This window comes from Oncorhynchus keta, chromosome 23 (genome assembly GCF_023373465.1).
Source record: "Oncorhynchus keta strain PuntledgeMale-10-30-2019 chromosome 23, Oket_V2, whole genome shotgun sequence".
NCBI classification, from domain to species: Eukaryota; Metazoa; Chordata; class Actinopteri; order Salmoniformes; family Salmonidae; genus Oncorhynchus; species Oncorhynchus keta.
The window spans coordinates 22,422,349-22,493,680 of NC_068443.1; the positions used below are offsets into that span (position 1 = coordinate 22,422,349).

The 71,332-nt window shown below is 43.4% G+C and overlaps 2 protein-coding genes and 1 long non-coding RNA gene across 5 annotated transcripts; 1 reads left to right on the forward strand and 2 right to left on the reverse strand.

Annotated features, from left to right (window-relative positions):
• The first annotated feature begins 19,517 nt into the window (after positions 1–19,517).
• LOC118402009 (insulin-like growth factor-binding protein 1) lies at positions 19,518–26,657 on the forward strand. Its single transcript, XM_035799797.2, has 4 exons — positions 19,518–20,048; positions 20,230–20,369; positions 25,314–25,442; positions 25,595–26,657. Exons 1-4 carry the CDS (start codon positions 19,700–19,702, stop codon positions 25,709–25,711), a joined length of 735 nt encoding a protein of 244 aa, XP_035655690.1. The 5' UTR covers positions 19,518–19,699; the 3' UTR covers positions 25,712–26,657.
• A 94-nt stretch (positions 26,658–26,751) lies between these two features.
• LOC118402010 (insulin-like growth factor-binding protein 3) lies at positions 26,752–58,219 on the reverse strand. 3 transcript variants are annotated; one of them, XM_035799798.2, is made up of 4 exons: positions 57,760–58,219; positions 56,674–56,939; positions 49,152–49,271; positions 26,752–28,954 (listed from the first exon to the last, which is right to left on the reverse strand). In XM_035799798.2, exons 1-4 carry the CDS (start codon positions 58,127–58,129, stop codon positions 28,829–28,831), a joined length of 882 nt encoding a protein of 293 aa, XP_035655691.1. In that variant the 5' UTR covers positions 58,130–58,219; the 3' UTR covers positions 26,752–28,828. The 3 variants fall into 3 exon arrangements, 1 of the variants encoding a protein (XP_035655691.1); XR_008077395.1 differs by lacking the exons at positions 56,674–56,939; positions 57,760–58,219 and having other exon boundaries at positions 28,811–32,951; positions 49,152–49,277; XR_008077396.1 differs by lacking the exons at positions 56,674–56,939; positions 57,760–58,219 and having other exon boundaries at positions 28,811–31,255; positions 49,152–49,267.
• On the reverse strand, positions 53,981–56,490 carry LOC127911026 (uncharacterized). The gene is made up of 7 exons (XR_008077397.1): positions 56,402–56,490; positions 55,805–55,988; positions 55,624–55,745; positions 55,477–55,536; positions 54,549–54,672; positions 54,367–54,490; positions 53,981–54,081 (listed from the first exon to the last, which is right to left on the reverse strand). It is a non-coding gene; the product is annotated as an uncharacterized LOC127911026 (long non-coding RNA).
• Positions 58,220–71,332: the final 13,113 nt, after the last annotated feature.

The window sequence follows — 71,332 nt, forward strand, 5'->3', positions numbered from 1 at the left end:
ATGTATGTTTATTTATCACATACACAGAATACAGAAGGTGTAAACGCTACAGTGAAATGGTTACTTGCATAGTAGAGTATTTTGTTTAGACATGTAGCTAGATAGCTCTTAACAACGAACCATATTCCTAAATCATAACGTTACAGCTTTGCATGAATCTGCAGGTAGCTAAAGATAACCGACTAGGTTCAATGTAATCTAGCTAGCCTACACAACTCTTTAACTTGCAATAAAAATGACTTTCTGACAAAATGAGAAACGTATAATATCTGAAAATGTTGCTAGCTAGAATTTCTTTCCTGTATACATGGATGAACACTTATCCCTCTCTGTCACGGATGCCATGGTTGCCCTTAGTTTGAAGATGTCATCCGAAGACAGGTGTTTTATACAACAGCCTTCTGTGTGTTCTCTTTTCGACTCTCTCCACATATTTGCAATCAAACATCCAAATGTTCTCTATGTCCTTAGCTATCAGACTCTGCTTAAACCGGGCATTCCACTGATTTCAAATCTCGGTCAACTTCTTCCATCACAACAACTCTGTTGATCGCCGTTTCAGAAGACTACAATGTCTGGTTTAATGAACATCTTTTTATTTAAATCATGGATTTCCTCATCGTCTGATTCATTTTCATTTTCAGAGAGATTCCGTGTGGTACAATCATCCTCAAAACGTTTGCAGTTCTTTGTGATACAGTTGAAGTCTAAGGTTTACATACACTTAGGTTGGAGTCATTAAAACTTGTTTTTCAACCACTCCACAAATTTCTTGGTTACAAACTATAGTTTTGGCAAGTCGGATAGGACACCTACTTTGTGTATGACACAAGTAATTCTTCCAACTATTGTTTACAGACAGATTATTTCACTTACAATTCACTGTATCACAATTCCAGTGGGTCAGAAGTTGACATACACTAAGTTGACTGTGCCTTTAAACAGCTTGGAACATTCCAGAAGGTGATGTCATGGCTTTAGAAGCTTCTGATGGGCTAATTGACATAATTTGAGTCTATTGGAGGTGTACCTGTGGATGTACATCAAGGCCTACCTTCAAACTCAGTGCCTCTTTGCTTGACCTCATGGGAAAATGAAATGAAATCAGCCAACAAATTGCAGACCTCTGTCACGTTCTGACCTTTATTTCCTTTGTTTTGTCTTTATTTAGTATGCTCAGGGCGTGAGTTGGGGTGGGCAGTCTATGTGTGTTTTTCTATGTTGGGGTATTGAGAATCACACTTAGGTAGCCTGAGTTTCACTTTTGAGTTGTGGGTGTTTGTTTCCCGTGTGTGTGTTTGTTGCCACACGGTACTGTTTCAGTTTCGTTCATGTTCATGTTCACGTTTATTGTTTTGTATTTTCATAGTGTTCAGTTGATATCGTAAAATAAAACGTTATGGACACTTACCACGCTGCGCATTGGTCCTCCGATCATTCCTCAGAAGAGGAGGAGGAATGCCGTTACAACCTCCACAAGTCTGGTTTACCTTGGGGGAAATTTCCATATGATTGAAGGTACCATTTTCATCTGTACAAACAATAGAACCCAGGTATAAACACCATGGGACCACGCAGCCATCATACCTCCCAGGAAGGAGATCTCTCCTAGAGATTAATGTACTTTGGTGTGAAAAGTGCAAATCAATCCCAGAACCCTGTGAAGAACCCTGCAAAGGACCCTGTGAAGATGCTGGAGGAAACAGGTACAAAAGTATCTATATCTACATTAAAACAAGTCCTATATCGACATAACCTGAATGGCCACTCATCAAGGAAGAAGCCACTGCTCCAAAACCGCCATAAAAAGCCAGACTACGGTTTTCAATTGCACATGGGGACAAAGATCATACTTTTTAGAGAAATGTCCTCTGGTCTGATGAAACAAAAATAGAACTGTTTGGCCATAATGACCATTGTTATGTTCGGAGGTAAAAGGGGGAGGCTTGCAAGCCGAGGAACACCATCCCAACTGTGAAGCACGGGGGAAGCAGCATCATGTTGTGGGGGTGCTTTGCTGCAGGAGGGACTGGAGCACTTCACAAAATAGATGGCTTCATGAGGCAAGAAAATTGTGTGGATATATTGAATCAGCATCTCAAGATATCAGTCAGAAATTTAAAGCTTGGTCATAATTGGGTCTTCCAAATGGACAATGACCCCAAGAATACTTTACATACACTTGCTAAGGTGTATGTAAACTTCCGACTTCAACTGTATCTTTTAAAAAGCCACATTAGAAAGGATTACCTACACATACTGATCAGCTCATGTTATAGACAGAAGCATGCTAAAACATGGCAGACCAATCCGAACTTATCTCTCAGCTTTTCCAGCCCATATCTTAGCCAATCATGGCTAGCGGAAGGTTCCTGACTTTTTCAGAGGCTTCTAATTTAAGAATTGTATTCGTATTTACAGATGCTATACACGTTGGTTATTAAGGCACATGAAAGGTCACATGTCCCTGAAGGCATTTCTGTCAAAAAACACATTTTGATTTAAAAAAATGTTTACGTTCAACGCCTCTCCTGTGAAGTAGTGACGTGTGACATACGCCTGGTTTCCTGAAACAAGTCACATTTTATGACTGAGAATGTTTTTGTCATCTCATATGTCTTTTATTTGGGCAAACACTGTCTCTGCCAAACCAGGATTGGTGTCACTGTTTGTACTGCCATAACCTGTCAGGCACGGTTTTCTGTAGTTTAGGCCAAGGACTTGCCTCGTAAAACTGACTGACCGCTGCCCTCTCATTATTGTGTTGCTTCACTTGCTCCCGAGTGGCGCAGCGGTCTAAGGTACTGCATCTCAGTGCTAGAGGTGTCACTACAGACCCTGGTTCGATTCCAGGCTGTATCACAACCGGCCGTGATTGGGAGTCCCATAGGACTGAGCACAGCGTTGTCCGGGATAGGGTTTGGCCAGGGTTGGCCGTCATTGTAAATAAGAATTTGTTCTCAACTGACTTGCCTAGTTAAATAAAGGTTAAATAATGAACTTGCAACAAGATATGTCACTACATTTTACATTTTTACATTTAAGTCATTTAGCAGACGCTCTTATCCAGAGCGACTTACAAATTGGTGCATTCACCTTATGACATCCAGTGGAACAGCCACTTTACAATAGTGCATCTAAATCTTTTGGGGGGGTGAGAAGGATTACTTATCCTATCCTAGGTATTCCTTAAAGAGGTGGGGTTTCAGGTGTCTCCGGAAGGTGGTGATTGACTCCGCTGTCCTGGCGTCGTGAGGGAGTTTGTTCCACCATTGGGGGGCCAGAGCACCATTGGGGGGCCAGAGCAGCGAACAGTACACTACTTAATACGTCTAGCGAAACAGAATGTGAGCTCATGAGATCAGGATGGTGCATCAGGTTGAAAGAGTACCAGCACTGCACTCAAATGAACCCACAGTGTGACACAAAAAAAGAGCAAATCAAACTGAACAGCTGATGGTGTAATCATGGCCTTGTAGTGTGTTCCATCAATCAATGTCTCTAAGGTCATGATTAAGCAATAAAGGGGATGTACGGTTAACCATATAGAGTGTTAAACTGCACAATCAGTCCTCTCTACAACGTCACCAATACTACAGTTGTCAACATTGGAACAACTGTGTCTTTAATATACAAATACAACATTTCAGATGAGATTAACTCTTGGTAGAGGCTGTCATCATAACTTGCTTTCTGATCGTAGGGCACTGGGTCAGCTAAGTCGGGTATTTTCCCATGCCTACATATTTGCAAAATGTGTCAAGTGACCTCCCAGGCTTCAATTAAAAAACAATCAAGACAATTACAAACTGGTGTGTAACCAGACTGCATATAAACGGTTCTTGATATTCACTTCAAATGAGAATTTAACCCTCAGGGAAAACAACAATTTCTTACTCTATTCCTTAGCTAATTGATGTTATGGAGAATCAACAGAAATATGTAAGTTTAAATGTGTATATGTTTTGTCTCCATCCAAATATGTCTCTGGAAAAACTAGAGTTTGAATAGAAAGTATGCAAATTAAAATGGATGGTGCTGCTGTGTGCTATTGAAATGATCTGAGATTTTGCTAGCTTCCGAGTATTCACAGATAATACAAGAGTTCCATATGATGTTGGAAGTTTACTTACACCTTAGCCAAATACATTTAAACTCAAGTTTTCACAATTCCTTACATTTAATCCTAGTAAAAATCCCCTGTCTTAGGTCAGTTAGGATCACCACTTTATTTTAAGAATGTGAAATGTCAGAATAATAGTAGAGTGATTTATTTCAGCTTTAATTTTTCATCACATTCCCAGTGGGTCAGAAGTTTACATACACTCAATTAGTATTTGGTATCATTGCCTTTAAATTGTTTAACTTGGGTCAAATGTTTTGGGTAGCCTTCCACAAGCTCCCCACAATGAGTTCAGTGAATTTTGGCCAATTCCTCCTGACAGAGCTCGTGTAACTGAGTCAGGGTTGTAGGCCTCCTTGCTCCACACACGCTTTTTCAGTTCTGCCAACAAATTTTCTGTATGATTGAGGTCAGGGCTTTGTGATGGCCACTCCAATACCTTGACTTTGTTGGCCTTAACAACCCATCCCTGTCGCGGGATCATTTTCGTCAGCAACCGCTGAATAGCATAGCGCAACAGTCAAATAATATTACTAAAATATATTCATATTCATGAAATCACAAGTGCAATATTGCAAAACACAGTTTAGCCTTTTGTCAATCCACCTGTCATCTCAGATTTTGAAATGACGCTTTACAGTGAAAGCAAACCAAGTGTTTGTGTAAGTTTATCAATAGCATAGCATTATGTACACTTAGCATCAGGAAGCTTGGTCACGAAAATCAGAAAAGCAATCAAATTAACCGTTTACCATTGATCTTCGGAAGTTTTCACTCACGAGACTCCCAGTTACACAACAAATGTTCCTTTTGTTCCATGAAGATGATTTTTATATCCAAAATACTAATGTTTGTTTGTCGCGGTTTGTTCAGAAATCCACAGGAAAGAGCTGCCACGACAACACAGACAGAAATTCCAAGTAGTCTTCATAATGTCCACAGAAACATGTCAAACGTTTTTTGTAATCATTCCTCAGGTGGTTTTTAAAATACAGTATTTATTCGATAATATATCAACCGAGTGTGTAGGTTTTTCAATAACAGCGGGAGGAACAACGGCGGCTTTACTCTGTAGTGCAAACACTCACTCTGAGAGCCCCCACCTTTCCACTTACGCAATGTGATCTTCCACGCTCATTTTTCAAAATAAAATCCTGAAACTATGTCTAAAGACTGACTGACACCTTAGGGAAGCCAGAGAAAAGGGAATCTGGTTGATATCCCTTTAAATGGAGGATAAGCATGCAAAGGAACAGAAGGGTTTCAAAATAAGAGGCACTTCCTGATTGGATTTTCCTCGGGGTCTCGCCTGCAATATCAGTTCTGTCATACTCACAGACAATATTTTGACAGTTTTGGGAACTTTAGAGTTTTCTATCCTAATCTGTCAATTATATGCATATTCTAGCATCTGGTCCTGAGAAATAGGCCATTTACTTTGGGACTGTTATTTTTCCAAACATAAAAAAGTGCCCCCTAGCTTCAAGAGGTTAAGCCATTTTGCCACAACTTTGGAAGTATTCTTGGGGTTATTGTCCATTTGGAAGACACATTTGCGACCCAACTTTAACTTCCTGACTGGTGTCTTGATGTTGCTTCCATATATCCACATAATTTTCCTACCTCATGACGCCATCTATTTTATGAAGTGCTCCAGTCCCTCCTGCAGCAAAGCACCCCCACAATATGATGCTGCCACCCGCGTGCTTCACGGTTGGGATGGTGTTCTTCGGCTTGCAAGCCTCCCCCTTTTTCTCCGAACGTAACAATGGTCATTATGGGGAAACAGTTCTATTTTTGCTTCATCAGAAAAGAGGACATTTCTCCAAAAAGTACCATCTTTGTCCCCATGTGCAGTTGTAAACCGTAGTCTAGCTTTTTTATGGCAGTTTTGGAGCAGTGGCTTCTTCCTTGCTGAGCGGCCTTTCAGGTTATGTCGATATAGGACTCATTTTACTGTGGATATACATACTTTTGTACCTGTTTCTAAACAAGGTCCTTTGCTATTGTTCTGGGATTGATTTGCACTTTTCACACCAAAGTACGTTCATCTCTAGGGGAGAGAACGCGTCTCCTTCATGAATTGTATGAAGGCTGCAGGGTCCCATGGTGTTTATACTTGCGTACTATTGTTTGTACAGATGACCGTGGTACCCTCAGGCGTTTGGAAATTGCTCCCAAGGATGAACCAGACTTGTGGTCTACAATTATTTTTCTGAGATCTTGACTGGTTTATTTTGATTTCCCCATGATGTCAAGCAAAGAAGCACTAAGTTTGAAGGTAGGCCTTGAAATACATCCACAGGTACACCTCCAATTGACTCAAATGATGTCAATTAGCCTCTCTGAAGCTTCTAAAGCCATGACATCATTTCCTGGAATTTTCCAAGTTGTTTAAAGGCACAGTCAACTTAGTGTATGTAAACTTCTGACCCACTGGAATTGTGATACAGTGAAATAATCTGCAAACAATTGATGGAAAAATGACTTGTGTCATGCACAAAGTAGATGTCCTATCCAACTTGCCAAAGCTATGGTTTGTTAACAAGAAATTTCTGGAGTGGTTGAAAAACGAGTTTAAATGATTCCAACCTAAGTGTATGTAAACTTCTGACTTCAACTCTATTCTATCTAACCCTGTAAAGTGAATCAGATTCACATGATATACAGTGCCTTGCATAAGTATTCACCCCCTTGGTGTTTCTTATTTTGTTGTATTACAATCTGTAATTTAAATAGATTTTGATTTGGATTTCATGTAATTGACATAGACAAAATAGTCCAAATTAGTAAAGTGAAATGAAAAATAATGACTTGTTTCAAAAAATGGAAAAGTGTTTTGTGCATATGTATTCACCCCCTTTGCTATGAAGCTCCTAGATAAGATCTGGTGCAACCAATTACCTTCGAAAGTCACATAATTAGTTGGATTGCACACAGGTGGACATAATTTAACTCTCACATGATCTCAGTATATATACACCTGTTCTGAAAGGTCCCAGAGTCTGCAACACCACTAAGCAAGTGGCACCATGAAGACCAAGGAGCTCTCCAAACAGGTCAGGAACACAGTTGTGGAGAAGTACAGATCAGGGTTGGGTTATAAAGAAATATAAAAAACTTTGAACATCCCACGGAGCACTGTTAAATCCATTATTTTTTTTAAATGGAAAGAATATGACACCATAACAAACCTGCCAATAGAGGGCTGCCCACCAAAACTCACAGACCAGGCAATGAGGGCATTAATCAGAGAGGCAACAAAGACACCAAAGATAACCCGGAAGGAGCTGCAAAGCTCCACTGTGGTGATTGGAGTATCTGTCCATAGGACCACTTTAAGCCGTACACTCCACAATGCTGGGCTTTACAGACGAGTGGCCAGAAAAAAAGACATTGCTTCAGAAGAAAATAAGCAAACACGTTTGGTGTTCACCAAAAGGCATGTGGGAGACTGCCCAAACATATGGAAGAAGGTACTCTGGTCAGATGAGACTAAAATTGAGCTTTTTTGCCATCAAGGAAAACACTATGTCTGGTGCAAACCCAACTCCTCTCATCACCCTGAGAATACCATCCCCACGGTGAAGCAGGGTGGTGGCAGCATCATGCTGTGTGGATGTTTTTCATTGGCAGGGACTGGAAACTGGTCAAAATTGAAGGAATGAAGGATGGTGCTAAATTGAGGGAAACCTGTTTCAGTCTTCTAGAGATTTGAGGCTTGGATGGAGGTTCACCTACCAGCAGCACAATTACCCTAAGAATACTGCTAAAGCAACACTCGAGTGGTTTAACTTCTTCGATATAGGGGGCGCTCTTTTAATTTTTGGATTAAAAAAACGTTCCCGTTTTAAACAAGATATTTTGTCACGAAAGGATGCTCGACTATGCATATAATTGACTAGCTTTGGAAAGAAAACCCTCTGACGTTTCCAAATCTGCAAAGATATTATCTGTGAGTGCCCCAGAACTGATGCTACAGGCGAAACCAAGATGACATTTCAAACAGGAAATGCCCCAGATTTTGAATGCGCGTTGTTCCAATGTCTCCTTAAATGGCTGTGAATGCGCAAGGAATGAGCCTACACTTTCTGTCGTTTCCACAAGGTGTCTGCAGCATTGTGACGTATTTGTAGGCATATCATTGGAAGATTGACCATAAGAGACTACATTTACCAGGTGCTCCAGTTGGTGTCCTTTTCCATTTGGTTCAGAGAAGAAACCAAACTGCCACGAATGACTTATCATCGACTAGATATGTGAAAAACACCTTGAGGATTGATTCTAAACAACGTTTGCCATGTTTCTGTCGATATTATGGAGTTAATTTGGAAAAAAGTTTGACGTTGTAATGGCTGAATTTTCAGGGTTTTTTTCTTAGTCAAACGTGATGAACAAAACGGAGCGATTTCTCCTACACAAGTAATCTTTTTGGAAAAACTGAACATTTGCTATCTGAGTCTCCTCATTGAAAACATCCAAAGTTCTTCAAAGGTAAATTATTTTATTTGAATGCTTTTCTTGTTTTTGTGAAAACGTTGCCTGCTGAATGCTAGGCTTAATGCTATGCTAGCTATCAATACTCTTACACAAATGCTTGTGTAGCTATAGTTGAAAAGCATATTTTGAAAATCTGAGATGACAGTGTTGTTAACAAAAGGCTAAGCTTGTGAGCCAATATATTTATTTCATTTCATTTGTGATTTTTCATGAACAGTTAACCTCTTGCTCCTACCTGACACGCAGGCGTCCCATCTAGACATCTGGAAATGCAAATGCGCTACGCTAAATGCTAATAGTACTAGTTAAAACTCAAACGTTCATTAAAATACACATTGTGAATCCAGGCAACAAGTCAGATTTTTAAAATGCTTTTCGGCGAAAGCATGAGAAGCTATCTGATAGCATGTAACACCCCAAAATACCCGCAGGGGACGTAAACAAAATAATTAGCATAGTCGTCGCTACACAAACCGCACAAATAAAATATAAAACATTCATTACCTTTGACCATCTTCTTTGTTCGCACTCCTAGATGTCCCATAATCACTATTGGGTCTTTTTTTTCCGATTAAATCGGCCCATATATAGCCTAGATATCGATCTATGAAGACTGTGTGATAAACGAAAAAAAATAGCATCTTATAACGTAACGTCATTTTTTTAAATTAAAAAAGTCGACGATAAACTTTCACAAAACACTTCGAAATACTTTTGTAATGCAACTTTAGGCATTAGTAAACGTTAATAAGCGATCAAATTGCTCACGAGGCGGACAGCTAAAGAATATACTTCGTCTGCGGAAGAAATGCGCTGCCTTGCGTCTGTTTGACCAAGAAACAAATAGTAGGCAAATGACAACTCTAAACAACGTGTGGAAGCTGTAGGTATTGCAACCTCAGCCCCATTTAAATGTGGTTCACCTTTATCAATGGGTTCAAGTCGCGCATGGATATATTTTTCCATTTTCAGTGATCAGATTTTTCTGCACTTTTCGATGAAACGCACGTTCTGTTAGTCACAGCCGTGATTTAACCAGTTTTATAAACGTCTGAGTGTTTTCTATCCACACATACTAATCATATGCATATACTATATTCCTGGCATGAGCAGCAGAGCGCTGAAATGTTGCGCGATTTTTAACAGAATGTTTGAAAAAGTAGGGGGTAGGAGTAACAGGTTAACGTTGCGTTATGGTAATGAGCTTGAGGCTATAATTACGCTCCCGGATACGGGACTGCTCGACGCAACAGGTTTTAAGGGGAAACATTTAAATGTCTTGGAATGGCCTAGTCAAAGCCCAGACCTCAATCCAATTGAGAATCTGTGGTATGACTTAAAGATTGCTGTACACCAGCGGAACCCATCCAACATGAAGGCGCTGGAGCAGTTCGCCTTGAAGAATGGGCAAGAATCCCAGTGGCTAGATGTGCCAAGCTGATAGAGACATACCCCAAGAGACTTGCAGCTGTAATTGCTGCAAAAGGTGGCTCTACAAAGAATTGACTTTGGTGGGGTGAATGATTATGCACGCTCAAGTTTCTGTTTTATTGTCTTATTTCTTGTTTGTTTCAAAATAAACATATTGTACATCTTCAAAGTTGTAGGCATGTTGTGTAAATCAATCAAATCACCCCCCCAAAAGAAATATATTTTAATTCCAGGTTGTAAGGCAACAAAATAGGAGGTGGTGAATACTTTTGCAAGCCACTGTATTTATTAAAACTAACGATACAGCATCTAGAACCTATCCAGGAGGAGGAGGAGGAGGAGGAAGAGAAAAAAGAGCAGGTTGTGGATGATCAGGAGAAAGAGGAAGAGCCTCCACTAAAGGTATGGAGGCCAAGCCGGCAGTCTCGTTCTCTGGACCAGAGTCGTGCTGCACAGGTGGAGATCTACAATCTCTCTCTACCATATCCAAATATCACCCAGACCACAAGTGACCTTGGGGAGGAGATTACCCCACCAGGCTTCACACTCCCTAGTGGACACAGAGCAAAGGCTGATGGGGAAGTGGATGGCGTTCATCCGGAAGTAGAGGTAATTTTTGTTCAATGTAATTACATTGGAATTATGTGGAAACAACGTTGATTTAACCAGTATGTGCCCAGTGGGAAGTAGCCTGTTCTCCCAACTCATCTTCTCACTTTATATTTTTGTTGATGTTTAATGCAAGTATTTACATTTCAGCGCCAGCTAACCATCGACAGAACAGTGAAACAAACATCTCATACAAGGAGGAGACTCTCCTGGTCATCGTCAGATGACGAGCTACAAACACCACAACGACCACAGAAGAGGAGATGGAAGGACGAGCCACCACCACAGATGAAGAGGGGGCCTAGGGGACGGAGAAAGGTGCCAACTGCAGTGAGTATCAATAATACGCCTTTAGTCATGATGGTCTGGACAAGCAAAATACATGTACATTACCAGTCAAAAGTTTGGACACACCTACTAATTCAAGAGCTTTCCTTTTTAAATGTTTGTTTTTATTACTATTTATTTACATTGTAGAATAATTGTGAAGACATCAAAACTATGTAATAACACATATAGAATCATATAGTAACCAAAAAAGTGTTTCAAAGATATTTCATATTTTAGTTTCTTCAAAGTAGCCACCCTTTTCCTTGATAACATCTTTGCACACTCTTGGCATTCTCTCAATCAGCTTCATGAGGTAGTCACATGGAATGGATTTCAATTAACAGGTGTGCATTGTTAAATGTTAATTTGTGGAATTTCTTTCCTCAATGTGTTTGAGTCAATCAGTTGTGTTGTCACAAGGTAGGGGTGGTATACAGAGGATAGCCCTATTTGGTAAAAGACCATATTATGGCAAGAACAGATCATTTACATTTACATTACATTTAAGTCATTTAGCAGACGCTCTTATCCAGAGCGACTTACAAATTGGTGCATTCACCTTATGACATCCAGTGGAACAGCCACTTTACAATATATTATATTAGTGCATCTAAATCTTTTAAGGGGGGCGGGGGTGACAAGGATTACTTTATCCTATTCTAGGTATTCCTTAAAGAGGTGGGGTTTCAGGTGTCTCCGGAAGGTGGTGATTGACTCCGCTGTCCTGGCGTCGTGAGGGAGTTTGTTCCACAATTGGGGGCCAGAGCAGCGAACAGTTTTGACTGGGCTGAGCGGGAACTGTACTTCCTCAGTGGTAGGGAGGCGAGCAGGCCAGAGGTGGATGAACGCAGTGCCCTTGTTTGGGTGTAGGGCCTGATCAGAGCCTGGAGGTACTGAGGTGCCGTTCCCCTCACAGCTCCGTAGGCAAGCACCATGGTCTTGTAGCGGATGCGAGCTTCAACTGGAAGCCAGTGGAGAGAGCGGAGGAGCGGGGTGACGTGAGAGAACTTGGGAAGGTTGAACACCAGACGGGCTGCGGCGTTCTGGATGAGTTGTAGGGGTTTAATGGCACAGGCAGGGAGCCCAGCCAACAGCGAGTTGCAGTAATACAGACGGGAGATGACAAGTGCCTGGATTAGGACCTGCGCCGCTTCCTGTGTGAGGCAGGGTCGTACTCTGCGGATGTTGTAGAGCATGAACCTACAGGAACGGGCCACCGCCTTGATGTTAGTTGAGAACGACAGGTTGTTGTCCAGGATCACGCCAAGGTTCTTAGCGCTCTGGGAGGAGGACACAATGGAGTTGTCAACCGTGATGGCAAGATCATGGAACGGGCAGTCATTCCCCGGGAGGAAGAGCAGCTCCGTCTTGCCGAGGTTCAGCTTGAGGTGGTGATCCGTCATCCACACTGATATGTCTGCCAGACATGCAGAGATGCGATTCGCCACCTGGTCATCAGAAGGGGGAAAGGAGAAGATTAATTGTGTGTCGTCTGCATAGCAATGATAGGAGAGACCATGTGAGGTTATGACAGAGCCAAGTGACTTGGTGTATAGCGAGAATAGGAGAGGGTCTAGAACAGAGCCCTGGGGGACACCAGTGGTGAGAGCGCGTGGTGAGGAGACAGATTCTCGCCACGCCACCTGGTAGGAGCGACCTGTCAGGTAGGACGCAATCCAAGCGTGGGCCGCGCCGGAGATGCCCAACTCGGAGAGGGTGGAGAGGAGGATCTGATGGTTCACAGTATCGAAGGCAGCCGATAGGTCTAGAAGGATGAGAGCAGAGGAGAGAGAGTTAGCTTTAGCAGTGCGGAGCGCCTCCGTGATACAGAGAAGAGCAGTCTCAGTTGAATGACTAGTCTTGAAACCTGACTGATTTGGATCAAGAAGGTAATTCTGAGAGAGATAGCGGGAGAGCTGGCCAAGGACGGCACGTTCAACAGTTTTGGAGAGAAAAGAAAGAAGGGATACTGGTCTGTAGTTGTTGACATCGGAGGGATCGAGTGTAGGTTTTTTTCAGAAGGGGTGCAACTCTCGCTCTCTTGAAGACGGAAGGGACGTAGCCAGCGGTCAGGGATGAGTTGATGAGCGAGGTGAGGTAAGGGAGAAGGTCTCCGGAAATGGTCTGGAGAAGAGAGGAGGTGATAGGGTCAAGCGGGCAGGTTGTTGGGCGGCCGGCCGTCACAAGACGCGAGATTTCATCTGGAGAGAGAGGGGGAGAAAGAGGTCAGAGCACAGGGTAGGGCAGTGTGAGCAGAACCAGCGGTGTCGTTTGACTTAGCAAACAAGGATCGGATGTCGTCGACCTTCTTTTCAAAATGGTTGACGAAGTCATCTGCAGAGAGGGAGGAGGGGGGGGAGGGGAGGAGGATTCAGGAGGGAGGAGAAGGTGGCAAAGAGCTTCCTAGGGTTAGAGGCAGATGCTTGGAATTTAGAGTGGTAGAAAGTGGCTTTAGCAGCAGAGACAGAGGAGGAAAATGTAGAGAGGAGGGAGTGAAATGATGCCAGGTCCGCAGGGGAGGCGAGTTTTCCTCCATTTCCGCTCGGCTGCCCGGAGCTCTGTTCTGTGAGCTCGCAATGAGTCGTCGAGCCACGGAGCGGGGAGGGGAGGACCGAGCCGGCCTGGAGGATAGGGGACATAGAGAGTCAAAGGATGCAGAAAGGGAGGAGAGGAGGGTTGAGGAGGCAGAATCAGGAGATAGGTTTGAGCAGAGGGAAGAGATGATAGGATGGAAGAGGAGAGAGTAGCCGGGGAGAGAGAGCAAAGGTTGGGACGGCGCGATACCATCCGAGTAGGGGCAGTGTGGGAAGTGTTGGATGAGAGCGAGAGGGAAAAGTATACAAGGTAGTGGTCGGAGACTTGGAGGGGAGTTGCAATGAGGTTAGTGGAAGAACAGCATCTAGTAAAGATGAGGTCGAGCGTATTGCCTGCCTTGTGAGTAGGGGGGGTGAGAGGGTGAGGTCAAAAGAGGAGAGGAGTGGAAAGAAGGAGGCAGAGAGGAATGAGTCAAAGGTAGACGTGGGGAGGTTAAAGTCGCCCAGAACTGTGAGAGGTGAGCCGTCCTCAGGAAAGGAGCTTATCAAGGCATCAAGCTCATTGATGAACACTCCGAGGGGACCTGGAGGGCGATAAATGATAAGGATGTTAAGCTTGAAAGGGCTGGTAACTGTGACAGCATGAAATTCAAAGGAGGCGATAGACAGATGGGTAAGGGGAGAAAGAGAGAATGACCACTTGGGAGAGATGAGGATCCCGGTGCCACCACCCCGCTGACCAGAAGCTCTCGGGGTGTGCTGCGAAACACGTGGGCGGACGAAGAGAGAGCAGTAGGAGTAGCAGTGTTATCTGTGGTGATCCATGTTTCCGTCAGTGCCAAGAAGTCGAGGACTGGAGGGAGGCATAGGCTGAGATGAACTCTGCCTTGTTGGCCGCAGATCGGCAGTTCCAGAGGCTACCGGAGACCTGGAACCCCACATGGGTCGTGCGCGCTGGGACCACCAGATTAGGGTGGCGCGGCCACGCGGTGTGGAGCGTTTGTATGGTCTGTGCAGAGAGGAGAGAACAGGGATAGACAGACACATAGTTGACAGGCTACAGAAGAGGCTACGCTAATGCAAGGAGATTGGAATGACAAGTGGACTACACGTCTCGAATGTTCAGAAAGTTAAACTTACGTAGCAAGAATCTTATTGACTAAAATGATTAAAATGATACAGTACTGCTGAAGTAGGCTAGCTGGCAGTGGCTGCGTTGTTGACTTTGTAGGCTAGCTGGCAGTGGCTGCGTTGTTGACACTACACTACACTAAAGTCGTTCCGTTGAGTGTAATGGTTTCTACAGTGCTGCTATTCAGGGGCTAGCTGGCTAGCTAGCAGTGTTGATTACGTTACGTTACGTTGCGTTAAAAGAACGAAAATAGCTGGCTAGCTAACCTAGAAAATCGCTCTAGACTACACAATTATCTTTGATACACAGACGGCTATGTAGCTAGCTACGATCAAACAAATCAAACCGTTGTGCTGTAATGAAATGAAATGAAAATGTGATACTACCTGTGGAGCGAAGCGGAATGCGACCGGGTTGTTGAGTGCGGAAGTTCTATTCAGTAGACGTTGGCTAGCTGTTGGCTAGCTAGCAGTGTCTCCTACGTTAAGGACGACAAATAGCTGGCTAGCTAACCTCGGTAAATTAAGATAATCACTCTAAGACTACACGCTCTAAACTACACAATTATCTTGGATACGAAGACAGCAAAGACAACTATGTAGCTAGCTAACACTACACTAATCAAGTCGTTCAGTTGAGTGTAATAGTTTCTACAGTGCTGCTATTCGGTAGACGGTGGACGTTAGCTAGCTGGCTAGCTGCTGGGCAGATAGCAGTGTAGACTACGTTAGGATGACGAAATACGAAGTTGCAATAGAAGTGCTGACTGTTTCACTTTGTTGTCCTCTTTCTTTTCCTTTTTCTTCTGTCCTTCTTTTGTCCTTATTTTGTCTTCCTTTCTTCTGTTAACTAGATATTTTTTGTTATTCTTTGTAAGCTAGCTAGCTTCTTCCAGGAGAGTCCCAATAAGATCAAATAAGCAAAGAGAAACGACAGTCCATCATTACTTTAAGACAAGAAGGTCAGTCAATCCTGTCATGATATTTGCCTGGAGGTAGGTTTATGACAGTCATAAATACCTCTTTCCCCCTTTTTCCTCTCTCTACCCTACTGATGTTACATTTACAAACCCCTTGGTTAACATAGAGATTCTGGGAACATCAGAAGGTGGGGGGAAATTAACTATATTCTGGTAATCTGACCAATTGAACATATGTGGTGGTACTTAATGAATATGATGTCAGTTCAGTTGTCATCTGGGACATTCTCATCAATGATAGGATGACATAAACTCTACAGTGGAAAGTCTGAACATTGTAGTTATCGGAGTCACATGGAATTGTTCAATTTAAATGTTTGAATATAAAATTATGGGTGAAGAGATTAAATGTAATTTTAGCTTCCAAATGAGAGATTGAGAAGAGCCCTAACCTTATGAAAACCCAATCAGTGGCCCGCCCCTGTGAAGAGACATGGGCTATAAAACTTTTCAGACACACCCTTCTCGCTCCCCTATATAAAGCCTTGACGAAAATGTAACCTTCTGTTCCGAGGATGTGAGGACAATGGTCCGATGTCAGAATGGTTCAGATAATAACTACAGAACAAAGCCAACATCAATCAGCGTGAGCTTTGGTTGCGAATGGTATGAACTTTGAACTCTTATTCACTACAGAATTGATACCTCCTAGCCGTTGAGTTAGCAACAGCAGCTGCAAACGAGGGTTAGGAAGGAACAAACAGAGTACCCGTCTATCACACAACGACGTTACTACAAGGTATCCAATTGATCACCAGAGCCGTTCTACAAAGGACTTGGTTTGGCAACATGGCCTTCCATCTACCACCAACCTACCGAAGTGCAGCTCAGAGTAAATATTTATTGCATTTTCCTTTTCCAAATGGGCGGTAATTTAGAATGCATAAAATACTGTATTTACGATAGCACAGCTTCTTCCTTTGGTCCTCAGTCTTCCCGCTCTTTCACTCAAACCCAGCCCTTTTCTTTTATGTAACCAGCTGTCATATGTTCCGTCCGCTAGGGACGTTTTCTTTTATGACGTAATTTGCAATCAAGGTATGATTAATTCTGTATATATGTAATTCTGTGTGATTAGTTAGGTATTTAGTAAATAAATAATGAAACCCAATTTTGTATTGCCGATTTCAACTTGTTGGCCAGGGTTCGTGAAGATAACCAAGAATTTACAACTTTCAGATGAGACTGAATTAAGGCGAAAATTAATATTGACTGCTATTGATGTAAAATATTACTAGGTCTTTAAGAGTTTATTCGGAAGATAACAGCTCCATAAATATTATTTTGTGGTGCCCCGACTCTAGTTAATTACATTTACATGATTAGCTCAATCAGGTAATATTAATTACGGAGAAATTATTTTATAGAATAGCATGCCATATCACTTAATCCGACATAGCCAAAGACACGACAATCCTGAACAGTTAAAGAACATTGAATGTTTCTTCAAGTACAGTCACAAAAACCATCAAGCGCTATGATGAAACTGGCTCTATAGGACAGCCACAGGAAATGAAGACCTAGAGTTACTTCTGCTGCAGAGGATACATTCATTAGTTACCAGCCTCGGAAATTGCAGCTCAAATAAATACTTCAGAGTTCAAGTAAGACACATCTCAACATGAACTGTTCAGAAGAGACTGTGTGAATCAGGCCTACATGGTTGAATTTCTGCAGAGAAACCACTAGTTAAGGACACCAATAATAAGAAGAGACGTGCTTGGGCCAAGGAGCATGAGCAATGGACATTAGACCAGTGGAAATCCACCGTGACGCATGGAGGAGGAGGTGTGATGGTGTGGGGGTGATTTTATTTAGAATTCAAGGCCCACTTAACCAGCATGTCTACCACAGCATTCTGCAGCAATACGCCATCCCATCTGGTTTGCACTTAGCAATCCTTATGAAGCTGGTTGAGAGAATGCCAAGAGTGTGCAATGCTGTCATTGAGGCAAAGGGTGGCTATATTTTGATTTGTATAACAGTATTTTCGGTTACTATATGATGCCATATGTGTTATTTTGTAGTGTTGATGTCTTCACTATTATTCTACAATGTAGAAAATAGTACAAATGAAGAAAAAACGTTGAGTTTGTTTCCAAACTTTTTTCTGGTATTGTATATCAAAAGTACATCCAATTATAGTGATCAAACACACATTTTGATAATTTTGTCCATGATACTCACTTCACTATGTCCCTATAGGAGGATATTTTCCCACAATGGCTGGTGAATTTGATGCACAACATTGAGGAGGCTACAACACATGAGCTGGTTGTTGAGTAGGCTTGCAACATGACTAAAGGGCATCCAATAAATCATTGCAAGATGATACATATTTTGTGTCACTAAAGCATACAATGCAAGAAATACATGTGTCTGATTCACGAACATGAATAAAGGTTATCTGGACGTTATCCAGGGTACACCTCCAATGTACCAATTGTGTTTACCAAGGCCAGCATTTCATCAGACTGGGAAAATAACAGGGTCGTTCCATAAAATGAGTCCCTTTTGGGTAGTGTAACTCTGTAAAAATATTCCGAAAGTAAGAGCCTATCAATAAGTGCAAAGTAAAGTAACAGGGTTGATGATGTCATCTCAAATCAGCCATACATTCCCTTATGAAAGGATGAATGGAAACGTGTGTGTGTGTGCATCAGTGAGCGGCAATTTAATGCAAGCTTTAAAAAAAAAAGTATTGTTAATATAATCCCAGTCTGTCTATCTATGGGTCGACTTAGCAGAGTTGCCAAAAAACAGATGTATACATTTTTCAGGATACAGCTAATTCCACCCAGCTTCCTTTTCCCCTGAAAACAGAATGTAGGAACTCCGCTCAGGCATTTTCTTTTACGTCTGATACTTTAGGTTAGTCTATGGGTAACAGGGTGTACATGTTAGAAGTCACAGAAGGACATGCCAATATACAGAATTTTGGCACTTTAGCAAGTCTGATTCATTGAATTTTACATGTGGTCTATATTGAAGGGCCCTTAATTTAATATAACATGCTTGTTAAATGCAATATTGGTGCACAGTTTCTTCTTAAAATATAAAAGGGATGTAAAAGGAACTAATTTCGTGGAATGACCCAACAACCTTCCACATATGACAAGGTAGTTTCAGTTGGTGTCTCGAGACACTGACTAATAGTCCAGTCATTGCACAAAGTCACCATGCTTCATCATTCATCATGCGAGGTATCATAGAGGCACAGAGAAACAGTATGTGTCAAGGTATGGGGGAGGGGTGTAAAGGTGTTCAGTGTTAACCGTAGATAAAGTGTGATTAACTAATACTACACCAGGAAGTGACCAATTAAAAAAAGACATTCTCCAGAATAACATGTTATGGTTATGTAACTGATGGGATGATCATGTTTATGTGCCCTGCAGATGACCCCTAGTCCAACACATGGTTTATGAAAAAGTAGAGTAGAATCAAATCATATCCAGTTCATGACTGACCTATAACTTTTGACCCTTAGGTAAGTCATGTACCAAAGGATGAATCTCAATGCACAACTTAACATCAATCCATTATTAGTTTGTCCCCCACATCATACAGTATGTACAGTATGAACGATCGAGGGGTCAAAACCAAAAAAACAACGAATTGATTTTGCAATGTTTTCCAACATCACCTTGTACAATCACTCCTCGTCCCAGAGTAAATATTGACGACAGGGCAGGCAGGCAGCTTCAGTGAACCCCAGTTCAGATCTACACACTCTACCAGGGGTCAACCCACCCAATACAGCTAATGCTGGTCCTGCGCTGTCTTGCCAAAATGTTTAATATCTGGAGTCACTGGTTCAAACATTAACCTCCCTGAGGGTCAGAGCTCTGTATAAATACTGCAACTCCTTTGTTCTGAGAATTCAGTTCAGAAAGAAAGAAGGAAACCTATAGATGCCTATTTACAGTATATTGTGCTTCTCATAAGTACTTAAGGACTAAGCAAAAACTACACTTGAAGATTAAAGACCGCACTTGAAGAAAATTCACATCTACACCTGACTGTAGATTTTAGTGTCTTTCTACACCTGAAGATTCGAGATGCTTGGATTATATAAGAAGTTGACCCTGCTGGCAGCGACGTCATTGTCCCTCCTGACCACTCTGGCCCAGTCTTCCCCTGTGGTGGGCCCGGAGCCTATTCGCTGTGCCCCCTGTACCCAGGAGAAGCTGGATGAATGCCCGGCCATCTCCCCAGACTGTAAGCAGGTTCTAAGGGAGCCAGGCTGTGGCTGCTGCATGGCATGTGCCCTGGAGAAGGGGGCCTCCTGTGGGGTATACACAGCCCACTGTGCTCAGGGGTTAAAATGCAGCCCAAGAGCTGGGGATCCTAGACCCCTCCACTCCCTCACCAGAGGACAGGCCATCTGCACTGAGGACCAGGGACAAGGTAGACTCCGCTTTTTGTCCTTTATGTCTTTGTTTTTCATTCATTGAGCTATTACTTATTTATAAAGATGTTGGACAATCTACAAATTAAACCTTTTTTGACAACATAATCAAAAGGATGGAATATAAACTTGTGTAAAACATGGTATACTTACCCACTAATGTCTCTCTCTAATCCACAGAGAAAGTAGAAGGGGTGCCAGACCACAGCTCCCTAGCCTACTTCCTGGGACTCAACACCCCCTTTGACACCAAAAATGAGGGGGCTCAGGAGAGCATCAAGGCCAAGGTCAACACCATCCGCAAGAAACTGGTGGAACAGGTATGCACAGTATTCAATCTGAAGCAGGGCCACCACTTTGGTTTTAGAAGTGGGGGGGACATAACTTGGTGGAGAGTGAGGGGGTCCTTCCCCAGATTTTGGGGGCCATCTAAAGCTAATTTCCTGCAATTTTACACAATCCAGTCTATAACAAAAAGTAAGCAAACATGCCCACAGTCATCAAGCTAGGTAAGATATCCTTAATAAATATGTTTAAGTGGTTAATAAGACAGAACTTGATCAAAGGTAATTCTATAATAAATATTGTTGCACCTTTAACCAATAGCCTAACAAATGAACGACTCTTGAAAAATACTTTGATTGTCTTTATAAAGACATCCTCGATATCAAATTTCAGCCAGACCGACCAGCCAGCCCGAGCTGCCACCCCGACCAATCTAGTCAACAACGCAACTCTTTTCCCAACACAATTTCCTTCTCAGGTCACACTTTTAATTTTGTTTAATTCCCAAAGGGAAAGGTTTGGAAACAAAATTAAGCAAAAAAAAAAACCTGACATAAACCTCAAATATACATTAACCCACAGAAACAGCAAATCTTCCATATAATTAATCTCATAAACTAATAATACTGTAGAGCTCTTTTTATTTGCACACAATATAGCTGTGTTGCCCTGTCCTGTACCTAGGGGTCCACTTCCCTGCAGCGCCCAAACCCAACACACCCCACTCGGCTTTAGGGTCTTAGTGAAACATTCCTAATTGGTTTTGGTAGTATTAGGAGTGACAACGTGACAAGCCACAGGACGGCAGACCCCAGGGCTAGGACTGAGCAGCCCAGCAGCTAGGGAATGCCTAAATAGGTATCTCCCCTGAAGTGGGTATCTTTTCAATAGACTTCTTTAGTTGTACCGTATTCCATATAAGGCATCCAGTCCTTATGAAAGTTGCCCATCATGCCCTTAATCTTGTAATAAATCAAATCTAGTGATACATAACTTGACATTGTAGGAGGATAACAGACCTTCCAATTAATGTCAATTCATTTATTAGCCAGTATAAATGCTTGGATACACAGTTTTTCAGATAAGTCTCCGGTATCAACAGTGAGAAGGGAGAATCTGTAGACATGCTGAGACAAAAGAACATACGCTTTACCAGAATTCAGCCATGCAGCTTTCACAAGCCCATAAAATATGCAAATATGTCCCCTTGTGTGTTTTATACCCCCAGGAGAGGAGTGACATTTCTGAGTGCATCTAATTCGGTTTCACTGGCATATAGTACGTTCTATGGATGGTCTTAAACTGAGATGATATGAACATGACTGGGCATTCAAACACATCTGTATCCATTCATCATCATCAATAGCTTCTACCAGAAGCTAGTTTTGTAGTTTGACATGTTTTGTGTCATCAGGAAAAGCCTCTATCAACTCTTGAAACAGTTTGAAAATCAACTATGGAGGTTTGTCAGACTGCCTTAAAATTGCATCTGGCTTGTCCAGTGTTTGCTACACAGAGAGAATTCATTGTATGTGCAAAAATTCACCTCACCTCTGTCACAGACTGGTCTTCCCTGGCTGCCCGACCCTACTGAGACCCCTGTCACCATCTGATCCTCCTAAAATGAGGCATGACGAATAATTACCTTTGTGTATTCATTATATTATCCAAGACTAGAATCAATGATTCAATAGTTGAAATGACCATTATTCCCAGATCCCAGACTGTAACTTTAATCTTCAGCTGCTGTCATATACTGCAGCTACAGTAGTACATATTTCTCACATTATTCACACTCAGAATTTGCTGCTTTAACTTCAGTAGTCTACCCCTCCTAGTTGGGCGTGAGAGTTCAAGTGCACCTAGTATGTGTGGTCTCATTGAAATAGAGTAGGCTGCCTACATGGGCGGAGAATCCCATGGCAGTGAATAATTATAGTTAAGTATATTTCATAGACTGTGGTTTACGACAGTGTCTGTAAATAAATATTGATAATGGCAAGAAGTGGGGGGAGTTCAACAAACCGTGTGTCGAAAGTACAATAAAAAAATGTAGTCATTATTGAAAAGGAAAAGGCGTAATGGGCACATGGGCTAGGTCGTGAGCTAGCGTTGAACCTTTTCAACAAGTATTGATGACCCATTTATTTGCCTCTGCCTGCAAATGGTCCTCCTAAAGGGTAGGCTGTGTCCTATAGGCCTATGCCAAATGGTCCTCCTAAAGGGTAGGCTGTGTCCTATAGGCCTATGCCAAATGGTCCTCCTAAAGGGTAGGCTGTGTCCTATAGGCCTATGCCAAATGGTCCTCCTAAAGGGTAGGCTGTGTCCTATAGGCCTATGCCAAATGGTCCTCCTAAAGGGTAGGCTGTGTCCTATAGGCCTATGCCAAATGGTCCTCCTAAAGGGTAGGCTGTGTCCTATAGGCCTATGCCAAATTTTAGCAAGTGCCGCTCATCATTCTCGCTGCTTCCAGTTCAGGAGCCACACCTGCGAAATCAGGTTCGCTTGTAGTCTCAATTAAATAGAGTAGGCTGTAGCCTATGCATGGACATGGGGGCAGTTACATTTACTTCCTAAATAGACCTATGATTAGGCTATAGTTTACTACATTGCCTAGAAATAGGCATAAATATTGATCACCCAACTCTGCTCTTTTCAAACTACATCTAGCAAATTGGCTGACAGCCTAGTACTACAATATAAGAGCCATGTGAGAATCTCTGGTAATTTAACCTATTTCTTAAGTTATTTTTGTGCATTTGGTATTGCCTATAGGGTGCAGAATTGCTGGGACCATGGCTGGCAAGTGAGCTGCATCACATACACCTAAAATAACATAGCTGGACTGTGGTTGGGTTTGGGACCAGTTCTTTCAGTAGCGGGTGGGAGTCGGACAGAAAGCAAGCAGGTGTGGATATGGGATGAAGAATTCAGTCCTGTGCAGACCTCTACTGTGCACCTTGGCAGTGAAGCATGTAACGTTAGAGACATTTATTACTATGCCAGTGTGAAAAGTAGGGAATTAGCTTGGGAAACTAACATTACATTGCCATACTGACTAATAAAAGTCACATTGCACTGAAAAAAACGTCAGAATATCAATATTGAGTCGTTTGGCCGATGGTTTCTCGTTTGATTGCCATTCTTTTTGCCTCAAACTTTCAACAACTTTTGGAAGCTCTCTCTAACGGTACATCAACTGGCGATAGCTATCCAAGTTAAATTACTTCTGAAATGGGACAAAACAAAGGCTGCAAAACATTTCCATACAAACAGCAGGTGTTACACAATAATAATATCCACCTCATATCGCTGTCTGACCGAACTGGAGGCTAGAGCTGACCTGGCTGTGGTAGCTAGCATAGCTTATTCATTCATCTCTGTCAAGAGGGGATAAAACATTAGCTATTGTTACATGTCAGTTACAATACTTGCTCAGCACTGCAAATAAACACTTGTAAAAAAAATCTGTTAAGTTAAACAACAGTTACCTTACCTAAATATTAGCCAGTTTCTGCTCTGCTTGCTTTTACAACTCGGTGAAAGAGTGCAACAACATACACACTGAACTATACTCAACTCTCTCAAGCTGGTCCAGCCAGCCTTCCAGCAGCTTTGCCTTCACACAGCCTGTCAGCCCGCTCTGTGGTGTCCACGAGGTCCTAAATCCAGCAGGCTGAACACTCCAAACAGCCTACCCAACTGCTCAGAGGCGTCCGCATGGTCCTAAAGCACACTGTTGCCGCTTTTTGTATCACATTGCAATGATAAATCTGGGGGTGACAAATGCAATTTCAAAATGTGTGGGAGGGAGTGGACATAACCCGCCCAGTGAAAGTCGGGTCCCTGATCTGACTTACTGTCAAAGTTCGGTAGGTCTTCAGACTGTAATGGTGGAACAGATGGGCATAACTTACATATATATATCAAGCTTCTGCTCTAGAATCAGTACTCCCCCTCTGCATGTAATCTTTTTCATTGTGATCTAAAAGGCTAAACTCCCTTACAAAAAAGATTGGAGTATTGAAACCGCAGTAAAAGTGCAGCAACTGCAGTCGACTGTGGTATTTTGGATGCAGTAATTATAGAATAACTGCAGTGTACTGCAATTGAACTGCAGTTAGACTGTACTGTTACTGTAGTAAAAAAAACTGGTATATTGAACACAGTATTTGCAGAATACTGCAGTTATACTGCACTCTGACTGCAATCTGTTTTCATAAGGGCTGATCCTAAATCAGGTGCTTTATATGGCCCCAGACTTACTTTCTTCTTCAGCTGTAGCTTAGTGGAGAGAAGCTCATTTAGAGTTCAAGACAATTTAGCTCTTAGCCACCAGAGGAAGCTGTTGCCCTTTTAACAAAAACCACCCAGACTCAGTGAGAAAATGTTACTCCCTCGAGATTAAATTTGCTTTGCATTTTACCACATGACAATTGAATGTTCTTAGTCAGATATAACAACTTAGTGTTGGACCAAAAGGCTCCTTAACAGCCTCTACCCCCAAGCCATAAGACTGCTGAACAATTAATCAAATGGCCGCCAGACTATAACATTGACCCCCCCTCCATTTGTTTTTACACTGCTGCTCCTCTGTTTATTATCTAAGCATAGTCACTTCACCTCTACCTACATGTACAAATGACCTCGACTAACCTGTACCCCCTCACACTGACTCGGTACCGGTATCCCCTGTATACAGCCTCGTTATTGTTACTATATTGTGTTACTTTTTATTATTTTTTTTACTTTGGTTTATTTGTTAAATATTTTCTGAACTCTTTCTTGAACTGCATTGTTGGTTAAGGGCTTGTAAGTCAGCATTTCACAGTAAGGTATAAATACACCTGTTGTATTCGGTGCATGTGACAAATAAAGTTTGCTTTGATTTCATAACGTATTCTATGTCCATCTTGCTGTGTTTATTATACAGTATGTTTTGTATCAGATGTTGACTGTTCTCTTTGTCTTGTCCCCAGGGTCCCTGCCACATTGAGCTGCATGCAGCTCTGGACAAGATAACTAGCTCTCAGCAGGAACTAGGAGAGAAGTTCACCAACTTCTACCTTCCCAACTGTGACAAACATGGCTTCTACAAGGCCAAGCAGGTAAGGCATAGCACCTGAGCTGTAGGTTTGTTTAGCAATAGCATTAGCTCATTAGTGGTAGATGGTGTGATCTGACCAGGAAAACATTTATCAATGCAGTGAAGTTGATCCATGTAATTGAATATATTGCCCCCTCGTCTGTTGTGTTCTAGTGTGAGTCGTCTCTGGTGGGACCCCATGCCAGGTGTTGGTGTGTGTCCTCCTGGAATGGGAAGAAGATTCTGGGGTCCAATTATCTACCCGGCTTGGAGTGCCAGCTGGAGCTCTAAATCATGGACACTCTGACCCACATTCACAGGCACATGCATGCACACGTATTGACACACATACAGTCTTTTACTCCACTTAAAAACACCTATAGGTGCCCTCAAACCTACACACATCCACATCATATATACTGACTTTTTTTACAAACGCATATAAATACACACTCATTCAAATCAGCACATATTTTTTTCTTATGTAATTACTCTTAATTTATTTACGTGATGTATAACACCTTATTTATTCAACGCGGATGGGCTTACAAGTATGGACCATTTGTCATTTTTAGATTGTTTATGTTTCCTATTTTCTGATTGTAAATAGGGCAACAGTGTATGCATTTGTGTTTCTGACTAAATAACTCCATCTCTGAAGACCACAGGTCTCCAGCTCTGCCAAACCCAGTTCAGGGTCTTCAGAATCTGTTTTTGATTCATTCATCCAGGTGGACCCGTGCACAGTAAATAAAACGACACAGCCATTCATTCATTCAACATGTTGACAGTTTCGGAAGGAAGGTATTCTCATTGACATTTCCTCAATGGGTATTGGGGAAATGCTTAAAGTTCCACAAGTATGCATCTGGTGGCCAGGCACAAACATATCACTGCTCATCCAAGCCCCTGTTTGGTTTTGGGGGAGTTTTTCTGTCTTCATCTACCTCTACTGGTCTATGCAGGTCTTCTGGTTTAGCAGATGTTTTTTGGGACAGTTTTTTTCTCCCAACTCTCTGCACGTACACCACCCTCATGTGAGGTCATTGTTTCATTTGTCTGAAAGGAAGTTCTCTTTTGTTTGATGTAATGTCTGTATTTATTATATGTCAAACTATTCCTGACAGCAAGTCAGAAATATGTGATGAGATATGCTGCTATTACTTTTTGTATGATTTGTAACAAACCAATGTTAGTTACTCTGTTGTAATTTGTGCTTTCAATAAACACGTTAACCTCAATGTGTGTTTTAGAGCATGTTTCTGTAGCATAGAACATATCAAGGACGCGGCAAGTATGGAGAGAGTTGAATGAAGACACCAGTAACTTCATTAAATTAAGTATTTATTTGTGTAACAGAGGTTCTTGTATATCCCCTGGCTTTATTAACCCAGAGGTTGTGGGAACACTTGGTTCTCAACAAATTATGAGAAAAGACTCCTGGGTAAAGTATAGAATGGTACCCGATTCCCTGTAGTGCGCTACTATAAACCTGGTCAAAATTAGTGCACTACATAGGGAACAGGGTACCATTTTGGGGACAACCCTAGTGGGAATTAAAAACATTTCCAGAGCTAGCAACATGCAGGGTTACTTCTGCAGCAAGCCTCAACAGAACCTCCAGTGGCAATAGTTATGAGGGATACCAAGTTATAATTGTGAACAAAGTATTCCAAATCTCAGCATCATCAATAAGGATCATGGACGTTTAGAAATCTTTAGCATATTCAGACAACACACTTACAAAAGTAAATCGGAAATAGCAATGGAAGCTGATGTCAACTTTACTGCATTTATTTGTTATAAATACACTTTATTTGATACAAGGATAGAGAATATTGACCTTTAACCAAGGCACAGCTAAAAGGTGAAAAGGAATCTCTGAAAACAGAAAAACATGCCAAGTGTCACGTCTGGAGGAAAACTGGCACCATCTCTACGGTGAAGAATGGTGGTGGCAGCATTATGTTGTGGGGATGTTTGTCAGCGTCAGGGACTGGGAGAGACTAGTCAGGAACGAGGGAAAGATAAACGGAGTAAAGCACAGAGAGATCCTTGATGAAAACCTGCTCCAGAGTGCTCAGGACCTCAGACTGGGGTAAAGGTTCACCTTCCAACAGGACAATGGCCCTGAACACACAGCCAATACAACGCAGGAGTGGCTTCGGGATAAGTCACTGAATGTCCTTGAGTGGCCCACCCAGAGCCCGGACTTGAACCCGATTGAACATCTCCGGAGATACCTGAAAATAACTGTGCAACGACACTCCCCATCCAACCTGACAGAGCTTGAGATAATCTGGAAAGAAGAATGGGAGAAACTCTCCAAATACAGGTGTGCCAAGCTTGTAGCATCATACCCAAGAAGACTAACGAGGCTGTAATTGCTGCCAAAGGTGCTTCAACAAAGTACTGAGTGAAGGGTCTGAATACTTACATAAATGTCATATTTCAGTTTTTTACTTTTAATAAATTAGCAAAAATGTGTAAAAAAATGTTTTTGCTTTATCATTATGGGGTATTGTGTGTAGATTGATGACGGGAAAAAAAACGATTTAATCAATTTTAGAATAAGACTGTAACGTAACAAAATGTGGAAAAAGTCAAGTGGTCTGAACATTTTCCGAATGCACTGTATGTTCCACTGGTGGAAGTATAGGGAATGTACTTACATGAAGATGTATATGAGTTGCATAGGGAAGATGAGAACAGTATCCAGCTCTATAGTCAACTCCCTTAAATGGTCCTGAGGAAAGGGCAGTGATGCTGCAGTGAGATACAGGTTGGACTAAAAGCTGATGTATGTATCCTCTGGCACAAAGTGGGAAGGTGTTTTATGACATTGTACTGTACTGTGCCACAGGGTGGTCACACACCAGCGGTTACACAGATAGACACACTTGTATTTCACACACACACACACACACACACACACACACACACACACACACACACACACAAATACATACAGTAATATATCAATCATACAGAATTACTGTATATAAGTCTGTCATCAAGTCTGTAATCATCAAGGCTAGCCCTCTGCAATGGAATTAATTATCTAATTTGTCCTTAGAAGTACTGCCCTCTGTCTATGGAGAATCCATCCACACACTGCTTACAGTGCATAGGAGCAGCACATAGCATTGGAGGGTGTGTGTTGGACACAAGGAGTGTGATTGGATGAGTCCTCTTCTCAAGCCACTCCTCCTGCCCTGCCTTCCATCCTCCTGCCCTGCCTTCCTGTTGGCTGAAATATCATCAATGCCAGCCAACACGTCCAGGCCCAGCCATTTTGGGCCCTTTTGGATCCCAATATCCTCATAGTTTTTCTGTGTGTTCATGGCTCCCTTTTCTTTCTCTCCGCCTCTCTCTCTCTCTCTCTGGTTCCTTCTTGCTGCTCAGGTCTTATTGGCTCTCAGAGTTGTAGCACTGGGTGTCTCCTCTCTCCTTCCCGTTGAAACTTGGCAATGGCTGCCCATACTTGTCGACACACCAGCAAAACCCTCGCTTTCTGCCCTTGGATGGACGGCACTGTGTGTGTGAGGGAGAGAGAGAAAGGGAGAGAAAGAAACAGAGAGAGTTACAGAGAGAGGGAGAGAGTAACAGCGAGAGAGTTACAGAGAGAGAATTACAGAGAGTTACAGAGAGAGAGGGAGAGAGTTACAGAGAGACAGAGAGTTACAGTGAGAGAGGGATAGAGTTACAGCAAGAGAGAGTTACAGAGAGAGAGAGAGAGAGAATTACAGAGAGAGAGTTACAGCAAGAAAGAAAGTTATAGAGAGAATTACACAGAGAGAGAGATACAGCAAGAGAGTTACAGAGAGAGAAAGTTACAAAGAGAGAGTTTCAGAGAGAGAGAGAGTTACAGAGAGAGAGTTACAGAGAGCGAGAGAGAGGGTTACAGAGATAGTTACAGAGAGAGAGAGAGTTACAGAGAGAGAGAGAGTTACAGAGAGAGAGAGTTACAGAGAGAGAAAGTTACAAAGAGAAAGTTACAGAGAGAAAGTTACAGAGAGAGAGATACAGAGAGATATAGTTACAGAGAGAAATAGTTACAGAGAGGGAGAGTTACAGATAGAGAGAGTTACAGAGAGAAAGTTACAGAGAGAGAGAGAAAGAGTTACAGAGAGAGAGAGCTACAGAGAGAGAGAGAGTTACAGAGAGAGATAGTTACAGAGAGAGAAAGTGACAGAGAGAAATTTACAGAGAGAGAGTTACAGAGAGAGAGAGAGAGAGAGAGAGAGAGAGTTACAGAGAGAGAGAGTTACAGAGAGAGGGAGTTACAAAGAGAGAGAGCTCCAGAGAGCGAGAGTTACAGAGAGAGAGTAACAGAGAGAGATAGTTACAAAGAGAGAAAGTTACAGGGAGAAAGTTACAGGGAGAGAGAGTTACAGAGAGAGAGTTACAGAGAGAGAGAGAGTTAGAGAGAGAGAGAGTTACAGAGAGATAGTTACAGAGAGTGAGAGTTACAGAGAGAAAGTAACAGAGAGAAAGTTACAGAGAGAGAGAGAGAGAGTTACAGAGAGAGAGAGAGAGAGAGAGAGTTACAGAGATAGTTACAGAGAGAGAGAGAGTTACAGAGAGAGAAAGTTACAGAGAGTGAGAGAAAGTTACAGAGAGAGAGCTACAGAGAGGGAGTTACAGAGAGAGAGTTACAGAGAGCGCTAGTAACATTGAGAGAAAGTTACAGAGAGAAAGTTACAGAGAAAGAGAGAGAGTTACAGAGAGAGAGTTACAGAGAGAGAGTTACAGAGAGAGATAGAGAGTTACAGAGAGAGATAGTTAAAGAGAGAGAGAGTTACAGAGAGAGATAGTTAAAGAGAGCGAGAGTTACAGAGAGATAGTTAAAGAGAGCGAGAGTTACAGAGAGAAAGTTACAGAGAGAAAGTTACAGAGAGAGAGAGAGAGTTACAGAGAGAGATAGTTACAGAGAGAGATAGTTACGGAGAGGGAGAGTTACAGAGAGAGAGTTACAGAGAGAGAGATAGTTACAGAGAGATAGATAGTTAGAGAGATAGTTACAGAGAGAGAGAGAGAGAGAGAGATACAGCGAGAGAGCAACAGAGAGAGAGAGAGTTACAGAGAGAAAGTGACAGAGAGAGAGAGTTACAGAGAGAAAGTTACAGAGAGAGAGAGTTACAGAGAGAGAGAGCTACAGAGAGAGAGAGCTACAGAGAGAGAGAGTTACAGAGAGAGATAGTTACAGAGAGAGAAAGTGACAGAGAGAAATTTACAGAGAGAGAGTTACAGAGAGAGAGAGAGAGAGAGTTACAGGGAGAGAGAGAGTTATAGAAAGATAGTTACAAAGAGAAAGTTACAGAGAGAGAGAGTTACAGAGAGAGAGAGTTACAGAGAGAGAGAGTTACAGAGAGAGAGAGTTACAGAGAGAGAGAGTTACAGAGAGAGAGTTACAGAGAGAGTGAGAGTTAGAGAGAGAGTTACAGAGAGAGAGAGAGAGTTAAAGAGAGAGATAGTTACAGAGAGAGAAAGTGACAGAGAGAAATTTACAGAGAGAGAGTTACAGAGAGAGAGAGAGAGTTAGAGAGAGAGTTACAGAGAGAGAGAGAGAGTTAAAGAGAGAGATAGTTACAGAGAGAGAGAGAGAGTTAAAGAGAGAGATAGTTACAGAGAGAGAAAGTGACAGAGAGAAATTTACAGAGAGAGAGTTACAGAGAGAGAGAGAGAGAGTTACAGGGAGAGAGAGTTACAGAGAGAGGGAGTTACAAAGAGAGAGAGCTCCAGAGAGCGAGAGTTACAGAGAGAAAGTTACAGAGAGAGAGAGTTACAGAGAGAAAGTTACAGAGAGAGAGAGAGAGTTACAGAGAGAGAGAGCTACAGAGAGAGAGAGTTATAGAAATATAGTTACAAAGAGAAAGTTACAGAGAGAGAGAGAGTTATAGAAATATAGTTACAAAGAGAAAGTTACAGAGAGAGAGAGAGAGTTACAGAGAGAGAGAGAGTTATAGAAAGATAGTTACAAAGAGAAAGTTACAGAGAGAGAGAGTTACAGAGAGAGAGAGTTACAGAGAGAGAGTTACAGAGAGAGAGAGAGAGAGAGAGAGAGAGAGAGAGTTAAAGAGAGAGATAGTTACAGAGAGAGAAAGTTACAGAGAGAGAGAGTCACAGAGAGAGAGAGTTATAGAAAGATAGTTACAAAGAGAAAGTTACAGAGAGAGAGAGAGAGTTACAGAGAGAGATAGTTACAGAGAGAGATAGTTACAGAGAGAGAGAGTTACAGAGAGCGAGTTACAGAGAGAGAGAGAGTTAGAGAGAGAGTTACAGAGAGAGAGTTAAGCAGAGAGAGAGAGTTACAGAGAGACAGAGAGTTACAGAGAGAGAGAGAGATAGTTACAGAGAGAGAAAGTTACGGAGAGAGATAGTTACAGAGAGTGAGAGAGAGAGTTACATAGAGAGAGTTACAGAGAGAGAGAGAGTTACAGAGAGAGAGAGAGTTACAGAGAGAGATAGTTACAGAGAGTGAGAGTTACAGAGAGAAAGTTACAGAGAGAGAGAGTTACAGAGAGAGTTACAGAGAGAGAGAGCGTTTCAGAGAGAGATAGTTACAGAGAGCGAGAGTTACAGAGAGATAGTTACAGAGATAAAGTTACAGAGAGAGAGAGAGAGAGTTACAGAGAGAGAGAGAGAGTTACAGAGAGAGAGAATTACAGAGAGAGAGAAAGTTACAGAGAGAGAGAGAGAGAGAGTTACAGAGAGAGAGAGAGTTACAGAGAGAGTTACAGAGAGAGAGAGTTACAGAGAGAGAGAGCGTTTCAGAGAGAGATAGTTACAGAGAGCGAGAGTTACAGAGAGATAGTTACAGAGATAAAGTTACAGAGAGAGAGAGAGAGAGTTACAGAGAGAGAGAGAGAGTTACAGAGAGAGAGATTTACAGAGAGAGAGAAAGTTAGAGAGAGAGAGAGTTACAGAGAGAGAGAGAGTTACAGAGAGAGTTACAGAGAGAGAGAGTTACAGAGAGAGAGTTACAGAGAGAGAGTTACAGAGATAGAGAGAGTTACAGAGAGAGAGTTACAGAGATAGAGAGAGTTAGAGAGAGAGTTACAGAGAGAGATAGTTACAGAGAGTGAGAGTAACAGAGAGAAAGTTACAGAGAGAAAGTTACAGAGAGAGAGAGAGTTACAGAGATAGAGAGTTACAGAGAGAGAGAGTTAGAGAGAGAGAGTTACAGAGAGAGAGAGAGTTACAGAGAGAAATGTACAGAGAGAGAGAGAGAGTTACAGAGAGAGAGAGTTACAGAGAGAGAGAGAGAGAGAGAGAGAGAGAGAGAGAGAGTTAGAGAGAGAGTTACAGAGAGAGAGAGAGTTACAGAGAGAGAGTTACAGAGATAGAGAGAGTTAGAGAGAGAGTTACAGAGAGTGAGAGTAACAGAGAGAAAGTTACAGAGAGAAAGTTACAGAGAGAGAGAGAGTTACAGAGATAGAGAGTTACAGAGAGAGAGAGAGAGAGTTACAGAGAGAGAGTTACAGAGAGAAAGTTACAGAGAGAGAGAGAGTTACAGAGAGAGAGAGAGCTACAGAGAGAGAGAGTTACAGAGAGAGAGAGTTACAGAGAGTGAGAGTAACAGAGAGAAAGTTACAGAGAGAAAGTTACAGAGAGAGCGTTACAGAGAGACTTTTTGACTTTTGGTCTTTCTTTATTGAAACATTCTCAATTCATTTAAAACTCACCCCCCCCCACTCCTAAAATAAAAAAATAAAAATATATCCTGTACTGCATACATGTACCATACTCACCTTTCCATCTACCACATGATACAAATCACCATACACAAAAAACCTCTCCTACAACCGTATATCCAAAACATCTTCCCCAGCAATACAGACAGCCCCCAACACACCATATCTCCTCAAACATCTCCACACATTTGATCATTTTATAGAACTCAAACTCAACCCTAAGGCGCACAGAGACCATCCCATTAAACAGTAGTAAAGGGTCTGTTATCCCCCCACCTTTGACCCTGTTCCTCCTTGTTAGCCAAATAGCTAACTTTGCCTGAGCAAACAGAAAATTCAACAAAACACATTTTTCTTTCTCCTTACTCGAATACATGTTATAAACATCCCAACAGCAAAAACTACCCCCAACCTGTCATACAGACATTCCAACAGAGACATTAATGGCATTAACCTGGTGCACACAGAAAACACATGAATTACAGTTTCTTTCATTTGACAGAAAGGACACCCCTGCCCAATTCCCGGATCAACCCGTGCCAACCAGCTGTTAGTGGCCAGGGCTCCATGAAGAACCCTCCACTGGAGGTCCCCTGACCTCTTTGGTACTGGGGGTTTGTAGAGCGCCCTCCGTCTAAAACCCACCATACTCTCCGCCCCACATACCCCCTGCCACTGATGTGCCTTCACTCCTGTTAGGCTTCTAATGCTCCTAACCTTAACGCAGATGTTGTAGAGGGCTTTACCTCCCACCCCCTCAAACTCCCCCAGGCTCGGAGTGTTAAAATCTAACAAGTCCTCCAGACCCCCTTGCCAGTCTCCAGTCTCTGCCTTCACCTGCAATGGCGGGAATATTGGTGGCCCCTCTCCCTTTGGCCTCTCAAACACCCCCCTTACCGGCTCAGACAGTGCCTCCTGGACCTCCTCCAGGAATCTCTCCAGCAGCCTAAGAGACGTTATTCCTGTTTGTTGCGCCAAGACCTCCGGGGTTTTCCACCCCTCCTCTCCAAGCAGTCTCAGGTCACCCAGCCTTTGTAAACCCCCTGCCATCAGTTGCCTCTGCAGGGTGGCTGAATGAAACGATCTCAAAGGGATGGCTGGGTTGTGGAAGATAGGCTCCTCCCACACCCACTGCTCAGGCTCCACACCCTCTTCTCGTGTGGGCCTTAGCAGCTGCCAGGCCCTCAGCACCGCAGAATAAAACTCTGAGAGACCTGCTGTACTCAGCCTCTCCAGCTTCATGAGGAACAGCTGCCGGTCCAACCCTAATCCGCCAGCTCTCCTCCGCAGCACGCATGCTGGTTCCCTCCAGCCAACATCAGTGTGGTACAGCAGTCTCTGCACCGCCTTTAGTCGGAAAGCAGCCATCCTGCTCTCCAGTTCCACCAGGCCCTGTCCTCCTTCGTGGATGGTCATGTCCAAAACTGCTGCCTTCAGCCAGTGATGTCCCGACCAAAAGAAGTCCACCAGCTTGCGTTGCAGGTCTGCAAGCAGACCGGCGGGGGGGTTGAGGACAGCCAGTTTATGCCACAAGGAAGATGCCACCAGGTTGTTGATTATCAGCACCCTCCCTCTATATGACACTTGGGACAGGAGCCACCTCCACCTGGCCAGTCTTGACACCACTGCCTGTGACAGCCCCTCCCAGTTCTTGCTGACCCACCTCTCTGAGCCCAGGTACACCCCCAACACTTTAAGCCCTTCACAACCCCACTGCAAACCCCCTGGAAGCAGAGGATGAGCCCTATCCCCCCATGCCCCACATAACAGAGCTTTGCTCTTTCCCCAGTTTACCTTAGCTGATGAAGCTCCCTCGTACACCTTCAGACTGGTCTCTAGTTCCTGCATATCTTGCCCATCCCTGACCATCACAGAAACATCATCTGCATATGCTGAGACTGCTATTCCTGTCACCCATCCATGCCTGTCCAGCACACTCCCCGCAGTCTCCTGCGTAGCAGTCCTAAAAAAGGCTCAATGGCTAGTGTGTACAGCTGCCCAGATAGAGGGCATCCTTGTCTAATGCCCCGTCTCACCCAGACTGGCCTACTGAGCCCCCCTCCCACCTTAACCATACATGACGCCCCAGCATACAACAGCTTCACACAGGTCACAAAACTCTTCCCAAACCCAAACACAGACATCACATTAAACAGATACTCATGATCCACTCTATCAAAAGCCTTCTCTTGATCTAAAGAGCCCAGTCCAAAGTTCACATTAGAACCTCTCGACAAGTCCAACATGTCCCTAATCAAGAACAAGTTGTCCGTGATTGAGCGTCCCGGTACACAATATGTCTGGTCCTTGTGTATTATAGAGTCCAGATGGGACTTCAGTCTGTTAGAGAGGACCTTGGCAAAAATCTTGTAGTCCGCACAGAGTAATGCCACAGGCCTCCAGTTCTTAAGTTCACACAAGTCCCCGTTTTTGGGCAGGAGAGTCAGAGCCGCCCGACGGCAGCTCATCGGCAACTCTCCTACCCCGACGCATTCTCGCAACACGCAAAATAAATCCTGTCCAATTGTTCCACCGAATTTTAGGTAAAATTCCACTGGAAGTGCATCGACCCCGGGTGCACGACCGGGGGACATCTGGGTTACTGCCTCTGCCAGTTCATGTGACAACAGAGGAATGTCCATTTCATCCCTCTGTGCCCGAGAGAGCTTAGGGAGTCCTGCGAACAAGACCTGAGCACACATAGGATCACACATTTCTGCCCTATACAATTCAGTATAAAACTCCACAGTCCGCTCCCGCATCTCCCCCACCACAGAGGTCACCCGCCCATCAGACAGCCGTAGACAATGCATACCCTTGGCTTCACTGCTCTGTCTTTCCAAACCAAAGAAGAAGGAGCTGGGAGCATCCATCTCCTTGAGCATGGAGAACCTAGCTCTTACAAGTGCTCCCTTTTCTTTAACCTGGAAAAAACTGCCCAGGTCCCTACGTAATTCGGCTAAGTTAGCCTGGAGGCCTACATTGCCTTGCCCCACCATCTCTACCTCCATCTCACTAATACACCGCTCTAGTTCCCCCAATACTCTCCTAGCCTCTGAGGATGAGAGAGCTGTGTACTGTTGACAGAAAAGCAGAATTTGCACTTTCCCCACATCCCACCATTGACTCAGAGACTCATACTCCTCTCTTCGCTGCCCCCATCTTTCCCAAAAAGTCTGGAAACCTGAGCAAAAAGTGGCATCTTGTAAGAGCTTTACATTGAACTTCCAATAAGATGCCTGCCGGGGCCCTGGTGAAATAGACAGCCGAGCCATGGTTATGTGGTGATCCGAAAACCCCACTGGGAGAATAGTAGCACCCAGCAGCCTATTGCTCTGATTCCTGGACATGTAAAAACGATCAAGTCGAGCTGCACTCACCCTAGCCCCAAAAACCTTCACCCACGTATACTGTCTTGTGTTTGGATGTTTAGTTCTCCAAACATCCACTAGGTCAAACTGATTAAAGATGTCCCTTAACACTCCCACTGACACTGAATGAGGCTCTTCCCCATTTCTGTCTTTTGTAAAATCCATTGTACAGTTCCAGTCACCTCCGATCACCAGCGTCTCCTCAGGCGCTACTTGTGAGAGTTCGTGTCTAAGACTCCCAAATAGAACCCCTCTTTCTCTCCCTGTGTTAGGCGCATACACATTTATAAAGACAAAACACGTTGTTAATTTCTGCTTTAACAACAAGCAACCTACCCCTACACACCTCCTTTGAGGAGCAAATTTTTACAGCCAGACAAAAAGCCAGCAAAAAGGACTGCCACCCCTGCACTAAGATTTGTCCCATGGCTCAACACACTTGCCCCTTTCCACCAGAGCCCCCAATCAACTTCATTCACCACATCACTATGCGTCTCCTGCAGAAACAACACCTGTACTTTTTTTTGTTTTACATATTCACCCAACACACTCCTCTTTCCCGCATCTCTGGCACCATTTATATTGAGCGAGCCTACCCGAAGAGTCTCCATAAGAAGTGGGAGAAAAGCCAGCAGAGAAATAGACCAATAGCAAAGCTCAAAAAGCCCCAGTGTCAGTAAGAAATTAAACATTTAAACAGTGTCTGAAGGTAAACCTTTACGCACTGTTGTGACCCACTTCCTCAACCTAAACCGTTTCCTGGGTGAGAGGACACCATGCCCCTCATTTCTCATAGCATGTTGTACTGATCTTACAAACTTTCTAGGATCAGGAAAAAAAGCCTCAAGATTAACTTTTTTCCCCTTAGTCTCATTCAGGAACCTTGTCAGTTCTCTCAACGTGTACTTAGACCCCTCTGGTTGACTGGCTGTCAGCTCCGGGCCAATTGAAGAGGAGTCTGAAAAAAATAACTCCTCATCCTCAGACTCACTTTCCTCCTCTTCTCTATCTCCCACCCTGACCACCTGCCCTTTCTCTCTGGTTAGGGCCTCACCCACAGCAACAGGCAACATTTCCATGGTGCCTTTGTCCACACCCTTTTTCCTTTTCCTCTTGACACCCTCCTCCTCCCCCCCCTAATCTCTTACACTTCCCCACTATACTCTCCTCATCCACTAGAATAACCTGACTAGACGCAGTATCATCTGCACCACCCTCCATAGCATGACTAGGGCCAGCCTCAGCTACACCACCCTCCATAGCATGACTAGGGCCAGCCTCAGGTGGTGAGGGTAGGCAACAACATCTCCTCCCCGCTGATCCTCAACACGGGGGCCCCACAAGGGTGCGTTCTGAGTCCTCTCCTGTACTCCCTGTTCCCCCACGACTGCGTGGCCACGCACGCCTCCAACTCAATCATCAAGTTTGCGGACGACACAATAGTGGTAGGCTTGATTACCAACAACGACGAGACGGCCTACAGGGAGGAGGTGAGGGCCCTCGGAGTGTGGTGTCAGGAAAATAACCTCACACTCAACATCAACAAAACTAAGGAGATGATTGTGGACTTCAGGAAACAGCAGAGGGAACACCCCCCTATCCACATCGATGGAACAGTAGTGGAGAGGGTAGCAAGTTTTAAGTTCCTCGGCATACACATCACAGACAAACTGAATTGGTCCACTCACACTGACAGCGTCGTGAAGAAGGCGCAGCAGCGCCTCTTCAACCTCAGGAGGCTGAGGAAATTCGGCTTGTCACCAAAAGCACTCACAAACTTCTACAGATGCACAATCGAGAGCATCCTGACGGGCTGTATCACCGCCTGGTACGGCAACTGCTCCGCCCTCAACCGTAAGGCTCTCCAGAGGGTAGTGAGGTCTGCACAACGCATCACCGGGGGCAAACTACCTGCCCTCCTGGACACCTACACCACCCGATGTTACAGGAAGGCCATAAAGATCATCAAGGACATCAACCACCCGAACCACTGCCTGTTCACCCCGCTATCATCCAGAAGGCGAGGTCAGTACAGGTGCATCAAAGCTGGGACCGAGAGACTGAAAAACAGCTTCTATCTCAAGGCCATCAGACTGTTAAACAGCCACCACTAACATTGAGTGGCTGCTGCCAACACACTGTCATTGACACTGACCCAACTCCAGCCACTTTAATAATGGGAATTGATGGGAAATGATGTAAATATATCACTAGCCACTTTAAACAATGCTACCTTATATAATGTTACTTACCCTACATTATTCATCTCATATGCATACGTATATACTGTACTCTACATCATCGACTGCATCCTTATGTAATACATGTATCACTAGCCAGTTTAACTATGCCACTTTGTTTACTTTGTCTACATACTCATCTCATATGTATATACTGTACTCGATACCATCTACTGTATGCTGCTCTGTACCATCACTCATTCATATATCCTTATGTACATATTCTTTATCCCCTTACACTGTGTATAAGACAGTAGTTTTGGAATTGTTAGTTAGATTACTTGTTGGTTATCACTGCATTGTCGGAACTAGAAGCACAAGCATTTTGCTACACTCGCATTAACATCTGCTCACCATGTGTATGTGACAAATAAAATTTGATTTGATTTGATATAGAGAGGTAGATAGAAAGAGAGAGGTACTGTATAGAGAGGTAGATAGAAAGAGAGAGGTACTGTATAGAGAGGTAGATAGAAAGAGAGAGGTACTGTATAGAGAGATAGATAGAGAGTGAGAAAGAGGGGGGTACTGTATAGAGAGGTAAAGAGAAAGAGAGAGCGAGAGGTACTGTATATATATATATATATATATATATATATATATATATATATATATATATATATATATATATATATAGAGAGAGAGAGAGAGAGAGAGAGAGAGAGAGTTACTGCATAGAGAGGTTGAGAGAGAGTGAGAGTGAGAGAGAGAAAGAGAGAGGTACTGTATAGAGAGGTAGAGAGAGAGAGAGAGAGAGAGAGAGAGAGAGAGAAGAAAGAAAGAGAGAGGTACTGTATAGAGAGGTAGAGAGAGAGAGAGAGTTACTGCATAGAGAGGTAGAGAGAGAGTGATAGTGAGAGAGAGAGGGAGAGAGGTACTGTATAGAGAGGTAGATAGAAAGAGAGAGGTACTGTATGGAGAGGTAGATAGAAAGAGAGAGCGAGAGAGAGGGGGTACTGTATAGAGAGAGAGTGAGAGAGAGGTACTGTATACTGTATAGAGAGGAGAGAGAGAGAGAGAGAGAGAGAGAGAGAGAGAGAGAGAGAGAGAGAGAGAGAGAGAGTTACTGCATAGAGAGGTAGAGAGAGAGAGAGTTATAGTGAGAGAGAGGGTTACAGTGAGAAGGAGAGAGAGTTACAGTGAGAAGGAGAGAGAGTTACAGTGAGAAGGAGAGAGTTACAGAGAGAGAGTTACAGAGAGAAAGTTACAGAGAGAGAGAGAGAGTTACAGAGAGAGAGAGAGAGAGTTACAGAGAGAGAGAGAGAGAGTTACAGAGAGAGAGAGAGAGTTACAGAGAGAGAGAGTTACAGAGAGAGAGAGAGTTACAGAGCGAGAGAGAGAGAGAGTTACAGAGAGAGAGAGAGTAACAGAGAGAGTTACAGAGAGAGAGAGTTACATAGAGAGAGATAGTTTCAGAGAGAGAGAGAGTAACAGAGAGAGAGATTTACAGAGAGAAAGATACAGAGAGAGAGTTACAGAGGGAGAGAGTTACAGAGAGAGAGAGTTACAGAGAGAGAGAGTTACAGAGAGAGAGTTACAGAGAGAGGTAGAGAGAGAGTTATAGTGAGAGAGAGGGTTACAGTGAGAAGGAGAGAGCTACAGTGAGAAGGAGAGAGAGTTACAGTGAGAAGGAGAGAGTTACAGAGAGAGAGAGTTACAGAGAGAAAGTTACAGAGAGAGAGAGAGTTACAGAGAGAGAGAGAGAGAGAGTTACAGAGAGAGAGAGAGATAGTTACAGAGAGAGAGAGTTACAGAGAGAGAGAGAGTTACAGAGAAGAGAGAGTTACAGAGAGAGAGAGAGAGAGTTACAGAGAAAAAGAGAGAGAGAGTAACAGAGAGAGTTACAGAGAGAAGAGTTACATAGAGAGAGATAGTTTCAGAGAGAGAGAGAGTAACAGAGAGAGAGATTTACAGAGAGAAAGATACAGAGAGAGAGTTACAGAGGGAGAGAGTTACAGAGAGAGAGAGTTAGAGAGAGAGAGAGTTACAGAGAGAGAGAGTTACAGAGAGAGAGAGAGAGAGAGGGAGAGAGAGAGAGAGAGTTACAGAGAGAGAGAGCTACAGAGAGAGAGAGAGAGTTAGAGAGAGAGTTTCAGAGAAAGAGAGAGTTACAGAGAGAGCGAGAGTTACAGAGAGAGCGAGAGTTACAGAGAGACAGGGAGTTACAGAGAGAGAGAAAGTTACAGAGAGAGAGAGAGAGTTACAGAGAGAGAGAGAGATAGTTACAGAGAGAGAGATAGTTACAGAGAAAAAGAGAGTAACAGAGAGAGTTACAGAGAGAGAGATAGTTACAGAGAAAAAGAGAGTAACAGAGAGATTTACAGAGAGAATGTTACAGAGAGAAAGTTACAGAGAGAGTTAGAGAGAGAGAGAGTTACAGAGAAAGAGAGTCACAGCGAGAAAGTTAGAGAGAGAGAGTTACAGAGAGAGAGAGATTTACAGAGAGATAGAGAGAGTTACAGAGAGAGAGAGAGTTAGAGAGAGAGTTACAGAGAGAGAGTTACAGAGAGAGAGGGTTACAGAGAAAGAGAGTTACAGAGAGAGAGAGAGTTACAGAGAGAGAGAGAGTTACAGAGAGAGAGAGAGTTACAGAGAGAGAGAGAGTTACAGAGAGAGAGAGAGTTACAGAGAGAGAGAGAGAGAGTTACAGAGAGAGAGAGAGAGTTACAGAGAGAGAGATAGTTTCAGAGAGAGAGAGATGAACAGAGAGAGAGAGATGAACAGAGAGAGAGATTTACAGAGAGAAAGTTACAGAGAGAAAGTTACAGAGAGAAAGTTACAGAGAGAGAGAGTTACGGAGAGGGAGAGAGTTACAGAGAGAGAGTTACAGAGAGAGAGAGAGTTACAGAGAAAGAGAGTTACAGCGAGAACGTTAGAGAGAGAGAGTTACAGTGAGAGAGAGAGTTACAGTGAGAAGGAGAGAAAGTTACAGCGAGAGAGAGAGATTTACAGAGAGAGAGAGTTACAGAGAGAAAGTTACAGAGAGAAAGTTACAGAGACAGAGAGAGAGTTACAGAGAGAGATAGAGAGTTACAGAGAGAAAGTTACAGAGAGTTACAGAGAGAGAGAGATTTCTCGCTGTTTACTGTTAATTTTTATTGTTTATTTCACTTTTGTATATTATCTACCTCACTTGCTTTGGCAATGTTAACACGTTTCCCATGCCAATAAATCCCCTTGAATTGAATTGAGAGAGTTACAGCGAGAAAGTTAGAGAGAGAGAGGAAGAGTTACAGAGAGAGAGAGAGTTACAGCGAGAAAGTTAGAGGGAGAGAGGGAGAGAGTTACATGGAGAGAGTTACAGAGAGAGAGAGAGAGAGAGAGTTACAGAGAGAGAGTTACAGAGAGAGAGAGGGGGAGAGAGTTATAGAGAGAGAGGGAGAGAGTTACAGAGAGAGAGAGAGAGAGAGAGAGTTACAGAGAGAGAGAGAGAGAGAGAGTTACAGAGAGAGAGAGAGAGTTACAGAGAGAGAGAGAGAGAGAGTTACAGAGAGAGAGAGAGTTACAGAGAGAGAGAGAGAGTTACAGAGAGAGAGGAGAGAGAGTTACAGAGAGAGAGTTACAGAGAGAGAGTTACAGAGAGAGAGAGATAGTTTCAGAGAGAGAGAGATTTACAGAGAGAAAGTTACAGAGAGAAAGTTACAGAGAGAGAGAGTTACGGAGAGAGAGGGAGAGAGTTACAGAGAGAGAGAGTGAGTGAGTTACAGAGAGAGAGAGAGTGAGTGAGTTACAGAGAGAGAGAGAGAGAGAGAGAGAGTTACAGAGAGAGAGAGAGAGAGAGAGAGAGTTACAGAGAGAGAGAGAGAGAGTTACAGAGAGAGAGAGAGAGTAACAGAGAGAGAGAGAGTAACAGAGAGAGAGAGAGTAACAGAGAGAGAGAGAGTAACAGAGAGAGAGAGAGTAACAGAGATAGTTTCAGAGAGAGAGAGTAACAGAGAGAGAGATTTACAGAGAGAAAGATACAGAGAGAAAGTTACAGAGAGAGAGTTACGGAGAGAGAGGGAGAGAGTTACAGAGAAAGAGAGTCACAGCGAGAAAGTTAGAGAGAGAGAGAGTTACAGTGAGAGAGAGAGTTACAGTGAGAAGGAGAGAGAGTTACAGTGAGAGAGAGAGTTACAGAGAGAGAGAGTTACAGAGAGAAAGTTACAGAGAGAGAGAGAGAGTTACAGTGAGAAGGAGAGAGAGTTACAGTGAGAGAGAGAGTTACAGAGAGAGAGAGTTACAGAGAGAAAGTTACAGAGAGAGAGAGAGAGTTACAGAGAGAGAGAGAGAGAGAGAGAGTTACAGAGAGAGAGAGAGAGTTACAGAGAGAGAGAGAGTTACAGAGAGAGAGAGAAAGTTACAGAGAGAAAGTTACAGAGAGAGAGAGAGTTACAGAGAGATAGAGAGAGTTACAGAGAGAGAGAGAGAGAGAGAGTTAGAGAGAGAGTTACAGAGAGAGAGGGTTACAGAGAGAGAGAGTTACAGAGAGAGAGAGTTACAGAGATAGAGAGTTACAGAGAGAGAGATTTACAGAGAGAAAGTTACAGAGAGAAAGTTACAGAGAGAGAGAGAGTTACGGAGAGAGAGGGAGAGAGTTACAGAGATAGAGAGAGTAACAGAGAAAGAGAGTTACAGCGAGAACGTTAGAGAGAGAGAGTTACAGTGAGAGAGAGAGAGTTACAGTGAGAAGGAGAGAAAGTTACAGCGAGAGAGAGAGATTTACAGAGAGAGCGAGTTACAGAGAGAAAGTTACAGAGAGAAAGTTACAGAGAGAGAGAGAGAGTTACAGAGAGAGAGAGTTACAGAGAGAGAAAGTTACAGAGAGAAAGTTACAGAGAGAGTTACAGAGAGAGAGAGATTTCTCGCTGTTTACTGTTAATTTTTATTGTTTATTTCACTTTTGTATATTATCTACCTCACTTGCTTTGGCAATGTTAACACGTTTCCCATGCCAATAAAGCCCCTTGAATTGAATTGAGAGAGTTACAGCGAGAAAGTTAGAGAGAGAGAGGAAGGGAGTTACATAGAGAGAGAGAGAGAGAGAGTTACAGAGAGAGAGTTACAGAGAGAGAGAGGGGGAGAGAGTTATAGAGAGAGAGGGAGAGAGTTACAGAGAGAGAGAGAGAGAGTTACAGAGAGTGAGTTACAGAGAGAGAGAGAGAGAGTTACAGAGAGAGAGAGAGTTACAGAGAGAGAGAGAGTTACAGAGAGAGTTACAGAGAGAGAGTAACAGAGAGAGAGATTTATGGAGAGAAAGTTACAGAGAGAAAGTTACAGAGAGAGATAGTTACATAGAGAGAGAGTTACGGAGAGAGGGAGAGAGTTACAGAGAGAGAGTTACAGAGAGAGAGAGTTACAGAGAGAGAGAGAGTTACAGAGAAAGAGAGTTACAGCGAGAAAGTTAGAGAGAGAGAGTTACAGAGAGAGAAAGAGTTACAGTGAGAAGGAGAGAGTTACAGTGAGAGAGAGAGAGTTACAGAGAGAAAGAGATTACAGAGAGAAAGTTACAGAGACAGAGAGTTACTGGCAGAGAGAGAGTTACAGAGAGAGAGAGTTACAGAGAGAGAGAGAGAGAGAGTTACAGAGAAAGAGAGTTACAGCGAGAAAGTTAGAGAGAGAGAGTTACAGAGAGAGAGAGAGAGTTACAGAGATAGAGAGAGAGTTACAGAGATATAGAGAGTTACAGAGAGAGAGAGTAACAGAGAGAGAGAGAGTTACAGAGAGAGAGAGCTACACAGAGAGAGAGCTACAGAGAGAGAGAGAGTTACAGAGAGAGAGAGTTACAGAGAGAGAGAGTAACAGAGAGAGAGAGAGTTACAGAGAGAGAGTTACAGAGAGAGTTACAGAGAGAGAGTAACAGAGAGAGAGATTTATGGAGAGAAAGTTACAGAGAGAAAGTTACAGAGAGAGATAGTTACAGAGAGAGAGAGTTACAGAGAGCGAGTTACGGAGAGAGGGAGAGAGTTACAGAGAGAGAGTTACAGAGAGAGAGTTACAGAGAGATAGTTACAGAGAGAGAGAGAGTTACAGAGAAAGAGAGAGTTACAGCGAGAAAGTTAGAGAGAGAGAGTTACAATGAGAGAGAGAGAGTTACAGTGAGAAGGAGAGAGAGTTACAGTGAGAGAAAGAGAGTTACAGAGAGAAAGTTACAGAGAGAAAGTTACAGAGAGAGAGAGTTACAGGGAGAGAGAGAGTTACAGAGAGAGAGAGAGAGAGTTACAGAGAGAGAGAGAGAGTTACAGAGAGAAAGTTACACAGAGAGAGAGTTAAAGAGAGAGAGAGAGAGTTACAGAGAGAGAGAGAGAGAGATTTAGAGAGAGAGAGAGTTACAGAGAGAAAGTTACAGAGAGAAAGTTACAGAGAGAGAGAGTTACAGAGAGAGAGAGAGAGTTACAGAGAGAGAGAGAGAGTTACAGAGAGAGAGAGCTACACAGAGAGAGAGCTACACAGAGAGAGAGCTACAGAGAGAAAGTTACAGAGAGAGAGAGAGAGTTACAGAGAGAGAGAGATTTCTCGCTGTTTACTGTTAATTTTTATTGTTTATTTCACTTTTGTATATTACCTACATCACTTGCTTTGGCAATGTTAACACGTGTCCCATGCCAATAAAGCCCCTCCAATTGAATTGAGAGAGTGACAGCGAAAAAGTTAGAGAGAGAGAGGAAGAGTTACAGAGAGAGAGAGAGTTACAGAGAGAGAGTTACAGAGATAGAGAGAGGGGGAGAGAGTTATATAGAGAGAGAGTGTTACAGAGAGTGAGAGTTCCAGAGAGAGAGGGAGAGAGTTACAGAGAGAGAGAGAGAGAGAGAGAGAAAGTTACAGAGAGAGAGTTACAGAGCGCGTTACAGAGAGATAGGGAGAGAGTTACAGAGAGAGAGGGAGAGAGAGTTACAGAGAGAGAGAGAGTTACAGAGAGAGAGAGAGAGAGAGTTACAGAGAGAGATTTACAGAGAGAGAGAGAGTTACAGAGAGAGTTACATTAGAGAGTAACAGAGAGAGAGATTTATGGAGAGAAAGTTACAGAGAGAAAGTTACAGAGAGAGAGAGTTACAGAGAGAGAGAGTTACGGAGAGAGGGAGAGAGTTACAGAGAGATAGTTACAGAGAGAGAGAGAGAGTTACAGAGAGAGAGTTACAGAGAGAGAGAGAGTTACAGAGAGAGTTACATTAGAGAGTAACAGAGAGAGAGATTTATGGAGAGAAAGTTACAGAGAGAAAGTTACAGAGAGAGAGAGTTACAGAGAGAGAGAGTTACGGAGAGAGGGAGAGAGTTACAGAGAGATAGTTACAGAGAGAGGGAGAGAGTTACAGAGAGATAGTTACAGAGAGAGAGAGTTACAGAGAGATAGTTACAGAGCGAGAGAGTTACAGAGAAAGAGAGTTACAGCAAGAAAGTTAGAGAGAGAGAGTTACAATGAGAGAGAGAGAGAGTTACAGTGAGAAGGAGAGAGAGTTACAGAGAGAGAGAGTTACAGAGAGAGAGAGTTACAGAGAGAAAGTTACAGAGAGAGAGAGTTACAGAGAGAGAGAGTTACAGAGAGAAAGTTACAGAGAGAGAGAGATAGTTTCAGAGAGAGAGAGATGAACAGAGAGAGAGAGTTACAGTGAGAAGGAGAGAGATTTACAGTGAGAGAGAGAGTTACAGTGAGAAGGAGAGAAAGTTACAGCGAGAGAGAGATTTACAGAGAGAGAGAGAGTTACAGAGAGAAAGTTACAGAGAGAAAGTTACAGAGACAGAGAGAGAGTTACAGAGAGAGAGAGAGAGTTACAGAGAGAGAGAGAGAGTTACAGAGAGAGAGAAAGTTACAGAGAGAAAGTTACAGAGAGAGTTACAGAGAGAGAGAGATTTCTCGCTGTTTACTGTTAATTTTTATTGTTTATTTCACTTTTGTGAAATAAGAGAGAGAGTTACAGAGAGAGAGTTACAGAGAGAGAGTTACAGAGAGCGTTACAGAGAGAGAGAGAGAGAGAGAGAGAGAGAGAGAGAGAGAGAGAGAGAGAGAGAGAGAGAGAGAGAGAGAGAGAGAGAGAGAGAGAGAGAAAGTTACAGAGAGAGAGTTACAGAGAGAGAGAGTGACAGAGAGAGTTACAGAGAGAGAGAGAGTTACAGAGAGTGAGAGTTACAGCGAGAAAGTTACAGAGAGAGTTACAGAGAGAGAGTTACAGAGAGAGAGAGAGTTAAGAGGGAGAGAGAGAGAGTTACAGAGAGAGAGTTACAGAGAGAGAGAGTTACAGAGGGAGAGAGTTACAGAGGGAGAGAGTTACAGAGGGAGAGATAGAGAGTTACAGAGAGAGCGAGTTACAGAGGGATAGAGAGAGTTACAGAGAGAGAGAGAGGGAGAGAGTTACAGAGGGAGAGAGAGAGTTACAGAGAGAGAGAGAGAGACAGAGAGAGAGTTACAGAGGTAGAGAGAGAGAGAGTTACAGCGGGAGAGAGAGAGAGAGAGAGAGAGAGAGAGAGAGAGAGAGAGAGAGAGAGAGAGGGGGGAGATACTTACATGGAGAGAAAGTGCAATAAAAAGATTTAGGCTTGTACTGTACATAATTACCAATAGTCATCTAGCACAATGGCCATCTGAAATGATTTGAGGAAGTGGGACATGAAATGGTTAAGGACATTAACGTCCATTTTGTGCTGAGGACCTGAGGAGACTTGGCCATGGGACGCATGCTGGTGGTATTTTCAGCTGCTTTTACGGTCTACCTCCAGTTCCAGACACATATAGAGAGCTTTAAGATAAACAGAAACCTGGTCAAATATTTGCTTAGGCCCGTTTGTGAACAACTGAGACCCAATATCTATTTTCAGTGAGCCGGTGGCCAGTACAAATCATCTGTTGCTGATTATACCCCAAAGCTCCAAATTATGGGTACTACAAATGACTTACAGAGTCTCCGGAGCAACCCAAGGGCTGTTATTTTACTGCCAATTTGACTAAAGGTCAGCGTCCTCTCTAGTAAAACATGCAGGCATTAATTTGAAGGGCAAAGAAAGGCGAACAAATGGCGTCGCTCTCTTAAAGAGTTCATCAGAATGGAAGTCAGTCCTTTCTCTGCTCGATATTAGGTGACACTAGGTGTCTGACCCCAGACACCATAGGATAGGCTCAACCCTGTAAAAGTGACCCTGTACAGTAGAATTTGTGTGTTGGACTGTCCAGTCAAAATATGACTATCGTGTCTACTTGCATCTTAACTCTCTAATATCGGCACCCAATTATCATGTTATTTCCCTTCTCCGAACAAATTATGTTTTGTTATAATTTAATCTATATGACCAATCAAGTCGTATACTTTTATTAAAGTACACATGCTGAGAGGTTAGGTCACATTTTCAGGAAAGAAAAAAACAATTCAAATGTTGGAATGTTGGAGTCAAAGAATGACTCCACTAAATAGTAGCTTGGGAATCTAATAAAAGTAATAAAAACAAGACAAGACCTGGAAAAAATGCATTTAAAGGCTGCATTAAAAGCTCTTCTAAATGCACCTCTTTTCACCATCTAACTCCACATGCTTTACTTCATCCTCCAAACTATGTATACATTTATAGTTAATAAGATATGTTGGGTCTGAGACTCATGGGAACCGCAGAAGTAAACTCCCAGACATTAAATGTCTGCCATTCCCTCCCTGCCTGCCATCCCTGAGGAGACAGAAACATACATTTTATATAAACAAAGACAATGAGCCTGGTGTTCTGGTTGTTTCTGGTTATGAGATGATTGCAGGTCAAACAGAGGCACGTCCATTAGGCAGGAGACTCTGTGCTGTGGCATGTAATAGAAATGTTGCTTTGTTTTTGGTGGGTGCCGTGATGGCGCTGGTGGACTAAGTGCCTCCATATGAACGCGTCAGGGACACTCATTTATTATAAACCTATTGTGGGCGGACCAGGACCACGCAAATGTTTCAAATGGCTGAAGGTTCTATTTTCGGCACTGCTTTTTCAAAAGTCTGGCAATTATGGGGAGCGAGCAGCGGGTGCCGGCGGCCACCTTGACGCCTGTCTCCCTGGGAGGGTTCACGCGAAATGGCCGCCGTTTGAGCCGCGCTGGGTGCTTGCTGGGGTCTGTGGTTCCATGTCTCCAGAGCCAACTCCAAATGGTGTGGCTGAGAAGTGACGAGGCTCTAATAACCAGTGAAGCAGATCTGGAGGAATGGATCTGCTCTAGATATGAATCTAGTATGCATGATGAGCCACTGACATTACGATCTTCATTGATGGAGAAAGGGTAAGTGGGAAGATGATGGTAGTTACAATGTTCAAATGGGGGTGACTTTCCTGGCCTCTATAACACTGTTGAAATAGGTGGGTCTGGTATCCTGGCTCGTATTCCTCGGTGGAAGCATGGCTTTGACACGTTCGGGTAATGAGCGTGGGGGACTGACTCATAAAATGGCACCTTTATCCCTAAGGTGTGTTTGTAGGATTTCCTTACCTGTTTTTTTTTGTAGAAGCCCTTATTGTCACAGTTTGGGATGTGGAAGCCTCTGGGGTTGAGGATGTCTGTGATCTTCAATCCTTTGAGGACACTCTCCATCTCTCTAAGACAGGGACCCTAAACACACAAATACTATAATGACCCATCTTACTTCTTCCAATCCAAAGCATTCTGTCTATTACCTACAGCTCAAATAATGTATTTATCCCATTGGAACAGTGAAACTAACAGAAGCCACAAAAGTGTGCTTACTTGGTACAGTGTAATTCAATCTCTAGGAACAATGGCGCCGGAGAAGAAGGCTAACGTTTTATGTGTCCCCAACCGATTGGGTTATTTTGTTCGTTTATTTGCATTGTTTGTAACTTATTTTTTACTTACTTTGTACATAATGTTGCCGCTACCAACTCTTATGACTGAAAATAACTTCTGGACATCAGGACTGAGATCACTCACCATGGAATGACAGAATCCTTTTTTCCCCTTAACGTGTCTGACGAGCCCGACGCAAACAATATACTGCTTTCTCGGGAACAGGCCCAGATCCCCGTGATTTGCGTGAAGAAAAAGTGGCCAGAGGGCGGGCTGCCTTCTGAGAATTCGTAGGTGATGGAGTAAACCCCCACTTCCTTTCATTCTGCTAGCAAACTTGCACTCTTTGGAGAATAAAATCGATGACCTACGCGGAAGATTAATACCAAACGGACATTCAAAACTGTAATTACGGAGTTGTGGCTCAACGAAGACACTATCAACATACAGCCTGCTGGTTATACGCTGTACCGGCAGGATAGAATAGCAGCGTCTGGTAAGACAAGGGGCAGCAGATTATGTATTTTTGTAAATAACAGCTGATGCACGATATCTAAGTCTCGAGCCATTGCTCGCCGGAGGTAGCTGTAGATCACACTATCTACCTAGACAGTTTTCATCTGCATTTTTTGTAGCTGTTTACATACCACCACAGATTGAGGCTGGCACTAAGACAGCATTGAATGAGCTGTATTACGCCATAAGCAAACAAGAAAACGCTCACCCAGAGGCGGCGCTCCTAGTAGCCAGGGACTTTAATGCAGGGAAACTTAAATCCAAATTTCTATCAGCATGTTAAACGTGCAACCAAAGAGAAAAAAAAAATCTTGACCCCCTTTACACCACACACAGAGACGCATACAAAGCTCTCCCTCGCCCTCCATTTGGCAAATCTGACCATAATTCTTTCCGCCTGATTCCTGCTTACAAGTACAAATTAAATCAGGAAGCACCAGTGACTAGATAAATAAAAATGTGGTCAGATGAAGCAGATGCTAAGCTACAGGACTGTTTTGCTAGCACAGACTGGAATATGTTCCGGGATTCCTCCGATGGCATTGAGGAGTACACCACATTAGTCATTGGCTTCTTCAATAAGTGCATCGATGACATTGTCCCCACAGTGACCGTATGTACATACCCCAACCAGAAGCCATGGGTTACAGGCAACATCCACACTGGGCTAAAGGCAATAGCTGCCGCTTTCAAGGAGCGGGACTCTAACCCGGAAGCTTATAAGAAATCCCGCTATGCTCTCCGACGAACCGTTAAACAGGCAAAGCGTCAATATAGGACTAAGAAAAAAATCATACTACACCGGCTCTGACGCTCTTCGGATGTGGCAGGACTTGCAAACTATTACAGACTACAAAGGGAAGCACAGCCGAGAGCTGCCCAGTGACACAAGCCTACCAGACGAGCTAAACTACTTCTATGCTGGTGCTCTCTGCACTGAAACATGCATGAGAGCACCAGCTGTTCCGGAAGACTGTGTGATCCCATTCTCTGCAGCCGATGTGAGTAAGACCTTTAAACAGTTCAGCTTTCACAAGGCTGCAGGACCAGGCGGATTACCAGGACGTGTACTGCAAGCATGCGCTGACCAACTGGCAAGTGTCTTCACTGACTTTTTCAACCTCTCCCTGTCCGAGTCTGTAATACCAACATGTTTAAAGCAGACCCCCATAGTCCATGTTCCCAAGAACACTAAGGTAACCTGCCTAAATGACTACCGACCTGTAACACTCTGTAGCCATGAAGTGCTTTGAAAGGCTGGTCATGGCTCACATCAACACCATTATCCCAGAAGCCCACTCCAATTTGTATACTGCCCCAACAGATGATGCAATATTTATTGTACTCCACACTGCCCTTTCCCGCTTGGACAAAAGGAACATCTATGTGAGAATGCTGTTTATTAACTACAGCTCAGCGTTCAACACCATTGTGTCCACAAAGCTCATCAATAAGCTAAGGACCCTGGGACTAAACACCTCCCTCTGCAACTGAATCCTGTATTTCCAGACGGGCCTCCCCCAGGTGGTAAGGGTAGGTACAGTAACAACACATCCACAACGCTGATCCTCAACACAGGGGCCCCTCAAGGGTGCATGCTCAGTCCCTTCCTGTACACTCTGTTCACTTATGACTGCACGGCCAGGCAAGACTCCAACACCATCCTTAAGTTTGCCGATGACTCAACAGTGGTAGGCCTGATCACCGACAACGACGAGACAGCCTATAGGGAGGAGGTCAGAAACCTGACTGTGTGGTGCCAGGACAACTTCTTCCTCAACGTGATTAAGACAAATGAGAAGATTGTGGACTACAGGAAAAAAAGGGCCAAGCACGCCCCCATTCTCGTCGACGGGGCTGCAGTGGAGCAGGTTGAGAGCTTCAAGTTCTTGGTGTCCACATCACCAACAAACTAACATGGTCCAAGCAAACCAAGACAGTCGTGAAGAGGGCACAACAAAACCTATTCCCCCTCAGGAGACTGAAAAGATCTGGCATGGATCCTCAAAAGTTTATACAGCTGCACCATCGAGAGCTTCTTGCCTGGTTGCATCACTGCCCGGTAATGGCAACTGCTCAGCATCCGACCGCAAGGCACTACAGAGGATAGTGCGAACGGCCCAGTACATCACTGGGCCAAGCTTCCTGGCATTCAGGACCTCTATACCAGGCGCTATCAGAGGAAGGCCCTAAAAATTGTCAAAGACTCCATCCACCCTAGTCATAGACTCTTCTCTCTGCTACCGCACAGCAAGCGGTACAGGAGCGCCAAGTCTAGGTCCAAGAGACTTCTAAACAGCTTCTACCCCCAAGCCATGAGACTCCTGAACATCGAATCAAATGGCTACCCAGACTATCTGCATTGCCCCCCTCCCTGTTGTTATCGTCTATGCATAGTCACTTTATTAATAACTCTACCTACATGTACATGTTACTTTAACTAACCGGTGCCCCCAGATATTGACTCTGTACCGGTACCCCCCTGTATATAGTTTCGCTATTGTTATTTTACTGCTGCTCTTTAATTACTTCTTACTTTTATTTCTTATTCTTGTCCGTATTTTTTTAACTGTATTGTTGGTTAGGGCCTCGTAAATAAACATTTTACTGTAAGGTATGTGACTAATACAATTTGATTTGATTTGACAGACACGGATGCTATCATTAGCATTAGGCTACACCAAGCTCCACCTGTAGCCTAACGCACTACCACACTACCCTTCAGTAGTACCCAAACCATGTTGGTACTAGGGATAAGAAGAAAGAGAGGCAAATAGGATAGGAAATGAATTCACCTTGTGAGGGCTTACACTTTGCTGAAAGCTGCTTAGAAACTTGCTAACACTTTACACAAAGGGATAGGCCAGGGGATAGACAGGCCTTATCCTCAAGTCCAGCTCCAGTCTCTGATCAAAGCAAATCAAGGCAGAGTTAATTCCTTGTGCTGCACTCGTTTCTCTGCCACCAGGCTAAAGACAGGATAAAAAAAATGAAAGAGGAGGGAGGAGGGCGAGTCCAAACAGGCACACGCAAAGGGCCAATCCATCATCAACTTGCTCTGAGACTCGGCGCTCACCTCCAGACCGCCACCGCTCCCCTCCGCTCCCCCAGTAGGCATGCGGACGCCTTGCTGCGAAACAACAGGTTACCCACAGAGGCAGAGCTACTGTACCCAATCACCACCATGCCAATCACCCGCCACCACGCCACCGCCAGCCGTCAGTACCCATACTCTGAACATTTCATCACCCTCAGACGGACGGAGAATAACACCAAAACACAGACAAAACGGGGAGGGGAGAGAGAGAGAGGAGGAGAAGGGAGGAGAAAAACACCAAAACCTAGAGAAAACGGGGAGGAGAGAGAGAGAGGAGGAGAAGGGAGGAGAAAAACACCAAAACCTAGAGAAAACGGGGAGGAGAGAGAGAGAGGAGGAGAAGGGAGGAGAAAAACACCAAAACCTAGAGAAAACGGGGAGGAGAGAGAGAGAGGAGGAGAAGGGAGGAGAAAAACACCAAAACCTAGAGAAAACGGGGAGGAGAGAGAGAGAGAGGAGGAGGGAGGAGAGGAGAAAAACACCAAAACCTAGAGAAAACGGGGGAGGAGAGAGAGAGAGAAGGAGGAGGGGAGGAGAGAGGGAGGGGAGGAAAAACACCAAAACCTAGAGAAAACGGGGAGGAGAGAGAGAGAGGGAGGAGAAGGGAGGAGAAAAAACACCAAAACCTAGAAAAACCACCAAAACCTAGAGAAAACGGGGAGGAGAGGAGAGAGGGAGGAGAAAAACACCAAAACCTAGAGAAAACGAGAGAGAGAGAGAGAGAGGAGGAGAAGGGAGGAGAAAAACACCAAAACCTAGAGAAAACGGGGAGGAGAGAGAGAGAGAGAGGAGGAGAAGGGAGGAGAAAAACACCAAAACCTAGAGAAAACGGGGAGGAGAGAGAGAGAGAGGAGGAGAAGGGAGGAGAAAAACACCAAAACCTAGAGAAAACGGGGGAGGAGAGAGAGAGAGGAGGAGAAGGGAGGAGAAAAACACCAAAACCTAGAGAAAACGGGGAGGAGAGAGAGAGAGGAGGAGAAGGGAGGAGAAAAACACCAAAACCTAGAGAAAACGGGGAGGAGAGAAAGAGAGAGGAGGAGGAGAAGGAGGAGAAAACACCAAAACCTAGAGAAAACGGGGGAAAGAGAGGGGAGGAGAGAGAGAGAGAGAAAACGGGGAGGAGAGAGAGAGGGGAGGAGAAGGGAGGAGAAAAACACCAAAACCTAGAGAAAACGGGGAGGAGAGAGAGAGAGGAGGAGAAGGGAGGAGAAAAACACCAAAACCTAGAGAAAAAGGGGGGAGGAGAGAGAGAGAGAGGAGGAGAAGGGAGGAGAAAAACACCAAAACCTAGAGAAAACGGGGAGGAGAGAGAGAGAGAGGAGGAGAAGGGAGGAGAAAAACACCAAAACCTAGAGAAAACGGGGAGGAGAGAGAGAGAGAGGAGGAGAAGGGAGGAGAAAAACACCAAAACCTAGAGAAAACGGGGAGGAGAGAGAGAGGAGGAGAAGGGAGGAGAAAAACACCAAAACCTAGAGAAAACGGGGAGGAGAGAGAGAGAGAGGAGGAGAAGGGAGGAGAAAAACACCAAAACCTAGAGAAAACGGGGAGGAGAGAGAGAGAGAGGAGGAGAAGGGAGGAGAAAAACACCAAAACCTAGAGAAAACGGGGAGGAGAGAGAGAGAGAGGAGGAGAAGGGAGGAGAAAAAACACCAAAACCTAGAGAAAACGGGGAGAAAAGAGAGAGGAGGAGAAGGGAGGAGAAAAAACACCAAAACCTAGAGAAAACGGGGGGAGGAGAAAAGGACCAAAACCTAGAGAAAACGGGGGAGAGAGAGAGAGGAGGAGAAGGAGGAGAAAAACACCAAAACCTAGAGAAAACGGGAGGAGAAAGAGAGGAGGAGAAGGGAGGAGAAAACACCAAAACCTAGAGAAAACGGGGAGGAGAGAGAGAGAGGAGGAAGGAGGAGAAAACACCAAAACCTAGAGAAAACGGGGAGGAGAAAACACCAAAACCTAGAGAAAACGGGGGAGGAGAGAGAGAGAGGAGGGGAAGGGAGGAGAAAACACCAAAACCTAGAGAAAACGGGAGGAGAGAGAGAGAGAGGGGAAGGGAGGAGAAAAACACCAAAACCTAGGAAAACGGGGAGGAGAAAGAGGAGGGGAAGGGAGGAGAAAAACACCAAAACCTAGAGAAAACGGGGAGGAGAGAGAGAGAGGAGGAGAAGGAGGAGAAAAACACCAAAACCTAGAGAAAACGGGGAGGAGAGAAGAGAGGAGGAGAAGGGAGGAGAAAAACACCAAAACCTAGAGAAAACGGGGAGGAGAGAGAGAGAGGAGGAGAAGGAGGAGAAAAACACCAAAACCTAGAGAAAACGGGGAGGAGAGAACACCAAAACCTAGAGAAAACGGGGGAGGAGAGAGAGAGAGGGAGGAGAAGGGAGGAGAAAACACCAAAACCTAGAGAAAACGGGGAGGAGAGAGAGAGAGGAGGAGAAGGGAGGAGAAAAACACCAAAACCTAGAGAAAACGGGGAGAGAAAAGGGGGGAAGGGAGGAGAGAGAAAACGAGGAGAGAGAGGAGAAGGGAGGAGAAAAACACCAAAACCTAGAGAAAACGGGGAGGAGAGAGAGAGAGAGGAGGAGAAGGGAGGAGAAAAACACCAAAACCTAGAGAAAACGGGGAGGAGAGAGAGAGAGGAGGAGAAGGGAGGAGAAAAACACCAAAACCTAGAGAAAACGGGGAGGAGAGAGAGAGAGAGGAGAAGGGAGGAGAAAAACACCAAAACCTAGAGAAAACGGGGAGGAGAGAGAGAGAGAGGAGGAGAAGGGAGGAGAAAAACACCAAAACCTAGAGAAAACGGGGAGGAGAGAGAGAGAGAGGAGGAGAAGGGAGGAGAAAAACACCAAAACCTAGAGAAAACGGGGAGGAGAGAGAGAGAGGAGGAGAAGGGAGGAGAAAAACACCAAAACCTAGAGAAAACGGGGAGGAGAGAGAGAGAGGAGGAGAAGGGAGGAGAAAAACACCAAAACCTAGAGAAAACGGGGAGGAGAGAGAGAGAGAGGAGGAGAAGGGAGGAGAAAAACACCAAAACCTAGAGAAAACGGGGAGGAGAGAGAGAGAGAGAGGAGAGGAGAAAAACGGGGAGGAGGAGAAAAACACCAAAACCTAGAGAAAACGGGGAGAGAGAGAGAGAGAGAGAGGAGGAGAAGGGAGGAGAGAAAACACCAAAACCTAGAGAAAACGGGGAGGAGAGAGAGAGAGAGGGAGAGGAGAAAAACACCAAAACCTAGAGGAGAAGGGAGAGAGGAAAACACCAAAACCTAGAGAAAACGGGGAGGAGAGAGAGAGAGAGGGAGGAGAAGGGAGGAGAAAACACCAAAACCTAGAGAAAACGGGGAGGAGAGAGAGAGAGAGGAGGAGAAGGGAGGAGAAAAACACCAAAACCTAGAGAAAACGGGGAGGAGAGAGAGAGAGAGAGAGGAGGAGAAGGGAGGAGAAAAACACCAAAACCTAGAGAAAACGAGGAGGAGAGAGAGAGAGAGGAGGAGAAGGGAGGAGAAAAACACCAAAACCTAGAGCGAGGAAGGAGGAAGAGGAGAACATTTTCTGAAAGACTGTTCCTAGAGAAAGCAAAACAGTGGACCTGATACTCACATACTCTGGCTCCTGCTTGGATTCCAGGGAGAAGTTCTGTTGGTCTGTGCTGTGAGCTCCAGGGAGTTCCTCCATTTTGTAGCTCCGGGCCCTCTTCAGCTGCTCCCTGTGGATGACCACTGCCTTGACAGGGTGGAGGAGAGAGGGGAGGTGGGGGAGTCTGGGGGGGCCTACAGGAGGTCTGCTGGTGCTGAAAAGGGCTTGGGGGGCTTGGATCACTGGGGCGGTGGTGTTTTGCTCCTCCTCCTGAGTACCACCCACATTCTCTGCCAAAAATTATTTTGGAGGAATTATTTTCATTCCCAAAATTACATAATTATTTTATGTATTATACATTATATGGATCATATTAAGTATACTAATACTAATGGGTTTATGTTTGGATCACGTGAATCATGTGAATGGTCTATCTGTGCAGGTTCAGGTGTTGTTTTTGTCACTCCCTTGAAGTTCATCCAAGCTAATAATAGTTTCACATGAATTACTGATTTAGAGAGGGTAGAGAGATCAGATGACATTTAACATTACAAAATGACAAAATGTAAATAAGTTTTGATTTACAATTGTAAACCACACTATAGTTTGAAATAAATATTAACATCTGTCAAATCATTCCAGACTCATTCCATCAATAATCTTCATGAAACACTTGTGTCACAGAACCCCACAGTCACAGTTAGAAAATGGATGAAAGAATCATAGAGAGGAATACAGCAAAATGACAGGGTCAAACATCGATGTCAACCATATCATGAGTTAAAACCATTCTATCAATAATTACAATTGTAAAAGACACCATTCTTGCTGTCGAATTCACCATAATAAAAACATACAGTATAATAACTGTGTCCATCCAATTGTGTCAATATTGGATATATTACGCACAGGCTGGCTTCATCTAACCGGATAGCTCAAGGTGATAAATTATACTTTAGGCTACCTTGCATCCAGATGTTTGATGACAAGCAAAGTTATCTGTATTTTTACAGGCGACATTATTATAACAATAGAATAATTATAACAATAGAATAATCAGTTGGTAAACCATGCGTAAAAACCAAACTGCGTCATCTTCTTGGCATTTACCTTGTATCTCATTGACGGCAGGTAAAGCGGCGGTGGATCTTTTAATGGTTGCAATCGCACACTGTCCTCGTCCCTCCAGCAGAGCTTGGAGAGGTTTCGTCTCGCCGGGCTGCTGCTGGCATGTCATCCCGGAGCCACATCTCCCCGTGTACACCCCGCACGGCTGTCCAAATGCCAGCGCGCAAGTCATGCAGCACCCGCAGCCAGTTTCGCGTACTCTCTCGGTGCAGTCCTTGGGCAACGGCTTGCAGAGGAGCCGGGCTCCAGCATCACAAGGTTCACACCGGATAACCGGCCCTACCGCGGCTGATCTCCGCGTAATCAATGCCAGAACAATTGTCATCCAAAGTGTGCGATAACAGGTCTCCATTGTAATGATTTCGGGTAGGTCGTGGTGCGTATTGTCCTAAATTTAACTCTGCAGTTGATGCGTACCTAATTCACATGAAACCACTTTAGACAAAACGTCTCAATATATAGAGCCATCCACTGAAATGTCACACCCCCTAAAATGAGTTGCCTGTGTGTGGGATTGCTTTAAAGGGGGAATCAGTAGTTGCTACATACATGTTTGCACATACATTAATATGTACCCAATAATATAACTGTTCAATGCCTCATGAGCTCAGTTCAACCACATCAGTATGTACGCTTTTTTATTGCAATGTTTGTAAACAAAATAAATGTAAACAAGCACTATATAGACTCAAAACATGGTTAAAACTATAATGTTGATATCATTAATAGTGAGTCCTTGGATCCATAGATCTGTCTAAATTTGAGAGTGGTTATATTTCTCCAACCCCATCCCCGTCCGCTGTTTGCTTGTTTGTATTGCTAATTGCCTGCCGCTTAATTTCCTCGCTGATATTTTCTGAGAAAACTTGCTTAGAAGTTTCGATGAAAAAAGTAGCTTAATAAATAAAACATATGTTTTGGTGTGCAAATAAGTAATCAATAAACTATCCAAATAAGCAACAATCCATCGGATCAAACTTTATTTATTTCTAAATCATTTAAAAGCTCATTCTGAAACGGATTGTTGTGGATTTTCTCTTTAGGTATGCCAGCACAATAACTAGCTTCATTTTAGTTGTATGACTTCTCTACAGACTTAATATTGGATGAACATTTTTTTTAAAGACGTTACCTTTGACGTCATTCTGGTTCCATCAATCAATGTGGAGAAAGATCCGTTCACAAACCCCCTTACAATCTCCTTACTCATGATTGAGTGCTTAGGCCAAACCATGCCAATAGATGGCAAATTCCATTGTTTGCTACAGGATTACTTGACTTGATAATGAGTCAGCTTTCTTTGGTTGACTTTTTTCAAGGAAAAATGACTTTGGATGTGTGTGTGTGTGTGTGTGTGTGTGTGTGTGTGTGTGTGTGTGTGTGTGTGTGTGTGTGTGTGTGTGTGTGTGTGTGTGTGTGTGTGTGTGTGTGTGTGTGTGTGTGTGTGTGTGTGTGTGTGTGTGTGTGTGTGTGTGTGTGTGTGTGCATGCAGGCGTGCGTGTGTGTGTGTGTGTGTGCAGTGTCTGTGTGTGTGTGTGTGTGTGTGTGTGTGTGTGTGTGTGTGTGTGTGTGTGTGTGTGTGTGCGTGCGTGCGTGCGTGCGTGCGTGTGTGTGTGCATGCAGGCTTGAGTCTGTGTGTGTCTGTTGCGGCCCCATTCCATATCAAAATCGCAAGCATTCAAATAGGTGTCAGGTCAAGGAACTGAATTTCACCTGACATTACTCCAAGCGTTATTGAGAAGATTAGGTCAGAAATACATAGATCATTTGTGAAAACTTGTAGTGAGGTTTAATATCCATAAACCATCGTCAACAGAACATTACAAACAAATGGGTCAAACAAAATCTGGTAATACCAGCAGATAGTGCACAAGCACTACAAGAAACAATTACGGAAAAGGACATGGGGGGAGAACAGAGGGTTAAATACACAACATGTAATTGATGGAATTGGAATCGGGTGTGGTGGAAAACAAGACAAAACCAATGGAAAATGAAAAGTGGATCAGCCATGGCTAGAAGGTTGGTGACTTCGACCGCCGAACACCGCCCGAACAAGGAGAGGGACCAACTTTGGTGGAAGTCGTGACAATACTGCATGTGAGCAATGTAAGTAGCTCTTGATTATTTGATCAAATAAATAATGTAAACGATTCAGCCATACAGCTCCATTATTATTTATTAAACTAATACAGGAAAGCCATTTATGTTTTTACCATGTACAATTGATCTATTGTCCCACATAGTCTACTAAACCTCTCATACTATCCACACCACATAGTAGTAGGCCTATGGAATATTGTGTAGTCACAAACCTAGTCTGGACTGGAGAATGTGTGGGCCGAACAACACCTGGACGGACCATCCCAACTCTGAATGTTTTTCCTCAACCTTGCCTTTCAGGACATGATTCTGGGGTGCTGAGGATGTGTGACATAGCTGGAGCAAGTCAGTAGGCCTACATGGTAGTTTGTCATAGCACCTACAGTCACTAGGTTTGTTTCAAACCGTTTCACCACATATAACTTTGATGTTCAAATAAGAGGGACTAATCTTCATATTGTATTTATACTTTTCGATACGTCATAATCCAGAGAGGTGGGTCCAGTACAGCCTAAGATGAAGATGTTCCCCAGAACACAGCAAGGACAAGGTCACAGGAAGAGGGCTTTTAATGCCACATGGTACAAATTATATTCATGGCTGAAATATTCACAAAGCCAGGACTTGGCACATTGTTTTGTTTACAGACACTTTCACTACCCAATGCCCCTCAATCTTTCTACACTTCTTTCTCTGGTTTTGCAAACGAGAAAAAAAAATCATAGAATAGCCCCTGATTTCAGTGCCCTGCTCAGCCTGAGTAAAGCCAGCACTTGCCCAGTAGTTAGATGTGTTGTCAGCCAACTTTAGAGCCCGGAACCAATTACATCAACCCTCAAGCTTCAGTACCAGTAAGTCAAATATTACTTCTGGAGCAATTTACTGTGCTAATGGAGACTCTCCCCTCTCTCTCTCTCTCTCCCTCTCTCTCTCTCTCTCTCACCCCCCCTTCAGGCATTCAGCCAGTTCTTAGTTTAACTCAGACCACCCTGAACCCCAAGTTGTGCCAGTGACCAATATCTAAAAGTCAACTTTTAACTATTGTCTTAATGACAGCTGTTTGTTAGGCTGAATATCAGGACTCTAAATATACTGGAATGTATATTATAGCTCAGCCCCCAAGTCTTCCACCTGTAAACTATGAAAATTACAAAACCTGATAGTCAATGTATGATCAACTTAGTAGATGATATCCTATGTAAATATTAATGTGCATCATTATAATAGTACTCAGTCTTTATATTTTGTGTCTTCTTAATATGTCCCTTGAAATACTTTAATTGATGATGGTGACTTATCCTTCCACTTTGTGTTTTTAAAACACCCCTGAATATAGGGTATTAGGGGGTAACTAGCCTCCTGGGGTAAGTGGCCCTCCCCTGTAATTCACATTAAGACCACAAGATGTCACCAAATTATTTTCTCAACACTTTCCCTGGCTGCCACTGCTCTTGCTCAACAAAAAATGTCCTCTCTGTCATCACAACTTTTGGATATATTTCAACAAAACAATTTTGTGGTAAGTTGTTAAAATTTTGGGGATATTTTGAAAAAGTTGTAAATATATGACGTTAGATCTATAATTGTTTTTTAAATATACAAGAAGGAAAGCCTTAAGACATATAATCCATTTGTTAAGAGAGAAAAATGTTGATGTTTTTTTAGTAAAGTAGTAATATGTTGGATGAGTTTGTTGGGGGCAACTTACTAAGGGGTAACTGGCCCCTGGTAACTTACCCCTTTATGGTTATGAATGTGTTTCTACCAGTTATTTAGACAATGACTAGCCCAGTTAGCACTAGTTTATGCTAACTTGCTAGCTAGCAACTTCGCCTTGCAGTAAATGCTAACCAGCTAGATAGTTAGCATAAGATGCTAGGAGTGCTAGCTAGCAACCTTACTACCAGATCGTCTGACATAAATTTGATGTCATATGCAGTGCATTCGGAAAGTATTCAGACCACATTACTTTTTTCACATTTTGCTACATTACAGAATCATTCTAAAATTGATTAAATCATTTTCCCCCTTGGCATTCTTTACACAACACCCCATAATCTCAAAGCAAAAACAGGTTTTAATTGTTTTTTTGCAAATAAACCAATTAGGCACATTTGGGCTTGATAAAACATTTTGAACAGAAATGCAATGGTTCATTGAATCAGTCTGAAACTTTGCACATAGACTGCTGCCATCTAGTGGCCAACATCTAAATTGTGCCTAACCTGGAATATTATGTTTTGGCCTTTCTCTTGCTTTCTCTAATGTGTTATATTCTCCTACATTAATTTCACATTTCCACAAATGTCAAAGTTTTTCCTTTCAAATGGTATCAATAATATGCATATCCTTGCTTCAGGTCCTGAGTTACAGGCAGTTAGATTTGGGTCTGTCATTTTAGGTTAAACATTTAAAAAACTGAAATACCTTATTTACATAAGTATTCAGACCCTTTGCTATGAGACTCAAAATTGAGCTCAGGTGCATCCTGTTTCCATTGATCATCCCGGTGATATTTCTATAACTTGATTGGAGTCCACCTGTGCTAATTCAATTGATTGGCCATGATTTGGAAAGGCACACACCTGTCTATATAATATCCAACAGTTGACAATGCATGTCGGAGCATGAACCAAGCCATGAGGTAAAAGGAATTGTCCGTAGAGCTCCAATACAGGATTGTGTCGAGGCACAGATCCGGGGAAGGGTACCAAACAATTCCTGCAGCATTGAAGGTCCCCAAGAACACAGTGTACTCCATCATTATTCAATGGAAGAAGTTTAGAACCACCAAGACTCTTCCTAGAGCTGGTCGCCTGGCCAAACTGAGCAATTGGGGGAGAAGGGCCTTGGTCAGGGAGGTGACCAAGAACCCAATGGTCACTCTGACAGAGCTCCAGAGTTCCTCTGTGTAGATGGGAGAACATTCCAGGGCAACTATCTCTGCAGCACTCTACCAATCAAGAATTTATGGTAGAGTGGCCAGACGGAAGCCACTCCTCAGTAAAAAGTACATAAATGAAATCAAACTTTATTTGTCACATGCGCCTGTAACTGGTGTGAAATAGCTATCTAGTTAGTAAGGTGCGCGCTAATAGCGTTTCAATCGGTGACGTCACTTGCTCTGAGACCTTGAAGTAGTTGTTAACATTGATCTGCAATGGCCGCGGCTTTTGTGGAATGATGGCTAGGTCGCTGGTTCGAGCCATAGATAGGTCCCTGTTTCGAGCCCAGGTAGGGGCGAGCAGAGGGATGGAAGCAATACTGTTACACGCTGAAAGACAGCAACCTTACAGGGAAATGTTTACTTACAAGCACTTGCAGTTTTAAGAAACAAAATTAACAAATAATTAAAGAGCAGCAGTAAAATAACAATAATGAGGCAGGGGGTACCGGTACAGGAGGTATCGGTTAGTCAAGGTAATTGAGGTAATAACGTAACAGCCAACTTGGAGATTGCCAAAAGGCATGTAAATGATTCTCAGACCATGAGAAACAAGATTCTCTGGTCTGCTGAAACTAAGATTGAACTCTTTGGCCTCAATGCCAAGCGTCACATCTGGAGGAAACCTGATACCACCCCTACAGTGAAGCATGGTGGTGGCAGGGATGTTTTTCAGCAGCAGGGACTGGGAGATTAGTCAGGATTGAGTGAAAGATGAACGGAGCAAAGTACAGAGAGGTCCTTGATGAAAACCTGCTCCAGAGCGCTCAGGACATGAAAGATGCTTCCACAAAGTACTGAGTAAAGGGTCTGAATATTTATGTACATGTTTTATTTCAGTTTTTTATTTGGTATAAAGTTTTTTTTAAATGTCTAAAACCTTGTTTTTGTTTTGTTATTATGGGGTATTGTGTGTAGATTGATGAGGGGGGGAAACGATTTAATACATTTTAGAATAAGGTTGTAACGTAACAAAATGTGGAAAAAGTCAAAGGGTCTGAATACTTTCAGAATAGATATAGATAGCTTTCAGAATAGATATAGATAGCTTTCAGAATAGATATAGATAGCTAGCTACGTTTTAAGAGCGAGGGGATAATTTTATTTGTTACCTATGTACAAATTAGAATCGTGCAATAGCAGAGCATAAGAGAGTTGCCACATCAATGGTACACTGAATTAATTAGTCAAGTTATTAGCTATATTCAATTACCAGATTATATTCCAATTAATACATTCTTTAATGAATTAAAAACAACTAATGAAAACCTTTTACTCTTGAACGTCATTTTAAATACTGCTGGAATTTAAAATCTTGCATTATTCAAATCATATTTAGTGCAATTGTACATATGTATTTTATGTCAACGGATCAACAAAGAAAGAACAAATCACATTAATGTGCAGGGGAGTTAAAAAGAGGGACGTTACACCAAATCTCCTCATAGTGGAGATATTAATGCTGACATGTGCAAAACCATTTCCCCCCAAATGGTATTTAAATAATTAAAATAAAACACCTAGACTTAGCTTTTAAGTATTATTTACTAATGAATTTCTAAATAAAACGGATTAAATGGATTTAAACACAAATGTGTGACACCCTATCCCATAATCTTCTACCGGTAAATTTGCTTTTAGAACAATTAGACATTGTTCTTAGTGTGGACTAGTTACCCCCTAATACCCTGTCCCTCAAGAGAGGCATACTAAGTAATGTCAAACTGTGGAGTATTGCAGGAAATACGTTTTAAAATGTCCCCCAAAAAACGGGGGAACACGCACGGACCACCCTCTACTGTTCCGCCCCCCACATATCTACCCCACAATTTCGCCCTTGACCAACAAAGTAACCTATACCTTAAAAGAAGGACACCTTTTTGGCATAGCTGCGGGAGATAGATTCCTGCACAATTAGGCCTACATCTCTACATAATTTAAGCCCGATATTTTAGTTGGTAACAGATAAGAATTTCACCAGTAGGTTAAATTTCCAACATGTCTTCAAAAGAATACCAAACAGAAAAGAGAAAGGTGGGCTATTGCTTTGCGTTACAAAATGTTTCAAGTGTCAAATGAATTGGGAACAAGACGTGGCCTCCCGCCGACAGTTTACAGTCAGGTCTGAGTCTACAGCAGAGCACCACGCAGTGGAATGCCAAATATTTGTTTCATATGCTGAAGAAAGAGTGTTGATTTTCCTCGCCTTTCCCCGGTCAGTTTTTTTTTGTTGAAGGATCTGTCGACTATCAAGCACCTGCGCATAGTCCGCATAGCGCAGAAGGAGAGCGTTCATTTGGGCACCGGGAGAACGCATTGGCGGCTTGGGGTGGAATGTAGTCCCGCAGCACAGCCACTCAATAAAGACAGAGAGTGAAGAATGCGCTTTTTTCTCACACAGGATATTACTATACACGTGTTTAACATACCCCGTTGTCAGAAGCAATCTCGGCCAACAAAACAGTCGCTCAAATTCTAATCCAAGGAAATTTTCCACTGCTTTAAAACGATTTGGACGATTCAGTCCGTGATTTTTAGAGCACATGTACAGTAGAACTGCCCCTATTTATTTCCTACTGTAGAAGAGACCACTAGCATGGATGTAGTAGGAATGTAGGCCCTACTGCTGTATTCAAGACAGCTATAGACTGACTGAGGACTACTGCTATCAGTCAGTACCATCATCATCATTATCATCACCAACAACATTGCCATTCTCTGGCATACAATTTTCAAAATCAACTCTTGATTCAAACAATGAGTCTGAATGCTGCCTGAGTCTGACTGTCTGAAGATACGATATGGGCAGGCTTGGAGCGAGTGTGGGGGATCTGCTGGGTGCTGAGACAGTGAAATGAGCCCAAGAATCTGCAAGAAGTGCCAAAGCTCACAGAGAGGAAAGCACGTGTGTGTGTGTGTGTGTGTGTGTGTGTGTGTGTGTGTGTGTGTGTGTGTGTGTGTGTGTGTGTGTGTGTGTGTGTGTGTGTGTGTGTGTGTGTGTGTGTGTGTGTGTGTGTGTGTGTGTGTGTGTGTGTGTGTGTGTGGGGGGTTATCCTGCAGGAAGGAGTCTGTAGATCCCATGACGTCTGGTACAGTCACTATTATTATTATAGCCCCGTGACCTTCTCACACACTTAGGATAATTGATTCCGCCTGAGTGCCTTTCAAATTCCTTCTCTGACTCTCGTATAACTCTCTCAAAACTGTACAGTACAAAACTGCAGAAGACGAAAGAAACTGTTACTCTAAGTTGATGTGGGTGCATACCGTGAGTCCTATACATTATGAGATGTTATAATGTTACTGTATTTCATTGCAGATAGAATTTTATTCTTCAACCAGCCAACCATTCCCTTCAATTTCAATCTCAGACACACTACCGAGTCTCAATATCCAATCCAGCTGCAAGAATATCCAATCATCAGCCCAGTCCAAAGACTGTAAACAAACAGACAGATTACATACATTATGGCCACCATCTTCTGTGTGTCTATTTCTGGAGGCACTCCCTCTAACCCTCCCTTCCACCCCATCTTGTTTTTGGAGCGGTCAATTTGTGTTGTGCGAGGAGCAGGGACCCTGCCTGGTCCAGTTGTAGTTAGTCTGGTGTTGTCGTGGCCCCCTCCAGGAGGCCAGCCAAGGCCCCAGCCCATCTAGGCAGCCCAACCCAAGGCTTCAATTAGTCCAGAGCGATGGGGGAAGACGGTGGAGAGAGCTTGTGAGCACCCCGCCTGACAGTTTGCAGACCTGCAAGGAAGTGGGCTGAGAGTGGCGCCGACCAGCAGCCGCTGACTTTGGGAACTGCACAGACAGTGCTGTTCCCCATGCTTGCACACACATGTGCACTGAACACTTATGATAGCTTAGATATGTAGTTTTGGACACTTACAGTTGAAGTCGGAAGCTTACATACACCTTAGCCAAATACATTTAAACTTTTCACAATTCCTGACATTTAATCCGAGTAACAATTCCCTGTTTTAGGTCAGTTAGGATCAACACTTTATTTTAAGAATGTTCAATGTCAGAATAATAGCAGAGAGAATGATTTATTTCAGCTTTTATTTCTTTCATCACATTCCCAGTGGATCAGAAGTTTACATAAACTCAATTAGTATTTGGTAGCATTGCCTTTAAATTGTTTAACTTGGATCAAACGTTTCGGGTAGCCTTCCACAAGCTTCCCACGATAAGTTGTGTGAATTTTGGCCCATTCCTCCTGACAGAGCTGGTGTAACTCAGTCAGGTTTGTAGGCCTTCTTTCTTGCACATGCTTTTTCAGTTCTGCCCACACATTTTCTATAGGATTGAGGTCAGGGCTTTGTGATGGCCACTCCAAAACCTTGACTTTGTTATCCTTAAGCCATTTTGCCACAACTTGGGTATGCTTGGGTCATTGTCCATTTGGCAAGTTTTAACTTCCTGACTGATGTTTTGAGATGTTGCTTCCTGCCTCATGATGCCATCTATTTTGTGAAGTGCACCAGTCTCTCCTGCAGTAAAGCACCCCAACAACATGATGCTGCCACCCTCGTGCTTCACGGTTGGGATGGTGTTCTTCGGTTTGCAAGCCTCTTCCTTTTCCTCCAAATATAACAACGGTCATTATGGCCAAACAGTTCCATTTTTGTTTCCTCAGACCAGAGGACATTTCTCCAAAAAGTACGATCTTTGTCCCCATGTGCAGTTGCAAACCGTAGTCTGGCTTTTTTATGGCAGTTTTGGAGCAGTGGCTTCTTCCTTGCTGAGCTGCCTTTCATGTTATGCCGATATAGGGCTTGTTATACTGTGGATATACTGTACATACTTTTATACCTGTTTCCTCCAGCATCTTCACAAGGTCCTTTGCTGTTGTTCTGGGATTGATTTGCACTTTTCGCACTTAAATTCGTTAATCTCCAGGAGACAGAACGCGCCTCCTTTCTGAGCGGTATGACAACTGCGTGGTCCCATGGTGTTTATACTTGCATACTATTGTTTGTACAGATGAACATGGTACCTTCAGGCATTTTGACATTGCTCCCAAGGATGAACCAGACTTGTGGTCTACAATATTTTTTTCTTGGTTGATTTATTTTGATTTTGCCATGATGTCAAGCAAAGAGGCACTGAGTTTGAAGGTTGGCCTTGAAATACATCCACAGGTGCACCTCAATTGACTCAAATTATGTCAATTAGCCTATCAGAAGCTTCTAAAGCCATGACATCATTTTCTGGAATTTTCCAAGCTGTTTAAAGGCACAGTTAATTTAGAGTATTCTGACCCACTGGAATTGTGATACAGTGAATTATAAGTGAAATAATCTGTATGCAAACAATTGTTGGAAAAATGGCTTGTGCATTGCACAAAGTAGATGTCCTAACCGACTTGCAAAAACTAGAGTTTGTTAACAAGACATTTGTGGAGTGGTTGCAAAATGAGTTTTAATGACTCCAACCTAAGTGTATGTAAACTTCAGACTTCAACTGTATGTGTACATTGCATGCATGTTTGCATACACACGTGAGCACACGCATTTCCCAGGAATATTCACCTCACTCACACACACACATTGATACCCATGCACATGAATGCATAGCTTCAGGTGCGTAGCCTTTGTACTGTTGGTGACTTGCACATAGAGTTTTCACACAGACACAAATTCAGTGCTCTGCTGGTGGACAATGACAAGTCAGGCCCCATGCAAATCATAGGTGGTGGATGGAATAACTCCACTTGGCAGTCGTAGGACATTCAATGGTTCATTTATTTTGGACGTGTTGGTGGTCTGTGGCTGTGAGATGTGGTGTGTTGCCTACGTGGAAAGGAAAGAACCAGAGTTATTGTCATCACAGTGGGGTGCTGAGAGTTTCATAGAGTTATAATCGTCTTTGACAGCTTTGGCAATGAGCTGATTGGTTAAGCTAACTCTCTTTTTCTATAGGGACCCTGTTCAGATCATATACCTACTATTCCATACAAATCAAAGGCCGCCTATGGCTGGCTTTGCTTACAGCATGTCTAGGCATGAATTAGAATCAGGCAGGGGAGTAGTTGCGAAATTTACTTGTTATGTGATGTGATGACATAAACTGCTAAAACTACTGGAAAGGTAAGTTAGTCAGGAGACAGTTGAAACTTTGGAGCTTTGAAAAGGGAGGCAGAGTAGACTAAAAGAGAGTACAAATCTAGGTTAAATGGCACAACCACCACACCACCTCTGATACTAGTTGAGAGCTGTATCCTTTGGGAGTGAGATCTCTATACACATACTGTACACACAAAAACACTCATTCACATGCACCTACACACTCACACATACAGTATATTAGGAAAGTATTCAGACCCCTGGACTTTTCCACATCTTATTACGGTACAGCCTTATTCTAATATAAATAAAATATTTTTTCCTCATCAATCTACACACAATACCCTATAATGACAAAGTGAAAACAGGTTTTTAGATTTTTTTTTGCAAATGTTTCCATTGATCATCCTTGAGATGTTCTACAACTTGACTGGAGTCCACCTGTGGTAAATTCAATTAATTGTATATGATTTGGAAAGGCACACACCTGTCTATAAAAAATCCCACATTTGACAGTGCATGTCAGAGTAAAAATCAAGCCAAGAGGTTGAAAGAATTGTCCGTAGAGCTTCGAGACAGATCTCTGAGATTGTGTCGAGGCACAGATCTGGGGAAGGGTACCAAAACATTTCTGTAGCATTGAAGCTCCCCAAGAACACAGTGGCCTTCATCATTCTTAAATGGAAGACTTTTAGAACCACCAAGACTCTTCCTAGAGCTGGCTGCCCAGCCAAACTGAGCAATTGGTGGAGAAGGGCCTTGGTCACGGAGGTGGTCACACTGACAGAGCTCCACAGTTCCTCTGTAGAGATGGGAAAACCTTCCAAAAGGACAAACATTGGGGCAAGGGAAATCTTCCAACAGGATAACTATCTTAAACACACCATCAAGACACCGCAGGAGTGGCTTCAGGACAAGTCTCTGAATGTCCTTGAGTAGCCCAGCTAGAGCCCGGACTTGAACACGAACGAAGATCTTTGGAGAGATCTGAAAATAGCTGTACAGTGACACTCCCCATCCAACCTGACAGAGCTTGAGAGGATCTACAGAGAAGAATGGGAGAAACTCCCCAAATGCAGGTGTGCCAAGCTCATAGCGTCATACCCAAGAAGACTCAAGGCTGTAATCGCTGCCAAAGGTGCTTCAACAAAGTATATAGTAAAGGTTCTGAATACTGATTCCACTTTGTTATTATTATGAGGGGGAAAAAACCTTATACATTTTAGAATAAGGCTGTAACGTAACAAAAATGTTGAAAAAGTCAAGGAGGCTGAATACTTTCCGAATGCACTGTATGCACGCACACACGCAGCACATACACGCACACACACAAACTAGCTCTGACACCCTTCAATGCACTGCTCTGCTGTTCCTGCGGTGTCCACCTGATGTAAGCCTAGTCATGGCTGAGCAGGTCTATATAATATTGGCGGATTGTGACCATGAGGGCAGTCAGTCGAGTCAATACATGTGCGTCCCAAATACACCATATTTCCTAAGGGGCCTGGTCAAAAGTAGTGCCATATGAATGGAGTAGGGTGCCATTTGGGACGCACAAATAGTGTTGTCGAAGTGGAGTATGAGTCAGAGCGAGAGACTGGGAGTGATTAGAAGTCTTTGTTGTCTGGCCTGTAACACACTCCCCCATGCATACAGTCAGTAAATGGGTCACCACCTCCACTTTTAGCACAGTCAAGTGTAACACAACAGCAGGCCCACAATCCATCAGATACCATCCCAGTACCTTCTGTCCCTCCTTCCTACCCTGCTATGTGTTGGAGCTGTTGAGCCTTGTTGTTCTGTTGGCAGGTCGGAAAAGTAATAATGAAACATTATGTTTTTTTTTTCTTTCGTAATGACTGTAATATTACATTGCATCTCTTTAATGGTAAAATAGTATCTAGGCCGACATTTGTTACACGGTTATTGGTTGTATATGATTAGTAAAATCCTTTGATCTGCACACTGCTTTACATCGATATAACCTCTATGGTAATGTATAATTCTAATACTATAGCTCCTGCAGAGTAGGGTAAAGGGCATCCTGTAATCATAAAAAGGTATTTACATGACGCTGGGTGGCAAAGACGGCCCAAAATCAAACAGTGCATGGCATTGTGCAGCGATCCCAAAATTGAACTTTCTATTTCTGCGCCGCTACCTTTGTTCTTCCTCCGAAAGGGGACCTCCCTTCCCTCTTCATCCCCTCCTCCTCTCCTCCCTAATTAAACAACCAACAAGTGAATGGAGGGAGGGAGATGGGGAGCAGGGAGGAGGAAAAGTTCTATGGAACTGGGGCCACCACTTACCAATCCAGACTTGAAGAGCTCCTCCCAGAAACAGCCTTGTGCAAACATGTGAAATTGTTTGGCGGAGCTGGATTTATTATTACTGTATGTGTGACAGCCCTAATCAGTGTCTGTAACGGGCGCTTGAGCAG

What these genes read in the sequence shown, in the direction of transcription:
- LOC118402009 (XM_035799797.2), top strand. Translation starts at nt 19,700, where the DNA reads ATGCTTGGATTATATAAGAAGTTGACCCTGCTGGCAGCGACGTCATTG. An exon ending in CACTGAGGACCAGGGACAAG is followed by an intron (nt 20,049 to 20,229) that starts GTAGACTCCGCT and finishes TCTAATCCACAG; the next exon opens with AGAAAGTAGAAGGGGTGCCA. An exon ending in GCAAGAAACTGGTGGAACAG is followed by an intron (nt 20,370 to 25,313) that starts GTATGCACAGTA and finishes TCTTGTCCCCAG; the next exon opens with GGTCCCTGCCACATTGAGCT.
- LOC118402010 (XM_035799798.2), bottom strand. Translation starts at nt 58,129, where the DNA reads ATGGAGACCTGTTATCGCACACTTTGGATGACAATTGTTCTGGCATTG. An exon ending in CCAAGCAGGAGCCAGAGTAT is followed by an intron (nt 49,272 to 56,673) that starts GTGAGTATCAGG and finishes TTGTGTGTTTAG; the next exon opens with GGTCCCTGTCTTAGAGAGAT. An exon ending in GCTTCTACAAAAAAAAACAG is followed by an intron (nt 28,955 to 49,151) that starts GTAAGGAAATCC and finishes TCACACACACAG; the next exon opens with TGCCGTCCATCCAAGGGCAG.